Source organism: Phaseolus vulgaris, chromosome 1 (assembly GCF_051622355.1).
Source record: "Phaseolus vulgaris cultivar YP4 chromosome 1, ASM5162235v1, whole genome shotgun sequence".
In the NCBI taxonomy this organism is placed as follows: Eukaryota; Viridiplantae; Streptophyta; class Magnoliopsida; order Fabales; family Fabaceae; genus Phaseolus; species Phaseolus vulgaris.
This window is the reverse complement of record NC_143498.1, coordinates 1,695,008-1,762,566: the sequence shown is the minus strand read 5'-3', so window position 1 is coordinate 1,762,566 and position 67,559 is coordinate 1,695,008. Positions and strand designations below refer to the sequence as shown.

General features: G+C 30.4%; 10 protein-coding genes and 2 pseudogenes across 14 annotated transcripts; 4 read left to right on the top strand and 8 right to left on the bottom strand.

Moving 5' to 3' along the window:
* Window positions 1-756: 756 nt before the first annotated feature.
* Window positions 757-6,842, bottom strand: LOC137816339 (eukaryotic initiation factor 3 gamma subunit family protein). The gene is made up of 13 exons (XM_068619436.1): window positions 6,468-6,842; window positions 6,272-6,387; window positions 5,158-5,347; window positions 4,837-4,918; window positions 4,296-4,366; window positions 3,812-3,853; window positions 3,208-3,332; window positions 2,837-2,930; window positions 2,209-2,305; window positions 1,956-2,131; window positions 1,774-1,879; window positions 1,359-1,445; window positions 757-1,202 (listed from the first exon to the last, which is right to left on the bottom strand). The coding sequence occupies exons 1-13, from the start codon at window positions 6,581-6,583 to the stop codon at window positions 1,092-1,094; spliced, it is 1,413 nt and encodes a 470-aa protein (XP_068475537.1). The 5' UTR covers window positions 6,584-6,842; the 3' UTR covers window positions 757-1,091.
* Window positions 6,843-22,259: 15,417 nt separating this feature from the next.
* On the top strand, window positions 22,260-25,522 carry LOC137816338 (C2H2-like zinc finger protein). The gene is made up of 3 exons (XM_068619435.2): window positions 22,260-22,999; window positions 23,160-23,260; window positions 24,638-25,522. The coding sequence occupies exons 1-3, from the start codon at window positions 22,527-22,529 to the stop codon at window positions 25,288-25,290; spliced, it is 1,227 nt and encodes a 408-aa protein (XP_068475536.1). The 5' UTR covers window positions 22,260-22,526; the 3' UTR covers window positions 25,291-25,522.
* A 4,701-nt stretch (window positions 25,523-30,223) lies between these two features.
* Window positions 30,224-34,008, top strand: HXK3 (hexokinase 3). Of its 2 annotated transcripts, none has more exons than XM_068619434.2 (9): window positions 30,224-30,622; window positions 30,833-30,983; window positions 31,333-31,515; window positions 31,766-31,840; window positions 32,088-32,243; window positions 32,341-32,436; window positions 32,531-32,661; window positions 32,893-32,974; window positions 33,404-34,008. In XM_068619434.2, the coding sequence occupies exons 1-9, from the start codon at window positions 30,342-30,344 to the stop codon at window positions 33,746-33,748; spliced, it is 1,500 nt and encodes a 499-aa protein (XP_068475535.2). In that variant the 5' UTR covers window positions 30,224-30,341; the 3' UTR covers window positions 33,749-34,008. The 2 variants fall into 2 exon arrangements, 1 of the variants encoding a protein (XP_068475535.2); XR_016514834.1 differs by having other exon boundaries at window positions 30,229-30,622; window positions 32,341-32,428.
* Window positions 34,009-34,562: 554 nt separating this feature from the next.
* On the top strand, window positions 34,563-36,736 carry LOC137816335 (SNARE-like superfamily protein). The gene is made up of 6 exons (XM_068619431.2): window positions 34,563-34,857; window positions 34,942-35,040; window positions 35,116-35,166; window positions 35,339-35,512; window positions 36,068-36,127; window positions 36,341-36,736. Exons 1-6 carry the CDS (start codon window positions 34,855-34,857, stop codon window positions 36,380-36,382), a joined length of 429 nt encoding a protein of 142 aa, XP_068475532.1. The 5' UTR covers window positions 34,563-34,854; the 3' UTR covers window positions 36,383-36,736.
* A 224-nt stretch (window positions 36,737-36,960) lies between these two features.
* Window positions 36,961-41,722, bottom strand: LOC137816334 (uncharacterized). Of its 3 annotated transcripts, none has more exons than XM_068619429.2 (13): window positions 41,043-41,722; window positions 40,664-40,848; window positions 40,141-40,189; window positions 39,759-39,874; window positions 39,427-39,637; window positions 39,087-39,321; window positions 38,931-38,994; window positions 38,775-38,829; window positions 38,590-38,650; window positions 38,406-38,502; window positions 37,972-38,292; window positions 37,662-37,886; window positions 36,961-37,412 (listed from the first exon to the last, which is right to left on the bottom strand). In XM_068619429.2, the coding sequence occupies exons 1-13, from the start codon at window positions 41,137-41,139 to the stop codon at window positions 37,062-37,064; spliced, it is 2,067 nt and encodes a 688-aa protein (XP_068475530.2). In that variant the 5' UTR covers window positions 41,140-41,722; the 3' UTR covers window positions 36,961-37,061. The 3 variants fall into 3 exon arrangements, with proteins under 3 accessions (XP_068475530.2, XP_068475531.2, XP_090149894.1); XM_068619430.2 differs by having other exon boundaries at window positions 39,768-39,874; XM_090293768.1 differs by having other exon boundaries at window positions 39,755-39,874; window positions 41,043-41,538.
* Window positions 41,723-45,037: 3,315 nt separating this feature from the next.
* LOC137816336 (gibberellin-regulated protein 11) lies at window positions 45,038-46,209 on the top strand. Its single transcript, XM_068619432.2, has 3 exons — window positions 45,038-45,185; window positions 45,649-45,709; window positions 45,784-46,209. The coding sequence occupies exons 1-3, from the start codon at window positions 45,108-45,110 to the stop codon at window positions 45,963-45,965; spliced, it is 321 nt and encodes a 106-aa protein (XP_068475533.1). The 5' UTR covers window positions 45,038-45,107; the 3' UTR covers window positions 45,966-46,209.
* A 1,941-nt stretch (window positions 46,210-48,150) lies between these two features.
* LOC137815398 (gibberellin-regulated protein 11) lies at window positions 48,151-48,679 on the bottom strand. The gene is made up of 3 exons (XM_068618540.1): window positions 48,602-48,679; window positions 48,414-48,453; window positions 48,151-48,332 (listed from the first exon to the last, which is right to left on the bottom strand). The coding sequence occupies exons 1-3, from the start codon at window positions 48,677-48,679 to the stop codon at window positions 48,151-48,153; spliced, it is 300 nt and encodes a 99-aa protein (XP_068474641.1).
* A 2,711-nt stretch (window positions 48,680-51,390) lies between these two features.
* LOC137815397 (gibberellin-regulated protein 1) lies at window positions 51,391-51,952 on the bottom strand. The gene is made up of 3 exons (XM_068618538.2): window positions 51,846-51,952; window positions 51,655-51,694; window positions 51,391-51,572 (listed from the first exon to the last, which is right to left on the bottom strand). Exons 1-3 carry the CDS (start codon window positions 51,921-51,923, stop codon window positions 51,391-51,393), a joined length of 300 nt encoding a protein of 99 aa, XP_068474639.1. The 5' UTR covers window positions 51,924-51,952.
* A 3,491-nt stretch (window positions 51,953-55,443) lies between these two features.
* On the bottom strand, window positions 55,444-55,989 carry LOC137815396 (snakin-2). 2 transcript variants are annotated; one of them, XM_068618537.2, is made up of 3 exons: window positions 55,906-55,989; window positions 55,714-55,753; window positions 55,444-55,631 (listed from the first exon to the last, which is right to left on the bottom strand). In XM_068618537.2, exons 1-3 carry the CDS (start codon window positions 55,981-55,983, stop codon window positions 55,450-55,452), a joined length of 300 nt encoding a protein of 99 aa, XP_068474638.1. In that variant the 5' UTR covers window positions 55,984-55,989; the 3' UTR covers window positions 55,444-55,449. The 2 variants fall into 2 exon arrangements, with proteins under 2 accessions (XP_068474638.1, XP_090153181.1); XM_090297055.1 differs by having other exon boundaries at window positions 55,714-55,763; window positions 55,910-55,989.
* A 2,853-nt stretch (window positions 55,990-58,842) lies between these two features.
* Window positions 58,843-59,389, bottom strand: LOC150029453 (snakin-2-like; annotated as a pseudogene).
* Window positions 59,390-61,808: 2,419 nt separating this feature from the next.
* LOC150029452 (gibberellin-regulated protein 11 pseudogene) lies at window positions 61,809-62,338 on the bottom strand (annotated as a pseudogene).
* A 2,408-nt stretch (window positions 62,339-64,746) lies between these two features.
* Window positions 64,747-65,644, bottom strand: LOC137816333 (snakin-2). The gene is made up of 3 exons (XM_068619427.2): window positions 65,487-65,644; window positions 65,297-65,336; window positions 64,747-65,201 (listed from the first exon to the last, which is right to left on the bottom strand). Exons 1-3 carry the CDS (start codon window positions 65,562-65,564, stop codon window positions 65,020-65,022), a joined length of 300 nt encoding a protein of 99 aa, XP_068475528.1. The 5' UTR covers window positions 65,565-65,644; the 3' UTR covers window positions 64,747-65,019.
* Window positions 65,645-67,559: the final 1,915 nt, after the last annotated feature.

Genomic DNA, 67,559 nt, shown 5'->3' with positions numbered 1-67,559 from the left:
GTTTGTTGTTATATCTCACTTTTCATTCAATGGTGGGTCCCAGAGTTGTTCTAAGTTTAAAAACTCATTACCAACACAAGTTTGATGCAGTGCCTTTTTAATTTTATTTTTTTTGTACTGTTGTAGTGCCTTGTTTGGTAAACTGCAACCACTAATTCTTACAAAGTCAGTGTTTGACATTAGTTTAAACATACATTTTAATTGCTTACAAAGTTTCAAAAATAATTTCATCAAAACCCATCCAACCAAACTCTAAAACAAATAGGCATTGAAAGGTGTGGTGGGTCCATTAAAAATTATAAAATTATTGGGTTGGAAGCATCTATTGTTCTGTTATTTAAAATGGTTTAAAAGGAATGAAAATATGTGTATTAACAATGGTTTCTAGAATGTAGTTATGCAGGTCGACACATATACACTAATAGAAACATATGGCTAAAACAGAAGTTAAGTTATTAAAATTTTAGGAGAACATAATTACATAATTACATAATTCGAATTTTTTCTAATGAGATTAATTTTACATAATCCAATTTTTTTTTCATATGAATGATTAGTATTCGAATTATATAATCCAGAATATTATTTTTAAAAATATATTCCATATTAATAATCCGTAAATTAGCTTTGAATTATGTAATCTAGAATATATATATATATATATATATATATATATATATAATTTTATAAAATTATTACTGAATTTTATGGATAAAAATGTATTTTCACGGTTTTTTATAATGTGACACAAAATCATGAAAATGCAGGAAGAAGCATTCAGTAAAAATACCATCAGATTACAGCCCACGATAAAATTTCTGTGCCAGTTAAGATCATTGCAGGCAGTAAACATTAAAATAAATAATTAGTGTACATTCTCCATGTCATGTCCTTTGGCCGACCAAAAACCTAGTGGGAAACTCAAAAATGTTAAATTTGCACAGCACCGTATGCAGCCGAAAAGATGACAGTTGGTCCCTGAAAGCCTTGGGATTCATGTGCTATTTATCCAATATGCATGCACAAGCTGGAAATTTGACTGATGGCAAGAGTGAGGATGCAAATGGAGAAAGTGGGTAATCAAAGCAAAACTATTCTGTTGGAGCTATGGAGTTAGCTGTGCTGCATATCTTGGTTCCACTTAGAATGTAGCCCCCAAATGCACTCATTTGCATGCATGGGTGAGTTCTAGATGGAAGTACCTGTGTTATAAATATGAATGAATGAATTGTTAAAGGAAGGGTGTGATCTGTATATAAAAATTTGATGAGTAACATAAATAACTTGTGTTACTAAAGGACTTCATACAAGGTGTATAATTTCATTACATTGATATGAATGGCATAAATCACATGTACCTGGTATTCACGTAGCCAAGGCTCTGATATTTGCAATCCAATGGCCATTTTCCCAAGCTGTAGATTGTGCATGCAAGTTGCAAGAGGCTGCATTTATACAACAGTGGACGAAGATTCTGTTAGTTTAAGTGATCCACACGTTGGTATAGGACAAGATAAAAAGGTCAAGGAAGGAAACTTCATGAAACAATGGAGTGAAGAATTGGAGAAATCAGTTGTCAGAGAGATGCAAGACAGAAAACATTTTGAGTTCTTGAAATATTTTGGTATTCATAAGCTACCCGGAGAACACGGAACTTGATCCCCCAATATTAAAGAATTAAAAGAAATCATCAGTTAATAGAAAATATTATCATGCATGAATGACACCAATAATTACATAATAATTCATCAAGCTAGAAATGAGAGAAAATACCTGAAGATATTGGTGATAAATGGCAAATGGAGCAGAGTTTGCTAAAAGGGGCAAGAGATCTTTAACCAGTGTCCAAGTATCCAACTCTGGTGCAGCAACAATTAGACTGTACAGATGGAAAAGAAAAATGTTCAATTCCATTATTCTTTGAACCGTGAAGGGACATATTTAAAGTTAGGTACCTAGAAAAACCATTTTCCTTCCACAAGTCAATGACTTCTTTCTGCGCCCTCTCTCCAGCCTTTGGAGCTTTCCGAACTTCTAGAGCAGGTTCAGTATTCTCTGTCCCAATATCAGAAATTCCATTTTCCGATGTATGAGAGATTTCCACCATGCTGACCGATGCAGAGGTTTCATCCTGCACACCATCATAACTTATTATAGTCTGCAAACAAAACAAAACCTCCATCAAGAGATCAAGGAGAAGCTACTTACATTTGACTGGCTTTCCACATTGCAGACATCATGTTGCAGAATTTGTTCAGATGATTCTTTTGGTAATAACAAGTCAGAAATGGGAGAACGTAGAATTCTGCAACAAATAAGAGATGAAGATGATAAAGCCAGAGACAAGAAACAAAACCTTGGAACATATTCAAAATGACCACCTAATGTGGGTTTACAAACAACTTGTTCAGAATCATTTTCTATGGTTCTCAGATATATAACATGAAACTAATAATATCAATTATATGAATACAAGAGATTCATATGGTGAACGACCATATAATATCAACTATTCTTACTACTAAATTATCCATCATTATCTATAAAGAGACCTCCATAAAATTTTCTCCCTTTATCCCTGGGCTTCATAATTATTAAATTCAAAGAAAAATTGTGTCTAAAACTTATTGTCTGGAATTAAAAAATAATTATTTTAATATTGTAAAAATATCCAGGTTTACAAAGAACATCCAAAACTATCTTTGAAAAAATAAAGCTTAAAATATGCAAACCATCCATTTCTCTTTTAGTAACCAGTACAGCAAGATTGATAAAACAGATTATGATGATTTTAATAAGAAAATAATTATTAATGCAATAAAACACATCATCTAACCTCTTGCAGATTTCATCACTTAAGTTAAATATCCTCACGATATCCATGGAATATGGTGCCTGCCCAAAATATGAGTTGCATACAAAACCGGTACCTGTAAAATATTTAATGTTGTTACACACTACAACACAGGTCTATCACTTGCTCAGTCAGAAGATCGTTCAGAACAATAGAATATATGTGTATATATATATATATACAACATGGAAGTGCTATTTCCTTTATATTACCATATTCACTGGCAATAATTCCTCAGTTTATTACACATTTAGGAGTTACAACTTCTTTTGTAAAAGAACCATATTTATACTTATTATTAGGGAAAAAATGGCACTATCTAAATGGCCAACTTAGTTTAATTTATATTATACCTCCTAAACGTTCTGCCACAGCACCAGTGAGAAGGCCACCAACCGTATCAACTACGAGAATGTCAGAACTTGAAGAGACGTTAGCCATGGAAAGTAGAAGGGACAATGTGTCTACTCGCAGGAATCTGAATCATTAATAGTTAGTCAGAAACAACATCAAGGATAGATGATCAATTCATCGAGAGAAGATAAACCCACTATTTTAATTCTATAAACAGCCGAATATGTATTTTTGTATGTCTGCACAGCAAACAGGATACACAAGTGCAAAAACACGAAAAATAGTAAGAATATATACATCCCAACACTGATAATAAACTCAGGAGTCTGACTTCTTCTCAAAGTCATAAAGTTGGGAGTTTGCTTTAATAAAAACCAGAAAATTAGCAACTATAAAGCCTGTCTATCCAGTTTAACATATACAATGATGAAACTTTCTCTCTTCTATTTCTTTTTACTTTTTTTTAAAACCACATACATGCATCATAGATTTTAATACTTGTTCACAATTTACGTCATGCCCCATAAGAATAACTCAGCCAAATAGAAAATAAATACACATGGTAAAACATGTGAGGAAAAAAAAAATGAAGACAAGACTTACCCAATTTTGGATGGATACTTCTTAAAATAGGCTTCACATATACTGGAGGAAAAAAAAAAGACTAACTGTAAGTAATAGAGTAGAGACTCAATATCAAAAACTGATACAGTATACACTTAAAGATATGTATGTCAGACAAAATATAAGTCACAAACAACTTCATAGTAGAAAAATATCCTGTTCTTGATAGATGATATATCAGGGGGAAAAGTCAATCATTAAAGAGAATGATATATTTGCATGACGTAATTATTTGTATAACTTTTATAGAATAATATAATGCTCCTTTGTCCCACCACAAGCGAACAGTTTGTAGTACAGTGACAAATGGCATAACAGCATAATGTCTTATCATCAACAGAACAACAGCCAGAAAGTCCAAATAGGGTAGATCTAAGGCATGTGATCAGTTGCAAAAAAATATTATGTTAACCATTATCAATATGTAATAATAAAAACAGCACAGAAAAATAATCATGGAAACCTTCGAGCAACAGGACGCCTCATAAGTACTTTTGGTGCATATTTCTTCTGCTTCTTAAGTCTATATTTCTCCTGCAAAAATGGCACAAGATTTACTTCAATTTCATTCCTAAAACATATATATATATAAATATATATATATATAGACACACACAACTTGGTCCCAAAGAGATAATACTGTGATATTTTGGTCTCCAAAGGTTTACAAAGTTGCCAACATGCTAACATGTTCAACCTTTCGTTATTTGGTTATTGGTTATTGCTTATTTGTGAACCCTAACAGTGAAACTGATGTAAAATGCTAAAGGAACATATATAATGCTATTTGTCTGGTAGAATGCTTATATGGAATGACATTCCCACCTACAACCATATATGGTCCTGAAATCAGTTGTTGCAGTACATTTGGAGAATGTTTAGGATGGCTTAAATTATTGACTCCAGTTGATTTTGTTAGAAAAATAAAGCTATTTGAGAATTTACAAAAGCTTTTCGTATATTTACTCCAGAGTAAACCATGAAAGCTTCAACAGTCAAAATACCTGTGAGAATGATGTTTTCTTTTCAAATGTCGCGCTATTGGCAATGAGAGCTTCAATTATTTCATTACCTCTTGCACCCTGCCTACATAAAAGATACAGGATATCCATTCACCACTAAATTCCACAACATTAACAAAGAAATAATATATTGATAGGTCATTTCAGAAAAGCAAGTAGAATTCACAAGAATAAACTCAACAAAGAACACTAAAACACACTCACATTACACGTCAAATCAAAGTCGCAGAACCAAAATTCATTTAATCCCCAAAAGCTATTACCAGGAACCAATACTCAACCAAGAGAAGAAGATGCACTCACCTTCTCATAGCTTCTATATCTTCACCAGTAAGACTTTGTGCGGTATTATTGTCAACCAACGCACGATTGTCCCTTGACTCAACATTCACTTCACCATCTCTTACTTCTTCAACGTTATTAACATTAACTTTGTCCCTCAACTCATGACTCCCCTGACCATCTCCTATTTCCTCAGCATTGTTAACATTAACTGAATTGAAAATAGAGAGTGACCGTTAGAGCAAGAGAAAACAATGGTAGGGTGCAGAAAATGCATCAATTAACCATAAAGAATAAGATTTTAAAAAAAAATCAATCACAGATAACCTCACTCAATCACTCACAAGACAGAAACAGGCCTATGACAGAACAATGCAATTCTTTTTCTTATGAAGAGGCAAAAAAGCTATTGAAATCAGACTTGAAGACAAGGTGTTAAGTCTGAACAACCAAAGTATTACACAAAAAAGAGCAAATGTTTGACACAATGCAAAACATAGCAGCTCCACCGTTACATTTCATCCTTAAACTAATCCACCCTTTCCCTAAAGGTATCCAAACTAACTAAAAAACCCATGAAAACTCCTCCCATATGGGGCAATCTCCACACATATTTGCATGTAATAAGTGTGCACTGATATAGTTGCATTGCAGTAACCATTTCAAACAACTCAAACACATTGTACTTTTTCCACCGCCCCCCACATGTATATTTATCATCAAACTTCATCCCTAAACCCTGCACACAAAAACACCGCAGCACCAAAGCCAGCCAATACGTACTTAAAAACATGGTCACCCCCAAACATACATCCCATATGAACCCAAGTACAAACTACAGCCTACAAAACAGAACAACGCTATAACAAAGTACAATCTAACATTGGCAAATGAAAACTAGAGAAAACTATCTATAAATCATAATGGAGTTCTACATATCATCATCTAGTCACAAATTGCCAAGCAAGACCAATTTACTGACTTTTACAGCAACTACCTACCTTAAGAGTCATACAATAAAAAAGGTTTATTTTACACTGCATAATCAGAAGTGAATACACAACGATAACAAACAACACTTTACTCAAAATGGGAATGGCCAAAAGCAAGTAAATGAAAAGGAACATGAGTGAACCTTGTGCGGGAGAAAGACAAGGCCCTTCGGGAGCATTATCTACTTGAAAAACAGTACCAAAGGCACGACCAATTAAGGGTTGCAGAGAGCAGTTTTTATTCCCAATCTTCAATTTCCTGCAACACCAATTTTACTAGCATTTAAAAACCAGTAAATAATATCAAACACAAAATAGAAAAAAAAGAAGAAAACTAACGCTGCGGGAGAGAGACGAGCGAAAACGAGACGGTCTCCATCGTTGATATCAAGCAAGACGCTGCAACCTTCCCAAGTGACTCTGCCACTGTTACTGTTACTGTTACTTTCTCTCATCTTCTTCTCAATTTTATGTAAATAAACTTCTAAACTGAGTGTTTAACAATGAAATTTTCAGTCACAGAGAGAGAAAGATCTGATAATAAGATTGAACTATGTATATATGTTTGTTGATCGTGCAGCAATTTTGGTGTTTTCGTGCTAGCGGTTTGTGTTGCGTCACAGGCATAAACCCCTTGTGACATAAACTGGGGTACTATTCGAATTAGAATTAGGTTTTGGAATAGGATCTGTTAACCGTTGCGTTTTTCGTCATAAACTTGTGTTGGGCTTTCACTTTCTAATATATTGGGGCTGCTTCTTCCTGCACCCCATGACTTGTTTAGACACGTCCATAAAATTCAAAATTTCAAAATGGTCCTTCAGTAAAAAGTTAAAATAAAAGCTGTTGGTAAGTGAGTGAAGAGAGTGTGTGGATTGAAGGTGGTGATGGTGGCGGTGGCGGTGGTTGTTGTGGTGGTGATGGGTTGTGTTGACGGTGATTGGCATCATTGGTTGTAGTTCATGGTGGTGATATCGTTGATGTAAGTCTCAAAAGAATTTAAGACAAAATGCGACAAATTTCAGGTCAAATGAATGAGTATTCAGTTAGGAAAAAAATAACACAGTTTCACATATACAGACGAACATCCCTTTCGACCGTGGCAATGATGAATAAAAAATTTATTGCAAAGCTTATGGGACGAATTTGACGCTCAAACCTTGGCGAGAACTCATACAAGAACTTTCATATGTTGTTTGGACCCAGATAAGGAGGCAGGTCCATAGACAATTCACCAAAATAAGATGCGGGGAAGAAAAGCCAGGACGTTTTGTTTTCGGTAAATCACTTTTGTTCACTCTTCGTCTGGGAGTTACTATGCCTTACTCCATGGCTATTTTGGTATGAAAAATTTACGAGACATTCGCCATTGTGTCTAATGAAATTTTGCTGAGATTTGAGCCCCAAATTCGTCCCACGACATATTTGCAATAAATTTTTTATTCATCACTGTCACGGCTGAAAAAAAAGCTCGTTTGTGCGTGAAACTATTTGATTTTTTTCCTAGGTGAATACTCATCCGTTTGACTTGAAATTTGTTGCGTTTTGTCCCAAATTCAGTCGAGATTCTTACTTGTAATTTAAGGGAAAAAAGTACTTCGGGAGAATTTTTAAGAAATTTTGTGCAAACCAAGGCTATGATCATCCAAAACTTGTGAAATTATGCTCTACATTATGCAATTTTATTCGGGGTCCGTATTGCTTTGAAAAATTCACACAAGTACTTTCATATGTTGTTTGCACCCAGGTAAGGAGGCACGACATAAACAAATCACAAAAAGAAGATACGGAAAAGAAAAGCAAGGACGTTTTGTTTTCGAAAAATCAGTTTTGAGTCCCAGATTCGTCCCACAAGATTGGCAATAAATTTTTTATTCATCACTGTCAGAGCTGAAAGGAGAGTTCGTTCGTGTGCGAAACTGTTTGATTTTTTTCGTGGGTGAATACTAATCCGTTTTACCTGAAATTTGTCGCGTTTTGTCCCAAATTCAGTGGAGATTCTTACGTGGAATTTCGGGAAAAAACCATTTCGGGAGAATTTTTCTGAAATTTTGTGCAAACCAAGGCTATCCTCTACCAACACTTGTGAAATTTGGCCCTACTTTCTGCAATTTTATTCTGGGTCCGTATTGCGCTGAAAAAATCCACACAAGTACTTTCCTATGTTGTTTGCACCCAGGTAAGGAGGAACGTCCACAAACAAATCACAAAAAGAAGATACGGGGAAGAAAAGCCAGGACGTTTTGTTTTCGGAAAACCAGTTTTGTTCGCTCTCGGTCTGGGACTTACTATGCCTTACTCCTTGGGTATTTTGGTCTGAAATTTTTACCAGACGTTCGTCACTGTGTCTGTTGAGTTTCGGATGAGATTTGAGCCCCAGATGCGTCCCACAAGATTGGCAATAAATTTTTTATTCATCACTGCCAGGGCTGAAATGAGGGTTCGTTCGTGTGCGAAACTGTTTGATTTTTTTCGTGGGTGAATACTCATCCGTTTGACCTGAAATTTGTCGCGTTTTGTCCCAAATTCAGTGAAGATTCTTACGTGGAATTTCAAGAAAAAAGCATTTCGGGAGAATTTTTCAGAAATTTTGTGCAAACCAAGGCTATCCTCCACCAAAACTTGTGAAATTTGGCCCTACTTTCTGCAATTTTTTTCTGGGTCCGTATTGCGCTGAAAAATTCACACAGGTACTTTCCTATGTTGTTTGCACCCAGGTAAGGAGGCACGTCCATAAACAAATCACAAAAAGAAGATACGGGGAAGAAAAGCCAGGACGTTTTGTTTTCGGAAAACCAGTTTTGTTCGCTCTCGGTCTGGGACTTACTACGCCTTACTCCTTGGGTATTTCGGTCTGAAATTTTTACCAGACGTTCGTCACTTTCTCTGCTGAGTTTCGGATGAGATTTGAGCCCCAGATGCGTCCCACAAGATTGACAATAAATTTTTTATTCATCACTGCCAGGGCTGAAAGGAGGGTTCGTTCGTGTGCGAAACTGTTTGATTTTTTTCGTGGGTGAATACTCATCCGTTTGACCTGAAATTTGTCGCGTTTTGTCCCAAATTCAGTGGAGATTCATACGTGGAATTTCAGGAAAAAACCATTTCGGGAGAATTTTTCAGAAATTTTGTGCAAACCAAGGCTATCTCTACCAAAACTTGTGAAACTTGGCCCTACTTTCTGCAATTTTGTTCTGGGTCCGTATTGCGCTGAAAAAATAAACACAGGTACTTTCCTATGTTGTTTTCACCCAGGTAAGGAGACACGTCCAGAAACAAATCACAAAAAGAAGATACGGGGAAGAAAAGCCAAAACGTTTTGCTTTCGGAAAACCAGTTTTGTTCGCTCCCGGTCTGGGACTTACTACGCTTTACTCCTTAGGTATTTTGGTCTGAAATTTTTACCAGACGTTCGTCACTGTGTCTGCTGAGTTTCGGATGAGATTTGAGCCCCAGATGCGTCCCACAAGATTGACAATAAATTTTTTATTCATCACTGCCAGGGCTAAAAGGAGGGTTCGTTGGTGTGCGAAACAGTTTGATTTTTTTCGTGGGTGAATACTCATCCGTTTTACCTGAAATTTGTCGCGTTTTGTCGCAAATTCAGTGGAGATTCTTACGTGGAATTTCAGAAAAAACCATTTCGGGTGAATTTTTCAGAAATTTTGTGAAAACCAAGGCTATCCTCTACCAAAACTTGTGAAATTTGGCCCTACTTTCTGCAATTTTGTTATGGGTCCGTATTGCGCTGAAAAATTCACACAGGTACTTTCCTATGTTGTTTGCACCCAGGTAAGGAGGCACGTCCATAAACAAATCACAAAAAGAAGATACGGGGAAGAAAAGCCAGGACGTTTTGTTTTCGGAAAACCAATTTTGTTCGCTCTCGGTCTGGGACTTACTACGCCTTACTCCTTGGGTATTTTGGTCTGAAATTTTTACCAGACATTCGTCACTGTGTCTGTTGAGTTTCGGATGAGATTTTAGCCCCAGATTCGTCCCACAAGATTGGCAATAAATTTTTTATTCATGAATGCCAGGGCTGAAAGGCGGGTTTGTTCGTGTGCGAAACTGTTTGATTATTTTCGTGTGGGAATACTCATCCGTTTGACCTGAAATTTGTCGCGTTTTGTCCCAAATTCAGTGGAGATTCTTACGTGGAATTTCGGGAAAAAACCATTTCGGGAGAATTTTTCAGAAATTTTGGGCAAACCAAGGCTATGCTCTACAAAAACTTGTGAAATTTGGCCCTACTTTCTGCAATAATTTTCTTGGTCCGTATTGCGCAGAAGAAATTCACACAGGTACTTTCCTATGTTGTTTGCAACCAGGTAAGGAGGCACGTCCATAAAAAAATCACAAAAAGAAGATACGGGGAAGAAAAGCAAGGACGTTTTGTTTTCGGAAAACCAGTTTTGTTCGCTCTCGGTCTGGGACTTACTACGCCTTACTCCTTGGGTATTTCGGTCTGAAATTTTTACCAGACGTTCGACACTTTGTCTGCTGAGTTTCGGATGAGATTTGAGCACCAAATTCGTCCCAAGAGATTGGCAATAAATTTTTTATTCATCACTGCCAGGGTTGAAAGGAGGGTTCGTTCGTGTGCGAAACTGTTTGATTTTTTTCGTGGGTTAATACTCATCCGTTTGACCTGAAATTTGTCGCGTTTTGTCCCAAATTCAGTGGAGATTCTTACGTGGAATTTCAGGAAAAAAACCATTTCGGGAATATTTTTTAGAAATTTTGTGCAATCCAAAGGCTATCCTCTACCAAAACTTGTAAAATTTGGCCCTACTTTCTGCAATTTTGTTCTGGGTCCGTATTGCGCTGAAGAAATTCACACAGGTACTTTCCTATGTTTTTTGCACCCAGGTAAGGAGGCACGTCCATAAACAAATCACAAAAAGAAGATACGGAGAAGAAAAGCCAGGACGTTTTGTTTCCGGAAAACCAGTTTTTTTCGCTCCCGGTCTGGGACTTACTACGCCGTACTCCTTGGGTATTTTGGTCTGAAATTTTTACCAGACGTTCGTCACTGTGTCTGTTGAGTTTCGGATGAAATTTGAGCCCCAGATGCGTCCCACAAGATTGGCAATAAATTTTTTATTCATCACTGCCAGAGCTGAAAGGAGGGTTCGTTCGTGTGTGAAACTGTTTGATTTTTTTCGTGGGTGAATACTCATCTGTTTGACCTGAAATTTGTCGCTTTTTGTCCCAAATTCAGTGGAGATTCTTACGTGGAATTCAGAAAAAAACCATTTTTGGAGAATTTTTCAGAAATTTTGTGAAAACCAAGACTATCCTCTACCAAAACTTGTGAAATTTGGCCCTACTTTCTGCAATTTTGTTTTGGGTCCGTATTGCGCTGAAAAATTCACACAGGTACTTTTCTATGTTGTTTGCACCCAGGTAAGGAGGCACGTCCATAAACAAATCACAAAAAGAAGATACGGGGAAGAAAAGCCAGGACGTTTTGCTTTCGGAAAACCAGTTTTGTTCGCTCCCGGTCTCGGACTTACTACGCCTTACTCCTTGGGTATTTCGGTCTGAAATTTTTACCAGACGTTCGTCACTTTGTCTGCTGAGTTTCGGATGAGATATGAGCCCCAGATGCGTCCCACAAGATTGGCAATAAATTTTTTATTCATCACTGCCAGAGCTGAAAGGAGGGTTCGTTCGTGTGCGAAACTGTTTGATTTTTTTCGTGGGTGAATACTCATCCTTTTGACTTGAAATTTGTCGCGTTTTGTCCCAAATTCAGTGGAGATTCTTACGTGGAATTTCAGGAAAAAAGCATTTCAGGAGAATATTTCAGAAATTTTGTGCAAACCAAGGCTATCCTCCACCAAAACTTGTGAAATTTGGTCCTACTTCCTGCAATTTTGTTCTGGGTCCGTATTGCGCAGAAAAATTAACACAGGTTCTTTCCTTTGTTGTTTGCACCAAGGTAAGGAGGCACGTCCATAAACAAATCACAAAAAGAAGATACGGGGAAGAAAAGTCAGGACGTTTTGTTTTCGGAAAACCAGTTTTGTTCGCTCTTGGTTTGGGACTTACTACGCCTTACTCCTTGGGTATTTCGGTCTGAAATTTTTACCAGACGTTCGTCACTCTGTCTGCTGAGTTTCGGATGAGATTTGAGCCCCAGATGCGTCCCACAAGATTGGCAATAAATTTTTTATTCATCACTGCCAGGGCTGAAAGGAGGGTTCGTTCGTGTGCGAAACTATTTGATTTTTTTCGTGGGTGAATACTCATCCGTTTGACCTGAAATTTGTCGCGTTTTGTCCCAAATTCAGTGGAGATTCTTACGTGGAATTTCAGGAAAAAACCATTTCGGGAGAATTTTTCAGAAATTTTGTGCAAAGCAAGGCTATCCTCTACCAAAACTTGTGAAACTTGGCCCTACTTTCTGCAATTTTGTTCTGGGTCCGTATTGCGCTGAAAAAATAAACACAGGTACTTTCCTATGTTGTTTTCACCCAGGTAAGGAGACACGTCCAGAAACAAATCACAAAAAGAAGATACGGGGAAGAAAAGCCAGGACGTTTTGTTTTCGGAAAACCAGTTTTGTTCGCTCCCGGTCTGGGACTTACTACGCCGTACTCCTTGGGTATTTTGGTCTGAAATTTTTACCAGACGTTCGTCACTGTGTCTGCTGAGTTTCGGATGAAATTTGAGCCCCAGATGCGTCCCACAAGATTGACAATAAATTTTTTAGTCATCACTGCCAGGGCTGAAAGGAGGGTTCGTTCGTGTGTGAAACTGTTTGATTTTTTTCGTGGCTGAATACTCATCTGTTTGACCTGAAATTTGTCGCGTTTTGTCCCAAATTCAGTGGAGATTCTTACGTGGAATTTCAGAAAAAAACCATTTTGGGAGAATTTTTCAGAAATTTTGTGCAAACCAAGACTATCCTCTACCAAAACTTGTGAAATTTGGCCCTACTTTCTGCAATTTTGTTATGGGTCCGTATTGCGCTGAAAAATTCACACAGGTACTTTTCTATGTTGTTTGCACCCAGGTAAGGATGCACGTTCATAAACAAATCACAAAAAGAAGATACGGGGAAGAAAAGCCAAAACGTTTTGCTTTCGGAAAACCAGTTTTGTTCGCTCCCGGTCTCGGACTTACTACGCCTTACTCCTTGGGTATTTCGGTCTGAAATTTTTACCAGACGTTCGTCACTTTGTCTGCTGAGTTTCGGATGAGATTTGAGCCCCAGATGCGTCCCACAAGATTGGCAATAAATTTTTTATTCATCACTGCCAGAGCTGAAAGGAGGGTTCGTTCGTGTGCGAAACTGTTTGATTTTTTTCGTGGGTGAATACTCATCCGTTTACCCTGAATTTTTTCGCGTTTTGTCCCAAATTCAGTGGAGATTCTTACGTGGAATTTCAAGAAAAAAGCATTTCGGGAGAATTTTTCAGAAATTTTGTGCAAACCAAGGCTATCCTCCACCAAAACTTGTGAAATTTGGCCCTACTTTCTGCAATTTTGTTCTGGGTCCGTATTGCGCTGAAAAATTCACACAGGTACTTTCCTATGTTGTTTGCACCCAGGTAAGGAGGCACGTCCATAAACAAATCACAAAAAGAAGATACGGGAAAGAAAAGCAAGGACGTTTTGTTTTCGGAAAACCAGTTTTATTCGCTCTCGGTCTGGGACTTACTACGCCTTACTCCTTGGGTATTTCGGTCTGAAATTTTTACCAGACGTTCGTCACTTTGTCTGCTGAGTTTCGGATGAGATTTGAGCCCCAGATGCGTCCCACAAGATTGGCAATAAATTTTTTATTCATCACTGCCAGGGCTGAAAGGAGGGTTCGTTCGTGTGCGAAATTGTTTGATTTTTTTCGTGGGTGAATACTCATCCGTTTGACCTGAAATTTGTCGCGTTTTGTCCCAAATTCAGTGGAGATTCTTACGTGGAATTTCAGGAAAAAACCATTTCGGGAGAATTTTTCAGAAATTTTGTGCAAACCAAGGCTATCCTCTACCAAAACTTGTGAAACTTGGCCCTACTTTCTGCAATTTTGTTATGGGTCCGTATTGCGCTGAAAAAATAAACACAGGTACTTTCCTATGTTGTTTTCACCCAGGTAAGGAGACACATCCAGAAACAAATCACAAAAAGAAGATACGGGGAAGAAAAGCCAGGACGTTTTGTTTTCGGAAAACCAGTTTTGTTCGCTCCCGGTCTGGGACTTACTACGCCTTACTCCTTGGGTATTTCGGTTTGAAATTTTTACCAGACGTTCGTCACTGTGTCTGCTGAGTTTCGGATGAGATTTAAGCCCCAGATGCGTCCCACAAGATTGGCAATAAATTTTTTATTCATCACTGCCAGGGCTGAAAGGAGGGGTCGTTCGTGTGTGAAACTGTTTGATTTTTTTCGTGGGTGAATACTCATCCGTTTTACCTGAAATTTGTCGCGTTTTGTCCCAAATTCAGTGGAGATTCTTACGTGGAATTTCAGGAAAAAACCATTTCGGGTGAATTTTTCAGAAATTTTGTGAAAACCAAGGCTATCCTCTACCAAAACTTGTGAAATTTGGCCCTACTTTCTGCAATTTTGTTCTGGGTCCGTATTGCACTGAAAAATTCACACAAGTACTTTCCTATGTTGTTTGCACCCAGGTAAGGAGGCACGTCCATAAACAAATCACAAAAAGAAGATACGGGGAAGAAAAGCCAGGACGTTTTGCTTTCGGAAAACCAGTTTTGTTTGCTCCCGGTCTGGGACTTACTACGCCTTACTCCTTGGGTATTTTGGTCTGAAATTTTTACCAGATGTTCGTCACTATGTCTGCTGAGTTTCGGATGAGATTTTGGCCCCAGATTCGTCCCACAAGATTGGCAATAAATTTTTTATTCATCACTGCCAGGGCTGAAAGGAGGGTTCGTTCGTGTGCGAAACTGTTTGATTTTTTTCGTGGGTGAATACTCATCCGTTTGACCTGAAATTTGTAGCGTTTTGTCCTAAATTCAGTGGAGATTCTTACGTGGAATTTCGGGAAAAAACCATTTCGGGAGAATGTTTCAGAAATTTTGTGCAATCCAAAGGCTATCCTCTACCAAAACTTGTGAAATTTGGCCCTACTTTCTGCAATTTTATTCTGGGTCCGTATTGTGCTGCAAAAATTCACACAAGTACATTCATATGTTGTTTGCACCCAGGTAAGGATGCACGTCCATAAACAAATCACAAAAAGAAGATATGGGGAAGATAATCCAAGACGTTTTGTTTTCGGAAAATTTGTTCACTCTCGGTTTGGGACTTACTACGCCTTTCTCCTTTGGTATTTTGGTCTGAAATTTTTACCAGACGTTTGTCACTGTGTCTGTTGAGTTTGGGCTGAGATTTAAGCCCCAGATTCGTCCCAGAAGATTGGCAATAAATTTTTTATTCATCATTGTCAAGTCTGAAAGAAATGTTCATTTTCGTTTGAAACTGTTTTGATTTTTTTCGTGGGTGAATACTCATCCGTTTGACCTGAAATTTGTCTCGTTTTGTCCCAAATTCAGTGGAGATTCTTAGTGGAATTTCAGGAAAAAAACTATTTCGGGAGAATTTTTAAGAAATTTTGTGCAAGTCAAGGCTATCCTTTACCAAAACATGTGAAATTTCGCCCTACTTTCTGTGATTTTATTCTGGGTCCGTATTGCGTTGAAAAAATTTACACAAGTTCTTTCATATGATGTTTGCACCCAGATAAGGAGGCACGTCCATAAACAAATCACAAAAAGAATATACGGGGAAGTAAATTCAGGACGTTTGTTTTCAGAAAACCAGTTTTGTTCACTCTCGGTCTGGGACTTACTACGCCTTACTCCTTGGGTATTTTGGTCTGAAATTTTTACCACACATTCGTCATTGTGTCTATTGAGTTTTGGCTGAAGTTTGAGCCCCAAATTCGTCCCACAAGATTTGCAATAATTTTTTTATTCATCACTGCCAAGGCCGTAAGGAAGGTTCTTTTGTGTTTGAAACTGTTTGATTCTTTTCTTAGGTGAATACTCACCCGTTTGATCTGAAACTTGTCGTGTTTTGTCTTAAATTCTTTCGAGATTCTTACGTGAAATTTCAGAAAAAAACTATTTCAGGAGAATTTTTCAGTAATGTTGTGCAAACCAAGGCTATCCTCTACCCAAACTTTTGATATTTCACCCTACTTTCTGAAAAATTGTTTTGGGTATGTATTATGTTGAAAATATTCACACAAGTACTTTCATATGTTTTTTTGCACCCAAATAAGGAGGCACGTCCATAAAAAAATCACAAAAAAAATATACAAGGAAGAAAAGTCAGGACGTTTTGTTTTCGGAAATCCAATTTTGTTCACTCTCAGTCTGAAACTTGCTACGCCTTACTTGTTAGGTATTTTTGTCTGAAATTAACAACAAATATATGTCATCACATGAAAAAATAATTACTAAAATAAAAATAAAAAAATATGGGAGGTCCTCAATTCTTGATTATTAAATGGTTAAGTCTGTTTACAATTTTAAAATTTATTTTACTTTGAGTAGAATTCAATTATCAGATTCCTTAAATACAAAACAATATATTTATATTTTAGACTGAGTTTAAGATAATTATTTAAAGCAAAACACTTCTTCTATTTTCAAATTTTTTTCAAAAGTATTACTAAGTTACTAACTGTATAAATGTAACAATTATCTTTGAATAATTATTTCCTTCATTTGATTTTTTTTTTCTCTTTTCTTTTTAATGTTTGAGTTTCGGCTTTTAATCGAAAATGTATCGAAAAAGGTTCTCCAACATACTTAAGTAAATATTTGATATTTAACTATAATTAATATTGTAATAATTATAAATATTTATCTTAATTATTACGTTTATTTATATTTATCCTTTACTATTATTAGGACTAGACTAAAATATGTCGTCATATTAATATTTATATGCTTACCGACATGCTTGTACCATTCGACCCTAGTACAGAAAAATGAATTTTCTTTTTTTTAGAATTAATTATGTTACCGATTTAACAAAACTATACTCTATTTTACAATAAATATTTTAGAAGTTTATCGTTGGAAATCGTTAACTTTCATAACAATTTTTTTTTTAAATTATATACACTTATATTTTATTCAATTAATCAATAGTGTTAACTTCTAAAAGAAAGAAAACGAACAACTTTATTCAATTTTAGATTGGATTCGGATTGATTCTGAACCAAATTCTTAATCCTTGAATGATTAGGTAATTGAATTGACAATTAAATAACGACTCATGCTAAGAAAAGATAGGTGACCCTCCAATGCTAGGGTAGGGTGGATCATGTCTTTTCATTTTAGTTGCTAAATTATTGTTTTATTATTATTGTAACATGTTTTGTGTTAAAAAATTAGGGTTTGGAACAATGATGTGTAGTTTATATGTGTTTTTTTATGCTAATTTTGTTAATTGAATGGTTGGCCAAATCTATGTCTCACCTAATGATACTAATTCTACATGACTTGTCCCATTTACTCAATATTAAAATTCATTTCTCATCCTTTTCTGCATTGTACGTTGAATCTCACAGAAACACATGGAATATGACATATGTAATAAGACCAACTCCATCTTAACTTTAATTATTTCATATTTAATTTTTGTGTTCTCTACACATAATTAATGTTGATTTTTGTAGAATACTAACAATGGTGAATTTTATGTAAGATATTTATTGTTATTTTATGTATTTTTTTTATTTTAATAATATTTTTTATATATAACAAAGATGATTGTTGATATTTAGAGTGTGAATTTAGAGTGTAATTTAGTTAAGATTTTTTACATAATTATGTTTAACCTGAAAACTTTATATATGAAAAAAAGTAGAGATGATTTTGATAAGGTAAGTAAACTCATTTGAAAGTTGTTGTATGAGGATTTAATGAACATTTTCATAAGATAAAATCAATTTATATGTAAATTAAGAATAAAAAAATAAAATTAAAATATTTACAAAATAATTTTTTTAATTTGAAAAGATATCTCAAATTTGAAGAGAATTTATTTAATGATGATGTTTGAAGACTTAGATGTTCAAGATGTTTTTTTTTTGTGTTTTTAACTTTTATTGTATGTGGTTATGGTAGTTTTTTATATAAGGTATTAGGTTTTTAATTTAACACATTGTCTATACTAAAATTAAATAAAATAAATTTTTTTTTATAAAGTTAAAAATGTGAGAAAATGTTTTATCACTTTATTAATTGATTAAGCTTTCAAGTAATAAAATTAAACTATTCATGAGTGGTGTGAGAAGAAAATAATCGATTAATACACTGCATTTAAGTGTTTTCAATGTTTTTATAGATTAATTGATTGCAGTTTTGTTGAATTAATTAATTTTTCTTTATTAAATATGCAAAGCGAAATTAATCTATTAAACTGCACTATAATCAATGTTGTAACTGTTTTTTAGATTTCAGTAAGAAAAGTCAATGCTTTAAGTAATCAACTATATAGTTATAACTCTCTTCAAAATAAAGTTTTATAAATTCAATAAATAGAGTCTTGATCTCATTATTTTATATAACTAATATTGTTGCAAAATGTAAAATTTAATTGAGATTATTTGAGTTGTTTTTATTTTATCAATAGTGTTTTTAATTATTATTTTTTATAATCATAGAGGTTTATTGTGATGATTATCTCCTTTATATAGTTGTTAACTAATTCAATCCATTTTTATTAAGGAAAAATCTATTATTTTCTAACACAATTTATATATAAATTAAATTTTAATTTATAGAAAATTTATTTTATTTATTGTTAAAATTATCCAAACAAATCTTTCCTTTAGTGGACATTGATTAGAAGGTGAAAATTAGCATATATTTTTTTGGCTCATATGCTTTTAACTTTTGCTTCCTTTTGGAATCTTGGGCCCATCACACATGATCGTTTCTTCGTTGCTTCAATGCACTCTTCTCTTTCTCCGATCTATTTGACACTATTCTAATTGCTTTATTCTCATGTTGACGAACTTTCCAAAAGGAAAAGAATAAAATAATATTTTTAATATTTATGTTTAACAAAAAAAAAGTTTATCTATTGATTAAAACTTCAATTTTAATCGAAATTTTAACTACAAATCAGTTGTTCATTAGTAGATAAATGTAAATATACATAAAAATATACTTCTTTTATCACTTTTTACATAAATTTTATTTTATTTTATAGACAAAAGTGCTTTTATGTCATTACATGTTGAATATTTTTAAAGATGAAATAAATTTTCGCAAAAATAGAAGAAAGAGTACATATATAATGTTAACAAATTATTTTTTGGGTAAATAGTACATTAATAAAAGGAGATAACATGTTAATAGATTGTATGTCAAAAAATGATACATTTTTTATTAAAATGACAAGGTTTTAAAAACAAAAATAATAATTAATTATCAATTAATTAACTGATTCTGATATGAACCACGCAATAAAAGAAAATAGTAATATACTGATAACTAATATTTTTTTATATAATCTATTAACAACCCTTTACTTAATTACTTGTCAAAATACTAATAATTATTTCAAATATTACTATTGTAAAAGAATTATTAGTTTGGTGTTGTCAAATCATGATTTTTCTGAAAACGAAAATACTGCATTTAGTCATACATTACTATGCATAATAAAAATGATTGGCTTTTGCAATTATCATTTTAAAAATTATACCTAAAACTGTTTTTAATTGGTTGATAATGTAATATAATTTTCACGAGTGGTGTATTAAAATAAAAGTAGTGAATAATTGAGATAAGTCTTCTATTTCTATCTTGATCATATAAATGTGAGCAATTAAAAAACACCAAAGTTATTTAAAATGCACACTTGCAATATGGGAAACTCACGAATATGTTGCCGTACGTAGATATGCAATGCAATAAGTGATTATTTATCTGCCATTAGTGGCATTATTCACACGAACTACACATCCTGGTCAAGTGCCTATTCCTGCGCTACCTTTTTACTATCAGATCTTGTCAAATGTTCATCTTCTCCCACCAAGTCATTCTTAATTAAGAAAAAAATAACTTCTCACCTTAACCTTCCTTTTTTTTTCACCATTCCCTAGGTGTAAAATAGGTATATCTTACTCTATTTTTTTTTATCCGACAAGTCATGTCACTCAGTCTTGATGATCGATCAATCGAGTTATAATACATTTAAAGTAGTTATAATAAATAACAGTTAAGACAATTATAGAGATTCACTAAGAATCAGGGACACATCCCACTAAATCTGGATAGCGTCTCGAGAAATCAGAAAACTCCCTACAACTAAGTTAACATTAATATTTGATAGATTCGACTCATCATAATAGAGGGTCTATGACTAAATATTATAAATAAATCATCTACAAATGAATAAGGTATGCTTTTATCAAAGACATCATATACTTTTATACAGATTACTTACTTTGGATAACCTTTTGCAGGTTAACTCTCAACCAGATATGAAGGAGCGAGTACGAGAAGAGGAAGAGGGAGAGATCCAACACCAAAGAGTGAATATGAGAAAAAATCCAAAGGATGAACGATCAAGGGACGTTGCAACCAATAACATGTATTATTTAAGTCCTATCAGTTTATACGAGTAAAGTTAGAATTCAATGTTTTATACGTGAAAAATTTATATAAAAAATGAGATTAATGATTAATGGTGGTTATCTATTTATATTGTTATTTTTATATTGCATGTTTATACATAGATATAAATCAAACTCTTGAGACTATTAATATATGTCTTTTTTTATATAATACTACTCATTTCTACCTAATAAACTCACATTTATTATGGGAGAAAATATTTCTTAATTTTCTTAGTAACTAATTCTTGTCTAGAAATTACTTACCATTTTTTTTTCTATTCACATGTCTACTACTACAACTAGAAACTTTACACATATCCATCCACATGAATGGGTGAATGTTGAAACATGGAATTAAAGATCCACCAACACACTTAAGATCTTGGTTTTTTCCTCATGGTCGAAGCACTAGGCCACACCTTCCTAGCCATAACATGAATAATACTATGTTATAGGGGGTGTTCACATGGCCCATTAAAAAAAGTATCAAACATTAATTACCATTTCGTATCTTTCAATTTTTCTATTCATTTCAAGACATTCAATAGCCCTTCCACGTTCAAATAAACTCAAACCCCAAGTTTTAGTTGAGAAATTCAAATCTCCCTTCACTTGTACCACAAATTTTAGTTGAAGGACAAGCACCCCACCACCACCCTCTGTTCAAAACTTTAAAGTGGAGAGAGAATAGTAATAACAAATATACCAGTAATCGAACACGTCCAAAATCTTAGTGCAACATTTATTTATTACATTCCCAATAGTGAACCAGAGGTAAATTATATCATCTAACGACACAACACTGATGACATAGACACAGAAAAATATATAAATATCTAAAATGTAAAATAAATAAAAAACGGGTGGTACATCAGTACTCTTCCTGCCGGTTGACCGGATGCGTCTTTGTGCGTGGCTTGTCCTCGCGAGTTAGGGCACCTTTGTTCTGCTGTGAAATGTTCCCGCTAGTTGACCGGGTGTGTCTTTGTGTGTGGCTTGTCCTCGTGAACTAGGGCACATTCGTTCTATTCCGTCTGTGAGTACTTGAAAATGTTTGTTTATTTTTATAATTATAATAAAATTTTATATAATAAATTTGAGTTTTTAAAAAATTAATGTATTTTTTATTTTTAAAGTTGTATTAAAATAGAGTTAGAATTATCAAAAGTTTAATAAATATTTTTTGAATTTGACACTTCACAATAAGTATTTTAAAGTATTGGTATCTAATACATGTGTCTCTGAATTGTGCTAGAATTATCAGAAATTTAATAAATATTTTATCGAATATAGTATAAATATTAGTATTCAATACGTGTGTTGCAACAGTGTTATAATTATCAAAACTCTAATATTTTTTGAATTGAATATTTTTTATATATATATATATTAATATATACGTAGACAATTTAAAATGTATTTGAGTCTGATAAGAGGTAAGTGAATTTTAATTTCACGCGTTGGTAGGTCCAAAGCAGTGAAAACAATAACTATGGTATGCAAAATGAAATAAAATAAGAGCAGCATTAAATTCTGATACTAATACTGCTACTCCATTATACTATAACATTAGTCAATAAATAAAGAATGAGTGTGTGTCCCACCACACACACCACCCTCTGCACCCTTCTTTATTACTCATCTCAGATCCTCCATTCTTCTGTCTCTCATTCACACAAACCCTTCACAACAAAGAAAAAAAAAATCAAAACTTTTTCCAAACACAACCTTCCCTTGTATGAAACACACACACAGAATCACCCTTTTGCTTCACAAACATGGCTCTCTTAACTTCCTTGCCTGAACACTCCACCACCCCCAAACGCCACAAACGAAAACCACAGCAGCAGCAACACCAGAAGCAGAAGCAGAAGCAGAAACAGAAACCACCCTCTTCATGGGATCAAATCAAGAACCTCTTAACCTGCAAACAGATGGAAGGTTCGAGGGTTCACGACCCTTCAAAAGGGTACTCGAGAATAGGGTCTTCTTGCAGCTCCATATGCAGCTTCAGAGACGTTGTTCATGGGAACACACGTGTGGTGCATAGGTCTGATAACTCTTCACCAGAGAGTAGTTCTCTGGGTCAGGAAACTGGTTTACTCACCAGAAAACCGGTAACCGCTTCTACACGCTCCACCGCCGCCAAATCAAACGCCGGAACAACCTACACGTCATCGTCTTCCAGGGGGATGCAATTCAGAAAGCTTTCTGGCTGTTATGAATGTCACATGATCATTGACCCCAGCAGGTAATAATAGCTTTAATTTCTCCATAATTAATTAAAAAAAATTATTAAATTTTCATTTTAAACATTATTATACAACTTCACATCTTAATTAATTTTATTTATAATAAAAATTCAAACACTTGAATTAATGAAAATGGCTTCAAAAATATTATTAATTCAGGTTACCGGTTGCAAGGAGCACTGTGTGTGCTTGCTCTCACTGTGGTGAAGTCTTCCCTAAAATGGAGAGTTTGGAGCTTCATCAAGCTGTTCGTCATGCCGGTACTCTTTAATTTCTCTTTTTCTAATTTTTTATTTTCAGAATAATATAAATTCATCATTTTTTTTTCTGTAATGTGATTTAATTTTCAGAAGAATGCATGCATTACATAATAATTCCTTCCTTTAATGCCATTTAATTATTTATTTATTCGTTCATGAACGTTACTACTACTAAAGGCTAACGTTTTTACATAGTTAATCCTAAAGAAAAATAGTAATGAAGTTCTTCTAACATTCACTCGAAGAATTATTATTTTTTTCATGATATTAACAAAATGTTGTAATTCCTCTGTTTTTTTTATATATTTTTTTAGTTTGATATTTATTTATTTATTTTTAGTTAAATGTTTTTAAGTTAATTCTTTTGTTGTTATTTATTATAAATTTATTTCCCCCTATTTTTTTGATTTATTATGAAGAAATAATAAAGATAAAACAGAAAAAATATGTTATATATATTGATTTCTACAGACAGTAGTCTTGAACTACACTCAACAGTAAATGTTTTAAAATTCAATTAAGAAATTTTATAGAACGAATTTAATGTTTTTTAATTAATCCATTATGCATTGACGATAAATTTTTTTAATCAAAACATAACTTCTTTTGTTGGCAATGAATAGAACAATTGATTGAGGTTTTTGTTTTAGTTTCCATGCAGTAAATAACATCATGAGTGTTTCACTTTACTGAGGAAAGAAAACTTTAGCAGCGATGTAGAACAGTAGGATATAGATCTGATGGGTTTGTTTGAAGCATGATAACACTTGTGTCTCTGTCAAAGTTAATTGATTGGATTAATTGCCCTGTGGTTGAGGGAAAGTGTTTGTGGGGTTAAAACGTAACAGTAAGCTTCGAAAATTGAAACATGCATGTGATGTTCACTATTTTGGAACCTTTTCTCCGATAATTTTGCTCTTCATTGTTCCTTCTGTCCCAATCAACATTTGAAGAAACTAGCTAGAGATGGTTCTAAGATACGCATCTTTATTAAGATTATGTTTGTTTAGTTTGAATCCCACATCGAATAAAAATTAAGAAATTTTATAATATATAAGAGATTTTAAACTTTTAAAAAAATATTTTTGTTTTAAAGAACCGCAAGCATTGATCATGATTCAGAAGATGTACCCACCAAAATTTGAGTGCAATGGTTGTGGGGCAAAAACATCTGTAGATAACTTGTTGTGTAGGAGTATACGTACGAGATAACAGCTGTCATAAACGACAATATAATTAAAAAAATAATAATTTATTAATTTAATCACAATTATAAACTTATAAACTGTTAATTTCGATTTAAATTATAATATTTATATTTTATTGTTAAATTAAATAATGCATGTCAATAATATTAATTGTGTGTTTGGGGAACAGTTTCGGAGCTGGAACCGGAGGATTCGGGTAGGAACATAGTGGAAATAATATTCAAATCGAGCTGGTTGAAGAAGGATAATCCGATATGCAAGATCGAACGGATACTGAAAGTGCACAATACCCAACGCACCATCCAACGGTTCGAGGAGTGCAGGGACACGGTAAAGAACCGTGCGCTGAGCAGCACCAAGAAAAACCCCAGGTGCGCAGCCGACGGCAACGAACTCTTGCGGTTCCACTGCACCACCTTAACGTGCGCACTGGGCGCACGTGGGTCATCCTCGCTGTGCGCCTCCGTACCCGGCTGCGGTGTCTGCACAATCATCAGGCACGGTTTCCAAGGTGGCGGCGGAGGGGACCACGCGAAGGTCAAGGGCGTGGGAACCACCGCCAGCAGCGGTAGGGCACACGACTCCGTCGTGTGCGGCGACGGCACGCGGAGGGCCATGCTGGTGTGCAGGGTGATCGCGGGGCGCGTGAAGCGCGTGGCGGAGGACACGCCGCCGTCGGAGGAGGAGCACGTGTCGGTTGCGTCCTATGATTCCGTAGCCGGGTACGCTGGAATCTACTCGAATCTCGAGGAGTTGGTTGTTTTCAATCCAAAGGCTATTCTTCCTTGTTTCGTGGTAATTTATAAAGTGCCTTCGTGTTAGGGAAAAAAAAATTAGTATTAATCTGTAGTATTATTACTGTGTATTTAAATTTGAATTCGAAATTTCACAACCCTACGAAAATAACAATGAATAAGTTACTAGTTATTGGTAATTGAAGTTGATAACTAGTAATTTATTGATCGTTAACTATATGGGGGGTGTGGAATAGTGAAATGGAAAAGTGTAAGAAGATAATGGTTGTTGAGTTATGAAATTAGAATGTTGTAATGTACTTTGCATGCTTCGTTGTTTCTGCTACTTCTGCCATGCACACGCATCACCAACTATGGTGGAAGCTCCATGTGGAACCCAGTTTGATGTCACCCTTTCTCCTACGGTTTTTTTTCATTACTTTTCTAAATCTCGTATATGAAAATGAAAAAGTTTAGGTATATTTATATATTATGAAATATTATATTTTTTAATCAATTGGAATATTCAACACATTTTATTACATTAAAATTATCAATTCATACGTGAACTATGTGATATATAATAAGATTATTTAAGAAACAATATTAGCATTTGAAGAGATTTAGTGCTTTACGTTAAGAAGTGGGTTTTAAGCTTAACTCAATCTTATAAAATTGGCTCAATAAAGTGAAGTTTGCATCCATTTATATACAATGAAATGTCCTAATCTCTAATTGATGTGGGATCTCCAACCCTTTAACCGATTATGTTAACATGGTAAACGAATGGTGAGCGGTAATTAGATGAAGAAATGAAGGGTTGATGTGAGAGAGAGAAGATGGGATGAATGAGTGAGTGTAGAGCTAAAGCATTAAATCATTGAGATGTCCTTTTGGGAGCACACTGTAATAATTAGGAAGTCCACGCTCATTTTTTTTATTTCAGTCTTCTATATATAAAAAAACAGCAAAATGTCTTTCCCCAAAGTAAAACATTGGAAAGGATGCAATTACACACACAAATTTTGAATCCTAAGTATCAAATATCACACGAGTAACTAATATGTTACCTAAATATTTATTAATAGCTTTTGTTTATACAAATAAAAAATATCATTAAACATTAAAAGTAATACACATTTTACTTTTTAGTATCAAATAACATTAAAAAATGAATAAATTTTAAAACAAAAACCCAAATAAACTAAAAATATAATTTTAAAATTAGTGGTGCTTAAAATATATTTTTTTATTTTAAATATAAATATTTTTTAATCTCTAAAATATTATTTAATTTAGTCAATAATTATTATTATTTTTTATGTAATAATTTTTTTTAGTAGTGAGATCTGTCTATTCCAATTTTTATTTAAAAATAATAGTTACGTATTTATTTATTTTATTTCTAGTTCTCATTAAATAGTTTTAACCATTTAAATTGAAATAAACTTATATAAATTTTGCCTTCCAAATTTAAAATTGATTTTGATTTTATTTATAATTAAAAAAAAAGTGTTTAACTTTAACCACTTTCTCCCAAGCACCCTATTTCGTATTTGTTCACTTTTATGACATTTGCGTATAACACCGACAAAGGCTGATTTTTTAAAAACTTCAGAAACGAAAAGGATCGATTTTAATTATTAAAAACAAAAAATGCTTATTTAAATATTCGAAATAAAAAAGAATAAATCTCAAAACATATTAAGAGAATAAGATGTAGTGTTTCTTCGTCAACGTTGTTCATTATCATCTTCAACTTTTGTGTTTTGTCGTGGTTATAACAAACGTGAGGATGCAAGAATTTCTTCTTCTTCTTCCGACCAGAGAATCTTTTATTAATTATTTGAAGGATTTTTTTAATCAACAAACAATAAGTTAAATAGAAAGGGAAGATATATTTCAATACAACTCAGATAAACGTTTGAAACAGATGTTCGATCTCTCAAACCACACAAATATCAACGGTTTTCTACCACGTTAATACAAATAATTGGACATTGGATCCAATATGAGAAAGAGAAAAACATCATTGGAACCTTGTTTTTAATCATGCTCACGACTACACTTGAACTAGATAAAAGATTTCGCGTGCATCCACTTTTACTTGATTAAACATTATCTCATTCTTGTGTTCCAAATGCACTAAATGATTGAAATCCACATTCTTTTCCACAACTTATTACCTTATTTGCTGAACCAAATACACTAAAATTGTTCAAAGTGTTCTTCAAAACAAAATGGTTTACGAAACTAATCTCTATCCCTTTACTGCATAAATTCCAAACAACATTATTTGAAGGATTAGTAGCATGATTTAACAGTAGACACAGACATAATCATGGTGGTCAACAAATTGACAAAAGTGGTTTGTAGTATTAAGCATGATTGAGAGAATAAGAAAAGAAAGAAGAGAGAAGGAGCAGGTTTGCGTTGTCCTTCACTTAGCATAATGAAGAACATTGCTTTCTGTTCCTTTTTTGTTTCTTTTTTGAGACATGTATCTAGGGTTGGTTCATGGGAGAAGCAACACAAGATGATAATGATGATGATAATTGCAAACACATGCGCCAGCACATGGAGATTTTCACTGTTTTTTTCTCTCTGTCTTGTTCAATTGTATTTTGGGACAAGCCATGCATTCCAAACACAATACTTTCCCACCGAATCTAACACCCCACAAGGTCTTGCTAGAGGAGTGAGTAATGCATCATTTTGTTGCTTCCATTTTCTTAATCATAAATTAAGAACTAGGGTTTAAGTTGTTGTGCTTTTCCATAGCAAAAACGACAAATTTAGGGTTAGTGGGTTGCTTATTCTTACCACTTATAATCATTCTCAAAAGCTATACCCACTTTAGATAATCCCCTCTCTATGTATGTACTTTTCATAACCAAACTTGTATACTTTAGAGAAAAAAAGTTTTTACTCTTTACTTTTCTAATCCTATTTAAAACATTACTTTTATTATAAATATAATTAATCATATTTTAATATTTTTTGGAATAAAAAACTAAAAGGTTAAAAATCTCATCTTAATTAGAAATAAAATAATTTGTTCAATTATATATATAAGTAGGTGTAAATCTTAATTTATGATCGATTTTGTAAACTTGAATTATTAGAGTTTTGTAAAATTGAGTTAAACTTAAAAAATTTACAAAATTGATACTATCAACTTACTTATTTTTATTTTTAGTCGATATGAGATTAACTTTAACGAGATACAAATTATTTTTAAACGCTTATTTTCTAAATACTAATTTGTGAATATAGCTTTTTCATTTTTATACATGGTTTTTTTCTTAGTGTTGTAAAAATAATTAAATTTCCATGATAATTGGTCATAGACATATATTTTTTGAAAGTTCAATATTAACTGATGATATTTTTCAATTTTTTTCCCGAACAAACTTGTAGCAACGAAGACGTGTGTCTGGTTGATTTTTTTCTTACAAATGCTAGCTTAGTTATAGTTTCATTCAGACTTAAGCTAAATAATTGTAGTTATAATTACGTATATAATAATTTTTCTGATTTGAATATAAAAACTATTTTTTTTAAATATGAAATTTTATTTTAATGATGTAAGATATGGTAATTAAATTGTGTAAAATTCTTGAGAATGTTTGTTCTCTCTCTTATTAAAAAAAATTGTTTTCTTAGTGTGTTTTTTAGAAACTACAAATATACGGGAGGAAATTTATTTAGAATCAGATAGGTTTTTTTTTATATATAAATATTAGTTTTAAATATATTTAATTTTCTAAAAAATAGTATATCCTTACTAAATTTCAATATTTCACTGGATTTGGATGGCACCAAGTTTTTACTTGGATTTGGGCTTAAGGTTTGGTTGGCCCATTAGAGAAAATAATGAAGGCTGCTTCTTCCTGCACCTCCATACCTTCTTGTGCCACCTCCATAAGTTTTTTGTATTTCAAAAATACTCTTTTTTAATATTCCGGATTACATAATTAGGAAGTCTTTTTTCTAGATCCAAAATTAACTTTCGGATTATGTAATCCAGATGCCTTTTGTAATTAGTTTCCAGATTACATAATTCATAAGTCTTTTCTATACATAATATTAGTTTTCGGATTATGTAATCCGGAAGTTTTTTTTTTTCAGATGTGTGATTAGCTTCCGCATTAGATAACTCATAGGCTTATTTCAAATCCAAAAAAGAGTTCCAGATTTTATAAATCTAAAGAACACTTCCAGATCCAAAAACATATTCTAGATTATGTATGGGAGTGGCACAAAAAGAATAAAACGGTATTTTCACATTTAGTATGGGGTGGCACAAGAAGTTATGGAGGTGTAGAAAGAAAAAATAATAATGAATGCAATAATTGGGCTTTATCGTCAGTAAAAGACCAGAGAAAAAAAGAAAGACATCACAAAAATGAAATCAATTATGCTAATTACGAATTATATTTGGCATAATCCTTCTAATAAACTTCAACCTTTTTTCAAAAAAATATGTTTAGCATGAGTGATATCACCAAGAATTATAATTTTTTGTCCAATAATAAATTAATTTTCTTTTTTTAAAAACAGAACAAGTAATATACTTTTCCTTTTGTTTTTAGAAACAATAAAATCCATTAACAATATGAAAAAATTATATATATCTCTCTCTACAGTAAAAAAAGCTAAATTTTACTAATCTAATATAGAGAAAATTGTATTCACTTCTGTTTATATCTTAGAAGATTATATTCATATTTCTTTAGCTTAAATATTTTACTTTAAATTTATTCTCCTCTTTTGTAAGTTTTTTTTTAAATTACTTTTTTGTAAGTATGATCAATATAGTTCTAACAATAATAATTAATAACAATAATAAACACTGTTTAACTATCTTAAAAGTTAAACACACATTTCACACTTTAATAAATTAATATTTTTATTTATTTTTTAATTTAAAATATTATTATAAGTATTTGTTAAATATTTTTTTTTTACTGGATAAATGGGTAGATGGTGTTAAATAAACTTTTCTCTAAAACATAACCATCTTGTGACTGAAAAGGTGAAGGAGAGAGAGACAGAACAAATAAATGACTTTAACTAGTGCAATGTTTTTGGTCACATGAAGAATGTGTTGCATCAGCAAAAAAGAGCGAAACAAACATGATGTCTGTTACAGTCGCTGCCGCCACTTCCTCCGCCGCAGGCTCCTATCTTCCACGGACGCCACGGCGGAGTTTCATTGTGGCTCTCCGATCTGACGTGTCAGTTACCCCAACGAGAATATTGACGAAACTGAAACACGAGTGTGCCACTCCTCTGCCCCTTCTTCAGCAAGTGGCCAAAGCCATGTCTGATGATATGCGAGCTGGGCTTGGGCTTGGGCTTGGGCCCGAGCCCGGGCTTCCCATGATACCCACCTATGTTGAAAATCTTCCCACTGGGTATGTTATGTTATGTTCCCTTCCTTTCTGGGTTGCCATATTGGTGAAGGTTCTAGATCCCACATCCATTAAAAATGTTAAAATCAGAGTATAGAAAGACAATATCTATATGGCATGTTCGTCATTTATTATTGAGTTAATCCTACATTGGGATTGCTAGAGTGATTGTTAACGATTTGATGTGTGTTGGGTTGGATTGTGACATCTAAGGAATGAGAAAGGGTTGTTTTATGCGTTGGATCTTGGTGGAACCAACTTCCGTGTGCTGAGGGTGCAGTTGGGTGGGAAAGATGAGCGTGTCATCCACACGGAGTTTGATCAAGTTTCTATACCACAACACCTCATGTCTTCTACATCTCAGGTAACTAACTCATTCAGTTATATTTAAAATTTGCTTTGTAAGATGATTTTGTTCTCGATGGAGACTAGTATAATCTCTAAAATGTAAGTGTCAGACATTCAACAAATATTTTTTGAATTATATACTATTCACTGATACGTGTTTTGTGTTTTACGAGCGTCAGTGTCATGTCTGATATGTGTGTGACGGACACGACATTTAAAAGAGTGTTCGAGTTTAATAGATTGTAAGTAGGTTTTAAGGATGAGTTAAGTTCACTTTTTATACATGATGATAGGAATGACTTTTAATATCGGTAAGATTATTTTTGTCATCAAAAGATCCAAATAGATCCTGTGTTTGATTGCAGGAGCTGTTTGATTTCATTGCTTCGGGGGTTGCAAAATTTGCGTCGAAGGAGGATGCTAGATTTCATATATCACCGGGAAGAAAGAGAGAGATTGGGTTCGCGTTTTCATTTCCTGTCAAGCAGACATCTATTGATTCTGGCATACTGATCAAGTGGACAAAGGGTTTTGCAGTCTCTGGAACAGTATGCATTTTTCTACCTTTCACAACTGCAGAGCCACTCTCTAATCTCTATTATTTAACTTGGTGTGCATTCATTCACAGAAGAACTTCAATTCAAACAAATTGCCACTATTTTCAAATGCATTAGTGAGGGGCAATGTAAATTGTGTCATTTAATCAGTATCATTAACTAGAGTTCTATGTTTTGGTATAGTTAAATGGTAACTGAAATATATGAATCTAATTCTGGCATGTTTAAACTCTTTACACAGGCAGGAAGAGATGTGGTTGCTTGTCTGAATGAGGCAATGGAAAGACAAGGAATAGATATGCGAGTTTCTGCTCTGGTATGTTGTTTTAAATTTTAATGTCAATAGTTCTATAGGAAGTTAAAGAAATAAACCAAAATGGATTGATCCAATGATGAATTGTTATATAATACAATTCAAAATTGTTGCTTTTTTAGATATTTACTTTAAAATGCATATGTGAATAGTTTCTAATTGGTTATACAATGTGTCAATTTGTCAAAATTAAACTCAAAGTGCAAACAATAGAGTGGTGCTATAATTTTAGAAAATGGGTACCTAATAGGTGAATGATGCTGTGGGAACATTAGCTGGAGCAGAATACTGGGACAATGATGTTGTGGCTGCTGTCATTTTGGGTACTGGAACCAACGCTTGCTATGTTGAGCAGATCAGTGCCATTCCTAAGTTACAGGGCCATGCCTCTTCTTCTGGCAAAATGGTTCATATAGACTTCATTACTCTCCTTTTTTTTTTTCATATTAATGATATAGATGAACAAGATCATCTTAATCTGAGAAAAACATTCATTGATTCAGATCATTAGCACTGAGTGGGGAGCTTTCTCAAACAGTCTTCCTTCAACCGAGTTTGACAGGGAAATGGATGCAGCTACCATCAATCCAGGTGAGCAGGTAAATTTTTGAACCATCTTCACTGTTATTTAGATGTTCTTCTGACAAAGTATCAAGTAGAAGAGTCATTGGTCCTCTTCTTATTACTTGGCAGATCTTTGAAAAGACAATCTCAGGACTGTATCTAGGCGAAATTGTTAGACGAGTGCTACTCAAAATGACTAAAGAGGAGGGTTTGTTTGGCAAATCTGTCCCACAAAAACTATCTACTCCATTCATACTCGGGTAAATTTTAATTCAGTTAAAATCAGAGGTGAAATCATATGACAGTCACTCTATATGACACAGTTCTAATTTCACTTTACCTTTTCTAATTTTGTCCCCATTATTCCTTCTCCAAAGTATATATTAATGCATGCCAATTTTCATACATGTTACACTTGTTAAGGTATATTTTCAGCTCCAGAATCTTGAGCTATATTCAAACTGAAATACGCCTTTATATAAATTTAACAGGACCCCAGATCTATGTGCCATGCAGCAAGACTTTTCTGGCGATTTACATGCAGCTGGGTCCCTCCTCTATGATATATTAGGGGTAAAAATTTGTTGTCCAAAACTATATTGATGGCAATGCAGTTTAAGCACCTGTTCCATAACATTACTAAGTTACTCACGAATAGTTTCTTTCATGGACAAAGAAAGAAGATGTAATTTCCCAAGAAAACTATAATGGTAGTATAAAGAAGCACCATTTGTTTATTCTATAATCCAACTATAAAACTCATTCTTTCAATAGTACTTTCTTTAAAATTAACTCTTCAAAATATATTTTATTTAAAAGCTTGAGGAAAAATGGAGAAAAAATGTCCTTGTTGATCAGATTTTCAAGATGATTATATTATTATGTGACACTGTCAAGCATGAGCCATGTGTTTCTATCATATCTACTTAAAATATTGCATATAATACTCATTCACTATGTTTTTCATTTTCTGTTTTGCTGACATTGGCTCATTCTCTTCAGGTTGAATCCAATTTAAGTGAAAGAAAAACAGTTTTAGAGGTTTGTGAGACTATTGTAAAGAGAGGTGGGAGGATAGCTGGTGCAGGAATTGTGGGGATTCTACAAAAAATGGAAGAGGATCAGAGAGGTCTCATCTTTGGCAATGGGAAGAGAAGTGTTGTTGCCATAGATGGTGGCTTATACGAAAAGTATCCTCAATACAGGGCTTATTTGCAAGATTCGGTGAAAGAGCTGCTAGGGACAGAAAACTCAAACAATGTGGTGATAGAGCATACAAAAGATGGATCTGGCATAGGCTCTGCTCTGTTGGCTGCTTCAAACTCCTTCTACAAACAAGATTTATAGGGCATTTACCTTTAATCATTATGGAAATAAACATTCTTAGTTTATGTAGCATGCATGTAATTGTTGATACCTGTTCCCCTTGATGGTGCATTTGGGGTGAGAATAAGAAATCCATAGAAGAATCCAACTACAAGATTTTACCTTTGGTGCATGGGAGAGCAAAAGATGTCTCTTCAGTGGTTGGTTGAGGATTTTTTTTTCAATTGTTGTATTGAAATTTGAACTCTCTGTAAATTATTCAAGTCTCTTGTTAGTTCAAAGATGAATATGGTTCAAATTGTTCAATTTGTACTTTAACGAACTAATCTAATTTAGTAAAAAAAAATAAGTAAAGTTTAATGAAGAATTATTTCTGTAATATATATATATATATATATATATTATTAGAAAGACTCGTGAAAATAAATATAGAACTTTTGTAAAAGTTACAACAGTTATTGTAAAAAAAACAAGTTAAGGAAATTTTTTTCCTTTTAAAACAAGTAAATTCTTATTTTCATTTTCATTTCTCAACATTTATTTTGTCTGTATTCTCACTTGATATTTATTACATATATATTTTTTTTAAAAATATTAATGTATTAGTTAAATTTATTTATCCATCTAATAAAATATTTAGACAAAAACATTAAAACTACAAACAGATAAAAAAAATAAGTTAAAATGACGAAACCAAAATTTACATGTTTTAAAGGAATAAAAACAAATATTTTAGATTTTTTAAAAAAAAAGCTATTTTATTACAAAAACTAAAACAGCATATTCTTTCCTTCTAAATGAAAATTATAAAAATGAGATTAGGAGGTAATGAATTAATTTGAAGTGATAATTGGAAGTGTTTATTCGAAATTAATTTGAATGTTGAAACTTCAAAGAAAGTGAAGTATGGGCAAAACCCTTGTCTCTCTCGTCTGCGTCATTACACGCTAGCTGCATCGCAATAACAAAATAAATAAATAATAAAAATAAATAAATAAAAGAGAGAGTTTCAAAGTAAAGTCGTTGGAATGATCATCTTCTTCGTCTCTCGCACTTCACATTGAACGAAGAAGCTCAGATAAATTCCACAATTCACCTCTTTCAGCAACCCTAATTCATCGTCGCAAATGGTAATTTCTCATAATCATAATCGTTTTCATTCCAAATTTTCGATTTCGTTTTTGTAAATTGTTTTCCCCTTTTCGTGTTCGCAGATCCGATTCATTCTGTTGCAGAACAGACAGGGCAAGACTCGTCTTGCCAAATACTACGTTCCTCTTGAGGATTCCGAGAAGCACAAGGTCGAATACGAGGTAACAACAACGCGATTCCACTTCTTATTCCTTCAACAAACAACTCCTTAACCTAATTTTCCCTCAATTTTTCAGGTTCATCGACTCGTCGTAAACAGAGACCCTAAGTACACTAATTTCGTCGAGGTCAATTTTCTCTCCACCATTTTGGCTATCATGTAATTTGTTATTTCTCCGATTATTGATTGATGTTATGGAACGGCGACGAGGTTCTGATTCTGTTGCTCTTAGGTTGTCTGAATTGTTACACCGTTTATTTGTCGGTGTTCTTACCGTTCGATGGTAACGTGTCTTGCAGTTTCGTACACACAAGATAATATACAGAAGATACGCTGGCTTATTTTTCTCACTCTGTGTTGATATCACTGATAATGAATTGGCATACTTAGAGTGCATTCATTTGTTTGTGGAAATACTGGATCACTTCTTCAGCAATGTGTGTGAGCTTGATTTGGTTTTTAACTTCCATAAGGTTTGTTTATTATTCATCTTATTTTTCCTCTACAATTGTGTTCTAATCCCACTCCTGTGTTTGTTTTTTATAGTTTATTTTCAGTAAAATAATTGTGTGACTGTTTATGTGGATGTAGATGTCTATCAGCCTTAGTTTCTAGTCACAGTATTCCTATTAATTGTTTTCTTCTGCCGCACATGTTCTTGAGCTTATATTAGAATATTTACAAACCATAGCCAGCAATGATCAGTGTGCTACATTGTTTATTTAACTGCACTGTCTCAGACAGAATTACCTCCAATGGAGGATACCTGTGGAAAACCAAAGAATATAATCAATATGTAATACCATCCTTTGTATACACTAGCATCCTCCAGTGGATGTATGTATGTCTAACATAACGATTTGTATTGATCGCTGTTTTGTTTTTCTTTCTGAGTACAGTTCGTGGTGGCTTAGTGTTAGGTTTGGAGTACTTATTGCCCACCATATTATTGATCGTATTTTCTTCCTTGAGATTATTATTACTATTTTTTATTGCTTACTTATTTATTTTACCATTGTATCTTGAAGGTCTATCTTATACTTGATGAATTCATTCTAGCGGGTGAACTGCAAGAAACAAGCAAGAAGGTATGCATCTTTTGGGTTACTAAGCACTTGATGTGTGGCTGCTGCTGTTATACACTATGATTTAAGGCATAGTTGTCTACTTCCATAACTTTTTCCAACACGTTTCTCCGCTTATTACAATGCTGTTTCGTGTGTAATTTTTTTTACTTAGCTATAAAGTCCGTGGAACCGAAAACCTCAATTCGATGACAAAACTTGTTTTTGTGGTCGCAGGCTATCATTGAGAGAATGGGGGAATTAGAAAAACTGGAGTGATGCATTAATTTTCTGCAGTCATAGAAGTTTGGAGGTTTCGTTGACCTGCTCTTGCCCTTGGCGTAATTCTTGTATTTCAATTGTGATACAGAATTTTGAAAATATTTTTTCTTGAGCCGTGTAATCGGTACCCTTTACCTACGCATCTTACTCGGCTTATGTTTATATTTGTAAGACATTCATCAAATCAGGGTTTTCACTAGCCTTTCTTTTATTGTCTATTTCTGTTTTATTTTTCTTTGCTCGTCTTGACAGTTTGTAAAACACTTAATGGAATATAACCGGACAAATGTAGTATATAAGCAATGAAAATCGATTGACTTTGATGGTACAGATGAGCCATCAGGGAACAAATACTGGTGTTTTATTTTCAGTTAGATGGTGCTAGTGTCCTGCAAAATGAAATAAGATTTGGGGGCAATCCTTCTAAGTTTGATGTCTTGCTACACTAGTTCTGTGCTGCTCTCTACGTCTTGCAATGAATTAGACACATACTATCGGTTGAGGATATCTTAGTGCAAATAAAGAGTTTTGTTCTACTTTTAACATGAAGGGTGTAGCTCTAGAAGCTGCGCGTGTAGAAATATAAAACAATGAATCGTATTTATGTTGCTCATGACTTTACAATCGATTTGGCAGCCACATTGTCGCACTACTTGGGAGTGTGTCTCTAATTTCTTCACATAATGAAGGGAGATGAAGAAGGTCTGGTCCATTTGTCTTGGAAGGGTGCAAGGAGCGGCTTCTGTTGCCCAGGGATTGAAGAAACCTTAGGTACCAACATATCTTGTGATGCAGAGGGACAGGGATGAATGGCTTGGGAACACGGACTCATTGCATTAGAGTCATGCCTTCCACTTTGCCAACTAGGAAATTGGGTCCTCATTATACTGAAATTTACCGTGGACCTACTTTGTTCTGCTTGTTGCAACCCCCAAAAGCTTCGGTGATCTTGTTTATGTGAGAGCGTTGAACTATAATTAGTCCCACATAACGGGTTACCAAAATAATGAGGTTGCTGCAACCGAACCTGCACTCAATTAAAGCATTATGTGACAATATTAGTAGGACAATAAGGGTGGCATATTTATGAGATATTAAATTGCACGCTAGTTTTGTTCAATTCATTACTAGCAATGAACTGTAGCCACCTCATTTCATATAGATAATCACATTAAGCTATTTTTACCAAAGTTGGACCCTATGTTTCCGAGTCCATTTTATTGGATTAATAATACTTTAATGACATTGCTCTTCCAACAAAAGAGATATTTAATACCTGTGGTCCTGCCACAGAAAGCTGATCAAGGAAAGAAGTGGAGGCATACTGACTCTGAGCCACAGGAATCGGCATGACCACCCCATGCTGCTGTGCTAGTGACTGAAAATAAGGCACTTGCAATTTTGATAATGGTTCCAACCTGCTTCCAATTTTGTTACAATTATTATTATTATGGACCTTTAACCCATTATTTCCTGCTGACAGGGACAAGAAATTGAAATTCTGCAAAATAAGGATAATCATTAGTGCATGAGCAAGAGGGATGTCAAGGGGTGGCATCATCACCAAAATTAAACCTTAAGCTTACTTGCTTTTGAGGGCCATACACCACAGGTGTTGAAGCAGACTGTGATATCTCTCGATAATGACATTGCTGCTGGAGAATAATATTCTTACTTTCATTAGGATTCCTCACAGTAAAAGTAGTTCCGTTTTTCATTCCGTTTAAGCTGTGCGCTTCTAAAAGAACTCCACGCTTTGATCCTTCATGTGCTCTCGGTTGATGACAGTCAAAAAGCTTAGTTTCTTTTATAACATGTCTTTTTGGCATCATCTCTAAACTCTGGATTATATGACTGATGTGAACATGAGCTGCACATTTCTTCCACGATCTCTTAGGAATAAAAACCTACATGGTTTGAGTGGAGTGTACACAATTTAGGATCAAGAGATTTTAACATAATACGGGTAAGTGTAAGACAAACAAAAACAGCAGTGATAGTAAATTTGTTAGTCCTTTACCCTCCCACTAGACGAACAAGCTGAAGTTTCCATCAGATCCAGTCTGGAGCCACGGATTGCAGCTTCCAGACAGTCAGGAGCTTTAATAGCAGAAGACCTTGGAAAGAATCAAAATTATAAGAATTGGACAAACAGTGATCAAGCTATCTAACTAGGAGAAAATGAAGAATGAAAGAAGCTTTACTGAAGATAAGCCTGGCCAGTTGGTGCCAATAGAGACAAGTCTGGCCACAGTGCAAGGCCCTCTGGTAAAAAGGACAAAAGAAGTTCGAGAATCAGCCAAATTAATGTAAAAAAACTTTAGTCACCAAAATGAGATATCAACTATATCAAGAAGGCAATTTGATCTTCCATAATGAGAGAGCATACCATTTCCTTTTTGTTCCTTCATCATATGTTGTTGCTTGCAATCAACGTCTCTGGCCTAAATTCAAACCAATAATACCAATAAAACAAGCGTACTAGCTCAGAAATAAGAAGTTACGGTAGGACCCAAAAAACTGTAAAAGTTGAAATGTCCATCACCTCAAATTCCACGACTGGCTTTCTCTCAACCTGAGAAATCCTTGATTGTCTGGGCATATTTAATCTGCAATATGATGATAAAGCATTTCAATACCAACAGACAAAAAGGACTTGAACAGTACAGATACTTCAGAATGCAACAAAAAAATTACCCACCCCATTGCTAAGCTTAACTCAGAGCCGTGCAATGCAACTTTGTTGCCATTTTCACTTTTAACAATCACACTAGGCATGGTCTGGGAATTTACTGCTCGAGAAGTGCCATGAGATGGCATCAAGATCGTGGTACTGTCAGGCTGTTCTTGACCAAGATCTTCATTCAAACAACTTTTTTTTGAAGCTTCTCCAGTTGAACTTTCATGACAACAAGGACTTGCACCCTGAATAGTTGCTGAGGATAGAATAGAATCCATGCCAAAATGAATAATAAAGAGAATGAAAAAAGAATGCGTAAATAGTTTTACAATCCCCAATAAGGGAGAGAATTAAAAATAACCTTCAAGAGCAAGAGCAGCACTAGCATTATCCTCCAAGTTTTGCAAAACTGATGAGTTGTCTGGCAAAGATTCCTTACTATTTTGATTGGAGTCATTGTCAGGGAACATTCCAGCCAAAGCATAGAGAGTCTCAGCAACCTCTTCCTCATCTTTTGTGATGGGCCCAGAAACAACTTCTCTCGGGGTCCATTGTCGTCTCATTCCTTGTTTCTGCAAAAGCATAAAATTCCAAGCAAAAAGTGAAGACAGAAAATGCTGAGAAATTAAACCAACAAAGCAAAAGTGTGAAGTTTTGAAACTGGCAAACACAGCCCACAGATGTCTTACTTACAACACTCATTTTGGACTTCTTTACACTATCCTTTTTGAGATATTCCATTCCATCCACCTTATTCTTCACCTTTTCTGAATCAAGTAACATGGATTCGCGACCCCGTTTCTTCGTGGCTGTGTATTTTCAAAACAGAAAAAACAAATCACAATATTTTCAGAAAACAATTGCAATAATTCACAAGTAAAAGAAAAAGACCAAAACCAAATCCGCGGTCCAACAATTGCAACAAACAAACAGGAAAAAAAAAAAGCTTCTCAGAGATTGCTTCAACTCTAATCCAAAAATCAACAACAAAAGAGAAATTACAGAGGAAAATGCATATTATGCATTATGCATACATTAAAAACGCTTTGGTTTCGAATTTTTGAAACTCACGCACCTGAACGTAGCTTCCGTGGAACAGAGACACCGTTGCAGTCATTAAAAAACTGCAAATATCATTCAAAGTAGACAAAGAACCAAACACAACAAACTCATCAAAGTGAGAAAAAATATCCACGAACTAAAAAGTAAGCAAATAAATAAATACCCACTTCGTTATATGCTTTTAGTATCAATTTTACATTCAAAATGAAGTTTCAGTTCTCGATAATATATATAATAAAATTTCGTCAAAAATAATGTAATCACCCACATACATAAAGTTCTAGCTCTGAATGAAAAACAACAAGAAAAACAACAAGAAAAAGCAACATGTAAGTTTCTTTTAGCGACTCAACCAGAAAAAATTTGAAATACACTTCTCCAAAATGGTGTACAAACAAATTAAAATTATCTTTAAGAAAAAATAATTAGAGAGAAAGTTCGTTTGATTTTTTTCAACTTACTTTTCTTTTCTAAAATTCTACTTGAAAAAAAAAGGCATGAAATAAAATATTAAGCACAAAACAAGAAGAACACACATTCTTATGAAGCTTGAATCTCTTGGTGGTGGCAATGAGAGTGGGAGAAGGGTCACGTGTTTGTTGCTGCTGAGCGACATGGCAACTCATTTGCAAGCTCGACGACGCCGTTCCGACCGCACTCAAGCTTCTCACCTTTTCCTTCTTCAATTTCTCCGAGAATCGAAGGTCCCCACGGCTGAAAACTACGCCTCAGAAACCAAAATAGGTAAGAACGCAGGGGAAAAAAAGGAAAGAAAAACCAAGAACACAAGCGTTATCTGCAGCAGACTCTTCGTTATCGTAAAGATTAAGAAAAAAAAAAAAAGACAGGAGAAGCGACAAACATAAAATAGGTTTTGTCCGGTAGCGCAGAAAAAGTTGGTGTTGTGTAATTTACCAGCGAGGAGGTTGTGTTTGTGCTTGCGTTTGTGTCGTCTCTTGTTCGTGTTTGAGAACACACTGCTTCCACGCCTCACGTTTCGCGTTTTGTCCATTTCTCCAAGGAAAAATGAGAAACAAACAAGAAAAATAACAAACAAACAAGAACAAGAACAATAACAATAATCTGTAACAATAATAATAATAGTAACAAGTGAAAGAGAAGGTTCAGTGGTGGAAGGTGTTTGATGTAATGTCCGGTGAAGTTGAAGTGGAAGGTTGAGAGAGACAAAAAAAGGGAGTGAGATTGTACGGTGCTTACTTGCTTACATGTTAACACTACAAACACAGTGGTTGGTTTTGGTTTTTGGTTTTTGGTTTTTGGGTTTTGGTTTTTGGTTGAGTTCAGTGGAAAAGAAGACAGGGAAAGTAATTGGTGCCTCGTGTTCAGAGAATCAGGTTCTTTTTTTAAGTAAAGGTATATTGCAGAGCAAAACACACCCAAAAGTCAGAACAAGAAGAGTGCCAAAGATCTAACCTCCAACAAAAGGGTGCCACAACAGAATTTCAGAACCATGCTAAGAAGACTCTTCAAAAAATTGTGCTTCATAATAATTTTGTTTAGTTATGATTGTGAAAAAATAAATAAATGGGTCACACAAATAAATAATTGGGACATTAATTTCATGCCATCACTAGGGCATGGTTAAATGAGCATAGATATTATAAGCTTTGGTTATAGTAAAAAATGAAAAAAAAGAGTGTGAATTATAGTATTTGAAAAATATTACTTTTACCATAGCATAGTTAAATATATCACTTTACAACTCGCTGTAGAATTAAAGAAGTCTATTTATAGATGTAATGTGTACATTTAAAATGGTATTTTTGACAACTAAAAAGTGAAATGCATTCGTTTACAACTGTTATCTGATCCATATAATTTTAAAATGAATTCATTTTAACAAATAATTGTTTCTCTTTCCAGTTGTAATTTGGTGTATGGTTATCAACATATCATTATCACTCTTTTAAAATACTGTCTAGCTAGTAAAAAATGTCAGTTTATAATTGTGATGTGATACAATATCATTTTAAAATGAAAAATGTTACTTTGACAACTGCAAATTGAAATGCAACAATTTACAACTATGATTGGACCCATATAATTTCAAAATTATTTCATTTCAACAAAAAATTGTTTCTCTTTCCAGTTGTAATCTGATGTATGGTTGTCAATATATCATCATTCTTAAAATTATTTCATTTTAATAAAAAAAATTATCTCTCTTCTTATTTATTTGTAAGATAGTGATGCTTGTGAACTTATCATCACTTTTATTTATATTATTTGATCGATTGAAGAAAGGAAAGAGGAGGGTTGAAAATGGTGATGGTAAGTTTTGATTGAACATTGAAGTGTGAGAAAGGATTGGATGGAAAAAAAGTAAGAAGGGTTTGGGTAAGTTGAAGAAGTGACGCATAAATCAATAGCATATAATAGCGATTCTTCGTCTTTAATCCGTTAGGTAGTTACCTAAGTCTTTTCAATATTGTCTTATTGGGATTTCGAAATTCGCTTCTTTCTTTTTTGCTTTATTTTTCACACTGCACTTTTCTCTTTTTATCTTTTTATTTTTTTATTTCAATTTTCATGATAATGATAAAAAAAAAGTTATTTACCAAAATACTCCTTGTACCACTTTATTCACCAAAATATTCTCTCTTTTTTCGTCAAGATAACTCCTCAACTGCGTTGATTTATTTTTGTTTGACACTGTTTTTCTTAACAAGAGCTTCAATAGAAAAAAAATTAAAATGATTGTATGTATAAATTAATTTGTAAGAAACTTGTTTAAATGATTTTTAAAAAAATATTTTTAATTCATACATAAGCTATTTTCTTCATTTTTTATATTTTTATAGAAATTGGTTCCAAACACATATTCCACGCCAACTTCTCAATGTGAACAATTTGTGGTGATTTTTCAAGTTTTATTAAGGAGTTTCAAACGTTACCAAAATTTCTGACAATAAAATAACATAAGAAACTTCCAATGTTAGAAAGTTTTCGAACTGAAGTCAAATTTCAAATTATTACATTCAATTATTTTTTTTTGTAGTGTGCGTGTATATATATATATATATAATATAAATAAATATTTTAATTTTAAATATAATTATTATTTTATAAAATGAATTTATCCAAAAAAATTACGAGTTAATCTGACAAATTTATTTAGTCGACAGAAACACAAAATAAAATAATTTAATTTACATAATAACTTTTTTTAGTTTAGCATAAATCGGTATGTTTTACAAATTTTTTAAATCAGTTCATGAAACAAAAGCATAATACTTCTTAAAGTTCGAGATTTTTTATATGAATAATGTAACTTTCTTTTTTATTTAATGTAATTAATATTTAAATTCAACTTTGATATTATTTATTAAACTCACTTACTATGGTTAAAGGTTAAATTTTTCTCATAAATCAATTAAAGAGCATTTGTATAATCAATGAGATATACAAGAAGAGATTATTAATCACCATAGTATAATCTTCAATCCACACTTTTTGAGCTGAAAAGGTTAAAATGCTACTCTTAATATATTTTACTAAATCATTAATATTAATAAAAATTTAAGAAAAACTGATTATAATGGTAAGTTTTATCTTTATTTAGCATATCTCATTTTTATTTATTTAAGAAGTTACCCATAGAAGTTACATTAGACCAATCTCTAACATACATGTTGCTGAACTCTTAGTTTGGGCCCTGTTCGAAACTTCTTTTGTTGGGTCCTTGGCCCAAAATATAGAAGCCTACCTCAATTTGACTTTTGGACTTCAGCGGTCCACGGTTCAACATTTTTCTTTTCAGGTAGAATTAACTAGGTTCTGATATTTCTTTTAAAGGGTGTGTCCGTGTTAGATACACGTATCGAAATTCATTTTTGTAAAACACGTATCAGTGAAGTGTCCAATTCAAAAAATATTTATTGAATTTTTTACTATTTTAGTATGATTCTAACACAATTTTAAAAAAGTAAAATATATTAATTTTCTAAAAACTTAAATTTATTGTATAAATTTTTATTATGATTGTAAAAATAAAAAACAAATTAATTTGAACCAATCATAAGAAACATCTTTCTATTACAAAAGAAAAACTAAAACATACTTGTACACATAAGTCTTTATTATCAATTTATATAATTCATAATTATATAATATATAGATTCGTATCTCCATATCCTACATTTTAAAAATTATACTTATCTTTGTATCCGTGTCCGTATGATAAAAAAAATTGTTTAGCAATATAAAATTTATCGCAGGGATAAATTCAAAATAAATTATGTGTAATGTTTTTTTACTACACTCTTAAAAAATAATGTAATGATTTCAATATAAACTATTTTTTATTATCTTAATTGTTATTTTCAATTCCTAGTGCTAAACAGACCATGATTAAGAGTAAGAACAAAAAGAATACTAACAAAATTATCAGAATCTACAATTAACAATTTTTCTTTGCATAAATTAAAATCAAATAGGTCTATATTTGTATAAACTTCAAATCTATTTAAATTTAAATTTTTGTACAAAAGGGCACCCTTTTTTTTCGTGAAAAATATATTTTATATTTGTATCTTTTGACGAATAGGCACAAATTTTCAGACTTACTTCTTTTAATAAATAAAACACATAAGTTTACAAATCATTAAGAAATTAAACTTGACATAATTTTACAAATCATTAAGAAATTAAACTTGACATAATTTTACAAATCTTCCATACCATGGATACATGTATTGCTTATTCTTTTGCAAAAAATAATACAATTTTGATTACTTTACAAATCTCAAAGACGTTTATAATTTAAAACTTTAACAAAAGAAAAAGGGGACCCACCACTTTAATGGAATAGAAGTGTTTAACGCGTGGTAATAAATGCAACAACATTTCCCTCATTCAACTCTTCCATGCAACTCTTTGGCTATAAATACAACCACACTTCTTTTCCTCTCTTCATTCATATAACAACTCACAAAGCCTTCTCATTCTCATCTTCAACTCATGGCCATTTTCAAAGCTCTCTTAGCTTCAATCCTCATTTCTCAAGTCATTGTGATTCTTGTAGAATCAGATTCAATGGTAAACCTCTAAATTTTTCTTTTATATATATATTGTTATATAATTTTCTTTCAGTTGAAAATCACACATCGATTATAGATTTAAGACATTTCATAGTTTATAAGTGAATGAAAACTTCACTTCACTTTATATGTCGGTTGTGTTAGACTTAAAATACATTTTTTAATACTTTTTATTTCATACAAATCATATTATTACGTTGGTGATTGCAGTTGGTGCTGCATGATTTAAAATCAGTGTTAGTGGGTGTCATAGATATATAAAACGTTAGATGTTTTTTCTTACCGTTTGTGTATTCTGTATAAAGATTGAAATATTTCTGAAATATCTACTTTTATTCATTTATTATTTGCTGATAAAAAAATATTATTAGGTTGAAATTGTGTTTTTCCTCTATCTTTGTTTTTTCCAATCAACCTTCAAAATGACTTGTTTGATGTTTTTGTTTTCTTAAACATCACAGGTAATCAAGAACATGGTAGAGGGACCAAGTCCTAACCCTTCTCCTTCACCTCCAACCATAAGTGAGTTAACTTTAGGGTTTATCTTTGATGTTGTATAGTTCATATTTTGATAAGTATTTTTGTTATATATGTAGATTGTGATGGTGAATGCAGTAGAAGGTGTGAATTATCATCAAGACCAAATCTATGCAAGAGGGCATGTGGAACATGTTGTGAAAGGTGCAATTGTGTGCCTTCGGGTACTAATGGTCACTATGAAGAGTGTCCATGCTATGCAAATATGACTACTCATGGAGGAAGACACAAATGTCCTTAATTAATCACTTTTATTGTCTTCTATATATCGATATAAATTAGTTTGGTTGTTCAGCACTAATGTATTAGATCTCATCAGAATTTCGCAGTTAAGTATGTTTGGATGAGAATAGTACTAAGATGGGTAACCTCCTAGAAAGTTATTGTGTTACACCTAAAAAAAATAGTTTGATTGTTTATCATGCACTTTTGGTGCTACATAGTTACTTGTTACTAAAGTGAAGTTTCACCTTGCTTTGTTTTCAAGAAATTTTTTCTCTTCTTTCTTTCATGTCTTAAAAGATACAAAAGGAAAAAAAACATGTTTTCTAAAGATGCAATATTAGATAGTTGAATTCATCTAAAAGTTGATACTTAATTATATATTAATTATATATCAAAGTTAAAACTTTTAGAACTATACATATTTTTTTGGTGAACCAAGATTTTACTTTATAAAATTAGTCATCTAATCAACTTGCACACAAAGATTAATTTTGGACAGATCTTACTTAGCTATTATACCAAAATCCTTTGCCCTTCAATAGTAAAAATTTAAATCAAATGTTTTATCTACTTACATATATATCTTGTCACTTTAAAATATAAAAAAGTATATATATATATAATTATTTTTATTTAAGTATTATTGAGATGAGAAAAATATTATTGGGATAAACGATTCCGTAAAAGCTAGTAAGATTTTCTGAATAAAACCTAGTGATACATTAAAAAAACCATTACTTTTAATATATTAATTTAGTCATGTAATTTTAAAAAAATCTTTGATTATCATTACATTTTCTTCAAATTAAACAATTATAGATCATATATTTTTTAAAAATGAATTAAAAAAGTTAGGTGAGTGGTAAATGAGGTATATATCCAAATTATATATCAGCATCTACATCAATGTATGTAATTTTTGGACTTGGGAAATTGTTGAAAATGTAATTGAGTCAATGACCCAATCACATCATGAATCAAAGTTAGAATTTTGCACTTTGCTTCAAGCTGAAAATTTATTTTCCTTTCCTTTGGGGTTAAGTCTTGAGTCTTGAACAATGATTTCTTTTAAGCAACTTATCTGACCAAAATTGGAGGTAACATTAATAATAATAAAAAATTTAAATATAAAAAAAAATTATTTTTAAAAAAAAATTAATTTAATTAATATAATAAATAATTATTTTTTATTTTTTAAAAAAAATATTTAATGATTTTCTTTTTAGTTTTACAAGATATTCCTCCATTCCAATATGGGGGCTAGTAATGTTGATTACCATAACTTGGTGCAGGTTTTTGTCACCCTCACCCACAAACAACTTCTTCCAACCTAATTCCCTTTTAATAACATAAATAAATATCTTTAAAAACCACAATTGTTTACGCAGAATGATTTTGAAAATTCTAAATTTGAATTTCTTAGAGATAATGAAGAAACCAGTTTTTATTTTTTTTAATAAAAAAACAAGATGTCTAAATGATGATTTTTTAGCTAGCTATACCGAAAAGTTTAGGAAGTTAGAATATACTTCTTTATAATAATTTTAAAAGAGAGAAAAATAAATTTAATTTATGCATAAATTAAAAATTTGATAAATCATATAAAAAATTTCATTTTTATTATTATAAAAGAAAGCTAATTTTATTTTTTAAAATATTTATAATTTTTTTTTCCTGATATGCCTTTGTTCACATTTGATTTCCTTTATTGTGCTCTAACCATTTCTTAAAGAAATATTTCTCTACATTTTTTTTATCCAATGTTTGTTTAGTTTAGTTTCGAAAAGTTGAAAATGAATTACCTTAGTGAGAACTCTATTATAATAATTTTTTATTTTTTAAGACTCCTTCGCTGAATTTAGCTAGTTAAGAACAATATAATTTAAAAAAATAAATATTAAATACAAAATTAAATACGAAAAAATGGAATCATAGAGGGAATTACTATGAATAAAATGACGAAAATATAAAATAATAATTCTCATTGATATAACAATGAAACATTACAAGACAGACAAGTACATCTTATGAAAGAAAAGTAATCAAAAATAAGATTCACAACGTAGTACTTAATTTTAATTCTGTACTATCTAAATACTCATAATCACGTAGTGAAGACTTGATGGTTCAAAAGTATTAATATTATTACTTCACTCAAAAACACGTTATATATATAATATTAAATTTATGCATGATGAAGCCTAAGGGCATTTGCGTTTGCCATCATGAGTAGTTAACCTAGCATAACATGGACACATTCCTTGGTGTCCAGAAGTACCGGGTGGGACGCAGTTGCAGCGTTGACAACAAGTTCCACAAGCTCTTTCGCAGAGATTTGGATGAGATGATAAACTACACCTCACACCACATGCTTGATTACAGTCTGAACATCAAAATATGTATTCATTATACTTAACTCAATTTCTATTATTAGTTCATAAAAAAATGTGTATATATGTATTACCTATCTGCTGAAGAAGAGAACCCTGCATTTGTTCTTGCACCTGCAGTTCCCCAAAACCATGCATAAATTGGTTAGTTAATCCTAGTTGAAACAATTAAAAAAACCAACTTATCTTTGGTTCATATTGTTATATGAAATGATCGATAAAGAAAAAAACAAAACAAGCAAAGTATTTGAATCTTTTATACCGATTGATGAGCATCAACGAGATGAAGCAGGAGAAGCAAGGCAAGAAGGGAAGCAAGTATGAGCTTAGAAAGAGCCATGGCTAAAGGTAACTGTGAGTTTAGATGGAGATGTGTATGTGTATTGTTATTGGAATGAAAAGCATGAAGAAGGGTATTTATAGTTGTGTGAGGTATGAAGAGAAGGTGATCATTACTATAATGATGACAATAATTGTTAATTTGTATTTTTTTATTAAAAACAGAATTATTATTATTATTATTAGCATTAACCAAATAATACAAATTAAATTAATATTATATTTATATTTAATTTAGCATTATTTTAATTGATATAAAAAATAATTAAAAAATAATATAATAATTAATGATGAATTAATGTGAGAGCCCATATTTAAATATCAACTTAAATAACCAGAATATGTTTCAGTCTAATAAATTTTTAAAAATAAACTCTAATAAATTATCATCAATAACAATCAATTTGTAATCCATTATATAATGTTATTTATTAAATAATATCAGCTTTTAAATGTTAACAAATACTGATTTTAAATGTTAAAATAAAATTTTAAATTAAATATTTTTATATTTTTATATATCTTATTTACTTTAAAATATATAAATACCATATATATTATTTTTAAATATTATTGAGATGAGAAAAATAGTATTGGGATAATCATCCCATAAAAGCTACTCGAATTTTTTACAAAACCTGGTGAAAGATAAGAAATATTTGTTATATATCAATGTAGTTATACAAACAATTCATATAGTAGCATCAACAACATTTACAAGAACTTTTGGTGATGGAAGGACTCAAACTGTTACAAATTAGGTATATGAAGGATAATATGTTGCTCATTTATGAGTAAAAAAATTGTGATTTTGCAAAAATTATAGTAGAAAACAAATGTGGCTAGAGATATTTTAACATATAAGATATTTTAAAATGTTGATATCATCAAAATACACATTTAACATTAGTATTCTCTAATAATTAAAAGCAGATATTATTTAATAAATAAATAACTTTATATGTCATAGATTACAATTATTATTGATGATAATTTATTAGAGTTGATTTTTAAAAGTTATACATAGTGTTGGTTAGATTTATGCTAATTTATTAAAGTTGATTTTTAAATATGGATTCTCATATTAATTTACCATTAATTATTAAATTAATTTTTAATTAATTTTTTTATTTTTTTATTACTTATTTTCTATTTACTCAAAAGGAGCAATTAAAATGATATCAAAATCCGAAACATTTTGAAAAGCAATATTATACCTCATTTTTTACTATATTCTATTCTTCAATTCATTTATCCTAGCAGAACATCTCATTAATTACAACTCCCATCAATATCAAAACATATTATACATTAATAAATGAAATTAATATTTGATTTAATGTTAATTTAATTGATACAAAACTTTTTAATTAAAAATTAAGTTAATAATTAATGATGAATTAATATGAGAGGTAATATTTAAAAACCAACTTTAATAAATTTGCATAACTCTACTCAACACTACATAGGGTGAACTTTTGAAAATCAACTCCAATAAATTATCATCAATAATAATTTTAATCTATGCCATATAACGTTATTTATTTATTAAATAATAGCAACCTTTTTTTTAATTGTTTCTTATTGACTTTAATGTATTTATATATCTTATTTGCTTTAAAATATATAAAATCCATATATTATTTTTAAATATTATTGAGATGAGAAAAATAATATTAGAACAGACAATCTCTGAAAGCTAGACAGAATTTTTAATAAAACTGATGAAAGAGAAAAAACCTTATTTTTTATATATTAATTTTGTCATATAAATAGCTCATAGTATATATACAAAAATATAGTCATATAAATAGCTGATAATATAAATAAAAAACTATTCATAAAAATAGATGATAATATATAAAAAAAAAATTAGTCATATGTGTTCGGAATTATTCCATATGTAACATATGTAATGCACACAAAAACAAAACCAGGTTTGGTTGCTTTTTACTTTTGTTTTTAATTTTAGTTTTTATTTTTTATTTTTAAAAAGAAGTTAAATTGTTTTTCATCGAAACTCACAATTATTTTTTTATTAAATTGAACAGACTAAAAAATAATCAGATTTACCTAGGAAGATAATCCAACACTTTATCAACTAATCTTTGTTATTTTTATTATCTATTTACATTAAAAAAATTGTAGTCATAATATATACACACGTGTGTATTTTTTTAAAAAAACAATTAGTGATATATTTGTAATTTTTAATGATATATGATTAAAACAATTTTTATTTAAACGTGTAAGAAATGATCCATGTTTGTTTGGTTTCGAGGTAATAAAAATGAATTACGTTAGTGAAGAACTTTATCATAACAACTTTTTATTTTCAAAAGACTGCTTCTTCTATATGCTGAATTTAGGAGCTAAGAACAACATAATTTTAAAAAATAAATATTAATTACAAAATCAAACATTAGAAGATGGTATCATAAGATAAAATGATGAAAGCATCAAATAATAATTCTCATTGATATAACGATGAAACATTACAAAGAAGACAAATACACCTTATAAAGAAAAAGTAATCCGAAATTCACTACGTAGTTCTTAATTTTGTAGTATCTTAATACACATAATCACGTAGTGAATACTCGATGATCCAACAATAATTGAAAAAAAATGGTTCAATAATAATAATATTATTATTATTATTAATTCACTCAATAACACGTTATATAATATGAAATTTATGCATGATGTAGTCTAAGGACACTTGCGTTTGCCATCATGAGTAGTTAACCTAGCATAGCAGGGACACATTTCTTGGTTTCCAGAAGTACCAGGTGGGACGCAGTTGCAGCGTTGACAACAAGTTCCACAAGCTCTTTCGCATAGATTTGGATGAGATGATAAATGACACCTCACACCACATGCTTGGTTACAGTCTGAATATCAAAACATGTATTCATTATACTTAACTCAATTTCAAATTATTAGTTCATAAAAAAATGTGTATATATGTATTACCTATCTGCTGAAAAAGAGAACCTTGCATTTGTTCTTGCACCTACGGTTCCCCCAAAATCATGCATAAATTGGTTAGTTAACCCTAGTTGAAACAACTCAAGAAAATCAACCTAACTTTGGTTCATATTGTTATATGATATGATCAATAAAGAAAGAAAACAAAACAAGCAAAGTATTTGAATCTTTTATACCGATTGATGAGCATCAACAAGATGAAGCACGAGAAACGAGACAACAAGGGAAGCAAGTATGAACTTAGAAAGAGCCATGACTAAAGGTAATTAACTATGGAGTTTAATTGAAGATGTGTATGTGTATTGTTATTGAAATGAGAAGCATGAAGAGGGGGTATTTATAGTTGTGTGAGGTATAAAGACAATAATTGTTAAATTTTTTATTGAAGACAAAATTATTATTATTATTATTAACATTAACCAAATAATACAAATTAAATTTATGTTAACTTTATCTTTACATTTGATTTAATGTTAATTTAATTGATATAAAAAAAATCATTTAATAATTAATGATGAATTAATACGAGAACCAATATTTAGATATCAACCATAATAATCAACATCCGTCTAACTCTTATAATTTGTTAAAAATCAACTCTAGTAAAATATTATCAATAACAATCAATTTGCAATCCATTGTATATAATGTTATGCTATTTATTTATTAAATAATACCAGCTTTTAAATGTCAGCAAATACTAATTTTAAATGTTAATTTTCATGATAATAAAATTTTAAATTAAATATTTTTAAACACTTATATATCTTATTTACTTTAAAATATATAAAATCCATATATACTTTTTTTAAAAAATATTATTGAGATGAGAAAAATAATATTGGGATAATGATTCCGGAAAAGCTAGTCAGAATTTTTGACAAAACTTGGTGAAAGATAAGAAACATTATTGTTTATATATCAATGTATTTATATAAACAACTAATATAGTAACATCAACAACATGTACAAGAACTTTTGGGGATGGAAGGACTTAGATTGTTAAAAATTAGGTATATGAAAGATAATATGTTGCTCATTTATGATTAAAAAAACTTTGGTTTTGCAAAAATTATATAAAAAAACAAAGTGTGGTTGCAAATATTTTAACATATAAAATATTTTAAAATGTTAATATCACAAAAATATACATTTAACATCAGTATTCTCTAGTTATTAAAAACTGATATTATTTAATAAATAAAAAACAATAAATAACGTTATATGCCCTTAGATTACAAATTATTATTGATGATAATTTATTAGAGTTGATTTTTAAAAGTTCTACATGGTTTGTTAGACTTATCCTAATTTATTAAAGTTGATTTTTAAATATTGATTTTCATATTAATTTATCATTAATTATTAAATTAATTTTTAATTTAATTAATTAATTTTTACATCTTTCACAGTCCCAGATTTCTTCCTTATTTTCTATTTCCTCAAAAGGAAAAATTCAAAACATTTTGAAAAGCAATATTATCCAACTCCTAAATCGTGAATTGTTAACCTCCTATTTGAGTATAACTTTAATACCTCATTTTTTACCATATTAGATTTTTCAATTCATTTATCATAGCATAACACCTCATTAATTACTGCTCCCAACAATATCAAAGCATATTATACATTAATAAATGAAATTAATATTTGATTTAATGTTAATTTAATTGATACAAAACTTTTTAATTAAAAATTAAGTTAATAATTAATGATAAATTAATATGAGAGTTATTATTTAAAAATCAACTCCAATAAATTATCATCCATAATAATTTGTAATCTATGCTTGTTAAACGTTATTTATTTATTAAGTAATATCAGTTTTTTTATGATGTTTCTTATCAGCTCTTATGTACTTATATATTTTATTTGCTCTAATATGTATAAAAATTATATATAATTATTTTTAAATATAATTGAGAAGAGAAAAATAATATTGGGACAGAAGATCCAAAAAGTTAGACAGAAATTTTAACAAAACTAATGAAAGATAAGAAACATTATTTTTTATAAATTAATTTAGTCATATAAATAGCTGATAGTATATAAAAAAATATAATCATATAAATAGCTAATAATATATATATATATATATAATTATTCATAGAAATAGTTGATAATATATAAAAAAATTCGTCATATGTGTTCGGAATTATTCCATGTATAATTGTCATGAAAAAAAAACCTCGTTTGGTTGTGTTTTACTTTTGTTTTTAATTTTAGTTTTTATTTTTTTATTTTTCAGATGAAACTAAATTGGTCTTCATCGAGACTCACAATTATTTTTTTTATTAAATTGAACAGACTAAAAAAATTAATCAGATTTACCTTGGGAAAATAATCCAACATTTTATCAACAAATCTTTGTTATTTTTATTATAATCATAATAAAAATTATAATCATAATACATACACACGTGTGTAATTTATTTATTTTTAAATAGTTATATATTTTTAATTTTTAATGATATATAATTAGAATAATTTTATTCAAACATGTAAGAAATATTTGTCTACTCCTTTAAAATTTGATCCATGTGTTTATTTGGTTTTGAAAGTGTGAAAATTAATTACGTTAGTGAATGAAGAACTCTGTCATAACTTTTTATTCTTTTTATTTTTAAAGACTCATTCTACTATGCTGAACTTGGCGGGTAAAAACAACATACTTGTGAAAAAATAAATATTAAATACAAAATCAAACACCAAGATGGTATTATAGAGAAAATTATTATGAATAAAATGATTAAAATATAAAATAATAATTCTCATTGATATAACGATGAAACACTACTAAGATACACCTTAGAAAGGAAAAGCCGTATAAAGAAAAAGTAATAAAAAATTCACAACGTAGTTCTTAATTTTGTAGTTTGTATTATCTAAATACACATAATCTTGAAGTGAAGACTTGATAATCCAACAATAATTGAAAAGTTTAGGAAGTTAGAATATACTTCTTTATAATAGTTTTAAATGACAGAAAAAAATCTTAAAATAAATTTAATTTATGCATAAATTAAAAATTTGATAAATCATATAAAATAATCATTTTTATTATTATAAAAGAAAGCTAATTTTATATTTAAAAATATTTATAAAAAAATTGTCCTCATATACCTTTGTTCGCTTCCACTTTAAGGGAAAGATGTGTTATTCAACTAATCTTTGTTATTTTTATTATCTATTTACAATAAAAAAATATAGTCATAATATATACACATGTGTGTATTTGTTTTAAAAACAATTAGTGATATATTTTTAATTTTTAATGATATATAATTAAAATAATTTTTAAACGTGTAAGAAATATTCGTCTATTCCTTTAAGATTTGATCCATGTTTGTTTGGTTTCGAGAGTATGGAAATGAATTTTGAAGAACTCTATCATAATAACTTTTTATTTTTAAAGACTACTTCTTCTTGTTGAATTTAGCCAACTAAAAACAACATAATTTGAAAAAATAAATATTAAGTACAAAATCAAACACTAGAAGATGGTATCATAGGATAAAATGATGAAAGTATGAAATAATAATTCTCATTAATATAACGATAGAACATTACAAGACAGACAAATACACCTTATAAAGGAAAAGTAATCTGAAATTCACTACGTAGTTCTTAGTTTTGTGGTATCTAAATACACATAATCACGTAGTGAATACTCGATGATCCAACAATAATTGAAAAAATGGATTCAATATTATTATTATTATTATTAATTCACTCAAGAACACGTTATATATATAATATGAAATTTATGCATGATGTAGTCTAAGGACACTTGCGTTTGCCATCATGAGTAGTTAACCTAGCATAGCAGGGACACATTTCTTGGTTTCCAGAAGTACCAGGTGGGACGCAGTTGCAACGTTGACAACAAGTTCCACAAGCTCTTTTGCATAGATTTGGATGAGATGATAAATGACATCTCACACCACACGCTTGGTTACAGTCTGAACAATCAAAACATGTATTCATTATACTTAACTCAATTTCAAATTATTAGTTCATAAAAAAAGTGTATATATGTATTACCTATCTGTTGAAAAAGAGAACCCTGCGTTTGTTCTTGCACCTGCGGTTCCCCCAAAACCATGCATAAATTGGTTAGTTAACCCTAGTTGAAACAACTCAAGAAAATCAATCTAACTTTGCTTCATATTGTTATATGATATGATCCATGGAGAAAAAAACAAAACAAGCAAAGTATTTGAATCTTTTTTATACCGATTGATGAGCATCAACGAGATTAAGCAGGACAAGCGAGACAAGAAGGGAAGCAACTATGAGCTTAGAAAGAGCCATGGCTAAATTGTGGAGTTTAGATGGAGATGCGTATGTGTATTGTTATTGGAATGAGAAGCATGAAGAAGGGGTATTTATAGTTGTGTAGGTATGAAGAGAAGGTGACGAGTACTTGTAATGATGACAATAATTGTTAATTAGTATTTTTTTTATTAAAAACAAAATTATTATTATTATTAGCATTAGCCAAATAATACAAATTAAATTAATATTAAATTTATATTTATATTTAAATTTGGTTTAGTATTAATTTAATTGATATAAAAAAAATATAATAATTAATGATGAATTAATATGAGAGCCAATATTTAAATATCAACTTAAATAATCAGAATATGTCTCAATCTAATAAATTTTTAAAAATAAACTCTAATAAATTATCATAAATACCAATCAATTTGTAATCCATTATCTAATGTTATTTATTAAATAATATCATCTTTTAAATGTTAGCAAATACTGATTTTAAATGTTAATTTTCATGATAATAAAATTTTAAATTAAATATTTTTATATTCTTATATATCTTATTTACTTTAAAATATATAAATACCATATATATTATTTTTAAATATTATTGAGATGAGAAAAATAGTATTGGGATAATCATCCCAGAAAAGCTAGTCGAATTTTTGACAAAATCTGGTGAAAGATAAGAAACATTTTTTATATATCAATGTAGTTATACAAACAATTCATATAGTAGCATCAACAACATGTACAAGAACTTTTGGTGATGGAAGGACTCAAAATGTTAAAAATTAGGTATATAAAGGATAATATGTTGCTCATTTATGAGTAAAAACATTGTGATTTTGCAAAAATTATAGTAAAAAACAAAGTGTGGCTAGAGATATTTTAACATATAAGATATTTTAAAATGTTAATATCATCAAAATACACATTTAACATTAGTACTCTCTAATAATTAAATGCTGATATTATTTAATAAATAAATAACTTATATGTGATTGCAAATTATTATGGATGATAATTTCTTACCGTTGATTTTTAAAAGTTATACATAGTGTTGGTTAGGTTTATGCTAATTTATTAAAATAGATTTTTAAATATGAATTCTCATATTAATTTATCATTAATTATTAAATTAATTTTTAATTTTGTTATAATAATTAAATTAACATTACTCCATCAAAACCAAGTTTTTTACACCACCCACGTTCTCAGATTGTTTCCTTATTTTCTATTTCCTCAAAAGAAGCAATCAACATCATATCAAAATTCAAAACACTCTTAAAATTCCTAACATCCTATTTGAGTAGAACTTAATACCTCATTTTTTACCATATTTTATTCTTCAATTCATTTATCCTAATAGAACATCTCATTAATTACAACTCCCATTAATATCAAAACATATTATACATTAATAAATGAAATTAATATTTGATTTAATGTTAATTTAATTGATACAAAACTTTTTAATTAAAAATTAAGTTAATAATTAATGATGAATTAATATGAGAGGTAATATTTAAAAACCAACTTTAATTTGCATAACTCTACTCAACACTACTTAGGGTGAACTTTTAAAAATTAACTCCAATAAATGATCATCAATAATAATTTGTAATCTATGCTACATAACGTTTTATTTATTAAATAATAGCAACCTTTTTTTATAATTGTTTCTTATCAACTATAATGTATTTATATATCTTATTTGCTTTAAAATATATAAAATCCATATATAATTATTTTTAAATATTATTGAGATGAGAAAAATAGTATTAGAACAGACGATCTCTAAAAACTAGATAGAATTTTTAATAAAACTGATGAAAGAGAAGAAACCTTATTTTTTATATATTAATTTAGTCATATAAATAGCTCATAGTATATTTACAAAAATATAGTCATATAAATAGCTGATAAAATATATAAAAAAAGTATTCATAGAAATAGATGATAATATATATATATATATATATATATATATATATATATATATGAAAAAAATTAGTCATATGTGTTCGGAATTATTCCATATATAATTGCCATGCGCACAAAAACAAAACCAGGTTTGATTGCTTTTTACTTTGGTTTTTAATTTTAGTTTTTATTTTTTATTTTTAAGAGAAGTTAAATTGTTTTTCATCGAAACTCACAATTATTTTTTTATTAAATTGAACAGACTAAACAAATAGTCAGATTTACCTTAGGAAGATAATCCAACACTTTATCGACTAATCTTTGTTATTTTTATTATCTATTTACAATAAAAAATTATAACACGTGTGTATTTTTAAAAAAAAACAATTAGTGATATATTTTTAGTTTTTAATGATATATAATTAAAACAATTTTTATTCAAACGTGTAAGAAATATTCGTCTATGATCCATGTTTGTTTGGTTTCGAGAGTATGAACATGAATTACGTTACTAAGAACTCTATCATAGCAACTTTTTATTTTTAAAGACTATTTCTTCTATGCTGAATTTAGCTAGCTAAGAACAACATAATTTGAAAAAATAAATATTAAGTACAAAATCAAACACTAGAAGATGATATCATAGAGGAAATTACTATGGATAAAATGATGAAAACATCAAATAATAATTCTCATTAAAATAACCATGAAACATTACAAGGCAGACAAATACACCTTATAAAGCAAAAGTAATCTGAAATTCACAACGTAGTTCTTAATTTTGTTGTATCTAAATACACATAATTCACGTTGTGAAGACTCGATGATCCAACAATAATTAAAAAAAAGGGGTTCAATATTATAATAATAATAATAATAATAATAATAATAATAATTATTATTATTATTATTATTAATAATTCATTCAAGAACACGTTATATTATGAAATTTATGCATGGTGTAGTTTAAGGACACTTGGGTTTGCCATCATGAGTAGTTAACCTAGCATAGCAGGGACACATTTCTTGATTTCCAGAAGTACCAGGTGGGACACAGTTGCAGCGTTGACAACAAGTTCCACAAGCTCTTTTGCAGAGATTTGGACGAGATGATAAACGGCACCTCGCACCACATGCTCCGTTACAATCTGAACATCAAAACATGTATTCATATACTTAACTCAATTTCAATTTATAGTTCACAAAAAAATGAAAATAAAAAGGCTTATGTATATATGTATTACCTATCTGCTAAAGAAGAGAACCCTGCATTTGTTCTTGCACCTGCGATTCTCCCAAAACCACGCATAAATTGGTTAGTTAACCCTAGTTGAAACAAATCAAGAAAATCAACCTAACTTTGGTTCATATTGTTATATGATATGATCCATAAAGAAAGAAAACAAAACAAGCAAAATATTTGAATCTTTTATACCGATTGATGAGCATCAACAAGATGAAGCAGGAGAAGCGAGGCAATAAGGGAAGCAAGTATCAGCTTAGAAAGAGCCATGACTAAAGGTAACTAACTATGGAGTTTAATTGGAGATGTGTATGTATATTGTTATTGAAATGAGAAACATGAAGAGGGGGTATTTATAGTTGTGTGAGGTATGAAGAGAAGGTGACAAGTACTATATTGATGAAAATAATTGTTAATTTGTACTTTTTTTATTGAAAACAAAATTATTATTATTAGCATTAACTAAACAATACAAATTAAATTTATGTTAAATTTATCTTTACATTTGATTTAATGTTAATTTAATTGATATAAAAAATTAATTAAAAAATAAAATTTAATAATTAATGATGAATTAATATGAGAGCCGATATTTAAATATGAACCATAATAATCCGTCCAACTCTAATATTTTTTTAAAAATCAACTCCAGTAAACTTGGTGAAAGATAAGAAACATTATTGTTCATATATAAATGTAGTTATATAAACAACTAATATAGTAACATCAACAACATGTACAAGAACTTTTGGTGATGGAATGACTCAGAATGTTAAAAATTAGGTATATGAAGGATAATATGTTGCTCATTTATGATTAAAAAAACTTTGATTTTGCAAAAAATATAGAAGAAAACAAAGTGTGGCTACAAATATTTTAACATATAAGATATTTTAAAATGTTAATATCACGAAAATATACATTTAAAATCAGTATTCTCTAATTATTAAAAGCTGATATTATAACGTTATATGTCATAGATTAAAAATTATTATTGATGATAATTTATTAGAGTTGACTTTTAAAAGTTCTACATAGTGTTGTTAGATTTATGCTAATTTATTAAAGTTGATTTTTAAATATCGATTCTCATATTAATTTATCATTAATTATTAAATTAATTTTTAATTAAAAAAGTTGTATTAATTAAATTAATATTATCCTATTAAGATCAAGATTTTTACATCTTCCACAATCCCAAATTCCTTCCTTATTTTCTATTTTCTCAAAAGGAGCAATCAACATGATATCAAAATCCAAAACATTTTGAAAAACAGTATTATACCTCATTTTTTACCATATTCTATTCTTGAATTCATTTATCCTAGCAGAACTCCCCATTAATTACAACTCCCATCAATATTAAAACATATTATATATTAATAAATTAAATTAATATTCAATTTAATGTTAATTTAATTGATACAAAACTTTTTAGTTAATAATTAATGATGAATTAATATTTAAAAATCAACTTTAATAAATTTCCATAAGTCTATTCATTTTGAAAATCAACTCCAATAAATTATCATCAATTAATAATTTGTAATATCAGCTTTTTTTTATGAGGTTTCTTATCAGCTCTTATGTACTTACATATTATTTCCTCTAAAATATATAAAAAATTATATATAATTATTTTTAAATATATTTGAGATGAGAAAAATAATATTGGGACAGAAGATCCAAAAAAGTTAGGCAGAAATTTTGACAAACTAATGAAAGATAAGAAACATTATTTTTTATATATTAATTTAGTCATATAAATAGCTGATAGTATATAAAAAAATATATAATCATATAAATAGCTAATAATATATATAAAAAAATTATTCGTAGAAATAGTTGATAGCATATAAAAAAAATTTAGTCATATGTGTTCGGAATTATTCCATGTGTAATTGTCATGCGCAAAAAAAAAAACCCGGTTTGATTGCGTTTTACTTTTGTTTTTAATTTTAGTTTTTATTTTTTTATTTTTCAGATGAAGCTAAATTGGCTTTCATCGAGACTCACAATTATTTTTTTATTAAATTGAACAGACTAAAAAATAATCCAACACTTTATCAACAAATCTTTGTTATTTTTATTATAATCATAATAAAAATTATAATCATAATACATACACACGTATGTAATTTTTTTTTTTTAAATAGTGATGTATTTTTAATTTTTAATTATATGTAATTAGAATAATTTTATCTAAACGTGTAAGAAATATTTGTCTACTCTTTAAATTTTGATCCATATTTGTTTGGTTTTGAAAATGTGAAAATTAATTAAGTCAATGTAGAACTCCCTCATAACAACTTTTTATTCTTTTTGAATTTAGCCAGCTAAGAACAACATATTTATGAAAAAATAAATATTAAATACAAAATCAAACACCATAAGATGGTATTATAGAGGAAATTACAATGAATAAAATGATTAAAACATAAAATAATAATTCTTATTGATATAACGATGAAACATTACAAAGGTACACCTTATAAAGGAAAAGTAATCAGAAATTCACAACGTAGTTCTTAATTTTGTAATATCTAAATACACATAATCACGTAGTGAAGACTTGATGATCCAACAACAATTGAAAAAAGAGAGGTTCAATATTATTATTACTATTATTATTATTTGTTCGCTCAAGAAGACGTTATATATATAATATGAAATTTATGCATGATGAAGCCTAAGGACACTTGCGTTTGCCATCATGAGTAGTTAACCTAGCATAGCAGGGACACATTCCTTGGTTTCCAGAAGTACCAGGTGGGACACAGTTGCAGCGTTGACAACAAGTTCCACAAGCTCTTTTGCAGAGATTTGGATGAGATGATAAACTACACCTCACACCACATGCTTGGTTACAATCTGAACATCAAAACATGCATTCATTACACTGAACTCAATTTCAAATTATTAGTTCATAAAAAAATGTGTTTATATGTATTACCTATGTGCTGAAGAAGAGAACCCTGCATTTGTTCTTGCACCTGTGGTTCAGAACCAGGCATAAATTGGTTAGTTAATCCTAGTTGAAACAACTCAAGAAAATCAACCTAACTTTGGTTCGTATTGTTATATGACATGATCCATAAAGAAAGAAAACAAAACAAACAATGTATTTGAATCTTTTTATACCGATTGATGAGCATCAACGAGATGAAGCAGGAGAAGCGACGCAAGAAGGGAAGCAAGTATGAGCTTAGAAAGAGTCATGACTAAAGGTAACTATGGAGTTTAATTGGAGATGTGTACGTGTATTGTTATTGGAATGAGAAGCATGGTGAGGGGTATTTATAGTTGTGTGATATATGAAGAGTAGGGGGTGAGTACTATAATGATGACAATAATTGTTAATTTGTATTTTTTTTATTGAAAACAAAATTATTATTATTATTAGCATTAACCAAATAATACAAATTAAATTAATATTAAATTTATATTTACATTGATCTAATGTTAATTTAATTGATAAAAAAAAAATAATAAAAATAATATAATAATTAATGATGAATTAATATGAGAGTCAATATTTAAAAATCAACTTTAATTATCAGCATCCGTCTAACTCTAATAATTTTTAAAAATCAACTCTAATAAAATATCATCAATAACAATCAATTTGTAATCCATTGTATATAATGTTATCTATTTATTAAATATTATCAACTTTTAAATGTTAGCAAATACTGATTTTAAATGTTAATTTTCATGATAATAAAATTTTAAATTAAATATTTTTATACACTTATATATCTTATTTACTTTAAAATATATAAAATTAATATATAACTATTTTTAAATATTATTGAGATGAGAAAAATAGTATTAAGATAATGATCCCGAAAAAATTAGTCAGAATTTTTTCTTTTATTGAATAACAGAACCACTAACATTACCTTTTATATATCAATGTAGTTATATAAACAACTAATATAGTAGCATCAACAACATGCACAAGAACTTTTGGTGATGGAATGACTCAAAATGTTAAAAAATAAGGTATATGGAGGATAATATGTTAGTCATTTATGAGTAAAAAAAACTGTGATTTTGCAAAAATTATAGAAGAAAAAAAAAGTGTGGCTAGAGATATTTTAACATATAAGATATTTTAAAATGTTAATATCATAAAAATACACATTAAACATCAGAATTCTCTAATAATTAAAAACTTATATTATTTAATAAATAAATAACCTTATATAGCATAGATTACAAATTATTATTGATGATAATTTATTGGAGTTGATCCTACATAGTGTTGGTTAGACTTTTGCAAATTTATTAAAGTTTTTTTTAATATTGATTCTCATATTAATTTATCATTAATTATTAAATTAGTTTTTAATTATTATTTTTTCTATTAATTAAATTAACATTACCCCATCAAAACCAAGACTTTTACATATCTCACAGTTCCAGTTTGCTTTCTTATTTTTTATTTCCTGAAATACGTGGAATGAAGAGTGCATGCGTAACATTAGTATATATAAAAATAATTTAATCATATAAATAGCTGATAACATATATAAAAGAAATATTCATATAAATAGCTGATAATATATATATAAAAAATCATTAATATGAATAGCTGATAATATATATATAAAAAATACTCATACGTGTTCGAAATTATTCTATGTGTAATTGCCATGCGAAAAAAACAAAACTTTGTTTGGTTGCTTTTATGTGTGAGTCAGCAGCAGTCAACATCATCACCGATTGCTATTTGTCACGTATGTTCCTTTTTTTTAGTTTTAAGCAAATTTTACTTTCGTTTTCATTTTTTCTTTTTATTTATTTTTATTTTTATGATGAAGCTAAATTCCTTTTCATCGAAACTCACAATTATGTTTTATTAAAATTCAAATAAATTTAATTGATTAAATTATTTCACCTTTTATTAAAATGCTAGGAAAAAACCAAATTCCAATAAAAATTATTCTTGTTATAACCTTAATACATATCATAAGATTCTTCAGACTTTATAAAATTTGCGAAACAAATTAAATCTAAACCTTTGAAACAATTTATTAAAATAGTCAGGATCGAAAATTATATTTTAAAAACTAAAAAGGAAAAGCAAAAATTAATGAAAAAAATGTTAAGTTCTCTCAATTTAAAAAAAAAAACTAAATTAGCTTAACAAATTTGGAAGAATCAAGATTACACGTATATACCAAATTGAACAGATTAAAAAAATAATCAGATGTAACTTAGATAAATAATCAAACGCTTTCTCACCAAATCTTTGTTATTATCTATTTACAATAGAAAATTATAGTCATATTATATACACCCACGTGTGTAATTTTTTTAAAAACATAGTGATATGTTTTTCATGATACATAATTAAAACATTTTTTATTCAAAATGCGTAAGAAGTGTTCCCTACTTCTTTAAGATTCTATCCATGTTTGTATGGTTTTGAAAGTGTACAAATGAATGATGTTAATGAATAGTTCTATAATAACAACTTTTTATTTTTAAAAACACCTTCTATGTTATGTTATGCATAATTTAACCAACTAAAAACATCACAATTTGAAAAGTTGAATATTAAATATAAAGTCACATACAAGAACATGGTATCAATAGATGAAATTATTATGATAAAATGATGAAAGCACAAAACAATAGTTCTTATTGATATAAACGATTAAACATTACAAAGAAGGCAAGTACACCTTAAGGGAAAGTAATCAGAAAATCACAATAGTTTTTAATTTTGTAGTATCTAAATATACATAACGTCGTCAAGACTCGATGATTCAACAAGAATTGAAAAAAGTGTTTGATATTCTTTCACATCATTATTCTTTCACGCTTCACTCAAGAAGTCATTATTTTATGATGATTTCATATAATAATATGAAATTTATGCATGATGAAGTCTAGGGGCACTTGCGTTTGCCACCGCGAGTAGTTAAGCTAGCATAGCAGGGACACATTTCTTGGTTTCCAGAAGTACCAGGTGGGACACAGTTGCAACGTTGACAGCAAGTTCCACAAGCTCTTTTGCAGAGATTTGGACGAGATGATAAACGGCACCTCGCACCACATGCTCCGTTACAATCTGAACAACAAAACATGTATTCATATACTTAACTCAATTTCAAATTATAGTTAACAAAAAAATGAAATAGAAAGACTTGTGTATATATGTATTACCTATCTGCTGAAGAAGAGAACCCTGCGTTTGTGCCTGCACCTGCGGTTCCCCAAAACCATGCATAAATTAATTAGTTGATCCTTGTTGAAACAACTCAAGAAAACCAACTTATCTTTAATTCATATTGTTATATGATATGATCCATAAAGAAAGAAAACAAAACAAGCAAAGTATTTGAATCTTTTATACCGATTGATGAGCATCAACGAGATGAAGCAGAAGAAGCGAGGCAAGAAGAGAAGCAAGTATGAGTTTAGAAAGAGCCATGGCTAAAGAGACTATGAAGTTTGATTGGATTGGAATGAGAAGAATAATGAAGAAGAGGTATTTATAGTTGTGTGAAGAAAGAAGAGAAGGTGGTGAGTTTTATAATGATGATGATGATAATAGAATAATTGCTATAAATGTGGGAATATGAAAGTGGGGCATGGTGATGTGGTGGAGCATACACGGAAGAGAGGTGAATGGAGAAAGTTGGCTTTGTGTTAGTGACTGGTGAAGGAAATTTGGTAAACGAATGGTTTTCTTTGCTTCTGTCTCCAGTTAACACATAATCATTGCCTAACCCAAAAGAAAGTTGATATTTCAGACCATAATCAAGAGTGTAAAGTGTGGTAACATTCATTCAAAAATGAAAATTTATTTGCCTAAGTTGGCCACAAATGGTGCAAAACAAGTTTCTGGTGACTGGTGTAACTGGTGCAGGTGGTGAAACTATGATATGTCATTTCTAGAAGACTCTTTGTAAAAATTTGGCGGCGTGTGGTTTAGGTCAAACCATGTGAGCTAACAGTATCATTAATTGGTATTTTTCTGGTTCATTAGTATATTTTGTTGATATACTATTTCCATGGATATTATTATCATACCTTTCTTTATCAATAAAAAAATAAATAAAATAAGATATTTTAAAAGTGTTTTAACTCTCATACAGATATTTAAAAGTATTTTAATTTTTATAAAAAAATAACCAAAATCAATCTACTTAACAGTGATATTATCATGGTATTATTGAGATGCATGATGTAACACTGCATATATCACATAATTTATGTGTATGTTATGGTTTTTGATTGAAAAATGTGTAATATGAAGTGGGTGTGTGGAAGTTTAGATGGTGATATGAGGAATTGGATGCATGTAAAAGTGTGTGGAGAAGGAAGATGAAGTAAGCATGAGTACAAAGTAGGAAAGGGATTGCAGAAGCCAACCTTGACAGCTGTACGCGGTGGCAACACAGCTGGATTATGCTAAAAACTATTATCAAATTATCAAATACTTTTTTTTTCTGGATTTATTATATTTTTCTGCTGCTTCCTACGTGGTTTATGTTTATCCTCATACATTTAACTACTATCATGTTAGTCCAATTCAGATCAAACTCATTTAAAAAAAAAAAAATTTAATTCAATTTCACAAGTAAATAATGATTCTTCTTTATATATTTTGCACAATGCATAAAGGTGGCAAATAAATAACAAAAGAGTGTGGAAAAGAAAAAGAGAAGGAATAATACATCGCAAAAGAGAAAACAGGCTTGTAAAGTGCATTTTTTTTATTAAATATATGCAAAGCCAATGATTTTAATGAAGTTTACGTTTACGTATATACTTTGAAATATTTTAATTATGTGGGTCTCTAACAGTTTGGTTTAAAGTATTGTGAGCCAAAGATTTAATTACAATTAGCAGAAGCTTATAGATATCGAAAATAATTCAAATAGGCAAATGTCAAAATTTACATCTTATATAAATTAAATAGTATTGTTTTTTTTTTCTTATTCAAAGTTTAAACATTATAGGTTTAGCAGATATCTATAGCTTTTGTCATATAGTCTGCTGAGTGATTTGGCTTTTGTCTATAAGTGTTCTGGATATTCTTTAAATATTTCATTTAATTTATTTTATTCTTTTAAAATAAAACAGAAAATTATTGAAATGAGTTTTACTAATATATTTTTTTAATAATAAACGAATTTTCAATGTAAATTATATTATAATATCATGTCATTCTTATTAGCGAGTTAAATGAAATATTTTAAAATTTTAATTTATAATAAATTCATTTATTATATAAAAGACTGGTAAAAACTCATTTCAACACATAAAAATACAGAAATTAAAAACATATTTAATCTTATATATAATAATATATTCTAACCCGTTTAAACTAAATTAAGATAGGGTGAAATAAATTACAAGTGTTTTATACCTTCAATATAGACTTAAATATTAGACTATTTAAATTATTTTTCTCATAATA

Coding starts and splice junctions, on each gene's coding strand:
- LOC137815397 (XM_068618538.2), bottom strand. CDS start 51,923: ATGGCTCTTTCTAAGTTCATACTTGCTTCCCTTGTTGTCTCGTTTCTC. Junction 51,695..51,845: donor TTGTTGATGCTCATCAATCG/GTATAAAAGATT, acceptor GGGGAACCGTAG/GTGCAAGAACAAATGCAAGG. Junction 51,573..51,654: donor TTCTCTTTTTCAGCAGATAG/GTAATACATATA, acceptor TTTGATATTCAG/ACTGTAACCAAGCATGTGGT.
- LOC137816333 (XM_068619427.2), bottom strand. CDS start 65,564: ATGGCTCTTTCTAAACTCATACTTGCTTCTCTTCTTGCCTCGCTTCTT. Junction 65,337..65,486: donor TCGTTGATGCTCATCAATCG/GTATAAAAGATT, acceptor GGGGAACCGCAG/GTGCAGGCACAAACGCAGGG. Junction 65,202..65,296: donor TTCTCTTCTTCAGCAGATAG/GTAATACATATA, acceptor TTTGTTGTTCAG/ATTGTAACGGAGCATGTGGT.
- HXK3 (XM_068619434.2), top strand. CDS start 30,342: ATGATGTCTGTTACAGTCGCTGCCGCCACTTCCTCCGCCGCAGGCTCC. Junction 30,623..30,832: donor GTTGAAAATCTTCCCACTGG/GTATGTTATGTT, acceptor GTGACATCTAAG/GAATGAGAAAGGGTTGTTTT. Junction 32,662..32,892: donor TCTACTCCATTCATACTCGG/GTAAATTTTAAT, acceptor TAAATTTAACAG/GACCCCAGATCTATGTGCCA.
- LOC137815396 (XM_090297055.1), bottom strand. CDS start 55,983: ATGGCTCTTTCTAAGCTCATAGTTGCTTCCCTTCTTGTCTCGCTTGTC. Junction 55,764..55,909: donor AATCTCGTTGATGCTCATCA/ATCGGTATAAAA, acceptor CATGGTTTTGGG/GGAACCGCAGGTGCAAGAAC. Junction 55,632..55,713: donor TTCTCTTTTTCAACAGATAG/GTAATACATATA, acceptor TTGATTGTTCAG/ACTGTAACCAAGCGTGTGGT.
- LOC137816338 (XM_068619435.2), top strand. CDS start 22,527: ATGGCTCTCTTAACTTCCTTGCCTGAACACTCCACCACCCCCAAACGC. Junction 23,000..23,159: donor ATGATCATTGACCCCAGCAG/GTAATAATAGCT, acceptor TTATTAATTCAG/GTTACCGGTTGCAAGGAGCA. Junction 23,261..24,637: donor TCAAGCTGTTCGTCATGCCG/GTACTCTTTAAT, acceptor TTTGGGGAACAG/TTTCGGAGCTGGAACCGGAG.
- LOC137816336 (XM_068619432.2), top strand. CDS start 45,108: ATGGCCATTTTCAAAGCTCTCTTAGCTTCAATCCTCATTTCTCAAGTC. Junction 45,186..45,648: donor TTGTAGAATCAGATTCAATG/GTAAACCTCTAA, acceptor TAAACATCACAG/GTAATCAAGAACATGGTAGA. Junction 45,710..45,783: donor TCCTTCACCTCCAACCATAA/GTGAGTTAACTT, acceptor TTATATATGTAG/ATTGTGATGGTGAATGCAGT.
- LOC137816339 (XM_068619436.1), bottom strand. CDS start 6,583: ATGAGAGAAAGTAACAGTAACAGTAACAGTGGCAGAGTCACTTGGGAA. Junction 4,919..5,157: donor GATATAGAAGCTATGAGAAG/GTGAGTGCATCT, acceptor TCTTTTATGTAG/GCAGGGTGCAAGAGGTAATG. Junction 3,333..3,811: donor AAGTATCCATCCAAAATTGG/GTAAGTCTTGTC, acceptor TTAATGATTCAG/ATTCCTGCGAGTAGACACAT.
- LOC137816335 (XM_068619431.2), top strand. Junction 35,041..35,115: donor AGCACAAGGTCGAATACGAG/GTAACAACAACG, acceptor TCAATTTTTCAG/GTTCATCGACTCGTCGTAAA. Junction 36,128..36,340: donor TGCAAGAAACAAGCAAGAAG/GTATGCATCTTT, acceptor TTGTGGTCGCAG/GCTATCATTGAGAGAATGGG.
- LOC137816334 (XM_068619429.2), bottom strand. CDS start 41,139: ATGGACAAAACGCGAAACGTGAGGCGTGGAAGCAGTGTGTTCTCAAAC. Junction 39,875..40,140: donor TCCACGGAAGCTACGTTCAG/GTGCGTGAGTTT, acceptor GAAAATACACAG/CCACGAAGAAACGGGGTCGC. Junction 38,293..38,405: donor CTTGTTCGTCTAGTGGGAGG/GTAAAGGACTAA, acceptor CAAACCATGTAG/GTTTTTATTCCTAAGAGATC.
- LOC137815398 (XM_068618540.1), bottom strand. CDS start 48,679: ATGGCTCTTTCTAAGCTCATACTTGCTTCCCTTCTTGCCTTGCTTCTC. Junction 48,454..48,601: donor TCGTTGATGCTCATCAATCG/GTATAAAAGATT, acceptor GGGGAACTGCAG/GTGCAAGAACAAATGCAGGG. Junction 48,333..48,413: donor TTCTCTTCTTCAGCAGATAG/GTAATACATATA, acceptor TTTGATGTTCAG/ACTGTAATCAAGCATGTGGT.